This window comes from Canis aureus, chromosome X (assembly GCF_053574225.1).
Source record: "Canis aureus isolate CA01 chromosome X, VMU_Caureus_v.1.0, whole genome shotgun sequence".
Classification (NCBI taxonomy): domain Eukaryota; kingdom Metazoa; phylum Chordata; class Mammalia; order Carnivora; family Canidae; genus Canis; species Canis aureus.
Genome location: NC_135649.1, coordinates 3,223,917 through 3,294,896, shown reverse-complemented (window position 1 = coordinate 3,294,896; position 70,980 = coordinate 3,223,917). Strand labels below are relative to the sequence as shown.

At 47.6% G+C, this 70,980-nt stretch overlaps 3 protein-coding genes and 1 non-coding gene across 7 annotated transcripts in view; all 4 read left to right on the top strand.

Annotated features, from left to right (window-relative positions):
* The first annotated feature begins 21,732 nt into the window (after positions 1-21,732).
* On the top strand, positions 21,733-43,964 carry GABRQ (gamma-aminobutyric acid type A receptor subunit theta). The gene is made up of 9 exons (XM_077887704.1): positions 21,733-21,897; positions 23,998-24,086; positions 31,009-31,076; positions 32,368-32,588; positions 34,524-34,606; positions 35,047-35,184; positions 35,709-35,861; positions 37,318-37,568; positions 38,184-43,964. The coding sequence occupies exons 1-9, from the start codon at positions 21,749-21,751 to the stop codon at positions 39,162-39,164; spliced, it is 2,133 nt and encodes a 710-aa protein (XP_077743830.1). The 5' UTR covers positions 21,733-21,748; the 3' UTR covers positions 39,165-43,964.
* A 649-nt stretch (positions 43,965-44,613) lies between these two features.
* On the top strand, positions 44,614-44,763 carry LOC144309305 (small nucleolar RNA SNORA62/SNORA6 family). Its single transcript, XR_013375351.1, has one exon. It is a non-coding gene; the product is annotated as a small nucleolar RNA SNORA62/SNORA6 family (small nucleolar RNA).
* An 11,463-nt stretch (positions 44,764-56,226) lies between these two features.
* Positions 56,227-62,767, top strand: LOC144307538 (melanoma-associated antigen 8-like). Of its 4 annotated transcripts, none has more exons than XM_077887377.1 (3): positions 56,227-56,615; positions 60,882-60,975; positions 61,113-62,767. In XM_077887377.1, exon 3 carries the CDS (start codon positions 61,134-61,136, stop codon positions 62,253-62,255), a length of 1,122 nt encoding a protein of 373 aa, XP_077743503.1. In that variant the 5' UTR covers positions 56,227-56,615; positions 60,882-60,975; positions 61,113-61,133; the 3' UTR covers positions 62,256-62,767. The 4 variants fall into 4 exon arrangements, with proteins under 4 accessions (XP_077743503.1, XP_077743506.1, XP_077743504.1 ...); XM_077887380.1 differs by lacking the exon at positions 56,227-56,615 and adding an exon at positions 56,841-56,871; XM_077887378.1 differs by lacking the exon at positions 56,227-56,615 and adding an exon at positions 57,694-57,851.
* A 5,229-nt stretch (positions 62,768-67,996) lies between these two features.
* Positions 67,997-70,980, top strand: part of LOC144307540 (uncharacterized) — a 4,575-nt gene continuing 1,591 nt past the window's right edge. The window contains exons 1-3 of the mRNA XM_077887381.1: positions 67,997-68,281; positions 70,687-70,780; positions 70,943-70,980. The exon at positions 70,943-70,980 is cut by the window's right edge and continues 1,591 nt beyond it. Coding sequence (XP_077743507.1) covers positions 68,241-68,281; positions 70,687-70,780; positions 70,943-70,980 — 173 coding nt within the window. The 5' untranslated portion in view covers positions 67,997-68,240. The remainder of the gene's footprint in view (positions 68,282-70,686; positions 70,781-70,942) is intronic.

Genomic DNA, 70,980 nt, shown 5'->3' with positions numbered 1-70,980 from the left:
CAGTATATCTATAAATGCAATATCATTCAAAAAAGAAAATGAACACAATATGCCACATGTAACAAACTGGATTAATCTTATAAACAAAAATATTGAGTCAAAGAAGCCAGACATACAAGAATATATACTTGTATGAGGCCATTTTTATAAAGTTAAAGGCAGGCATGCATAGATTATAAAACTAATACATAATAACTAGGGAGCTCGTGTTGGAACTGAGCAGGAGGGGATTCTGGAGTTTTGGTCATGTTTTCTTTGACTCAGGTAGTGCTTACATGTATATCCATAAATATAATTATATTTTATGCACTTTTCTGTAGATGTGTTATAATTCACAAAAATAGCTTAAATATTGTATAGTACTGTATGTAATACTCTCATAGCTGAGTCATTTTACTGAGTTAAAGTTGGGAAACAACATGTTCCTACATGCATTAGAGTATGTTCTGGATGTGTATGTGTGTTTTGGTGGCAATGGAAATAGTCGAGTAGGATATAGTATGTGACATATCATTTTAAAATTTGTCTGACAAAATAGTCTAAGAGGATTCTGCTGGTTTCTGATTGACCATACCTTTTAAAGAAACACCTTTTAAAGAACTATGATCCATGATGAAAAATCCATTTCAGAACTTTACACCTAACAGATTAGCTATGGCCAATACCAGTGGCTTTCAATACTGAGGGCACACAAATTCCTTTATGGGAAGATTGTTAAATTGCAGAATCTTTGGAGCCATTCTTAGAGGAGGTTAGGGCAGGTAGAAGATATCTTCATTTTGAATAAATACATCTTGAGATTCTAATGCAGGTGACCCAGGGACATGGGAAATCAACACTGCAGAACCTGCTATTTCCCTCCATTCTGGCTGCATGAATAAAAAATGTCTGATCAATTCAGTCCCAAACGAAATTTGTTAGTATGAACAAAAGCACCAAGACAGTGGAATGTTGCATTGTTAGAGGGAATTGGTCACAGCCAGTCAGTGACCCCAGAAGTACTCTCCCCGTGCAAACTCACCTTGAAAGCCTCTATCATGTCCAAGCCAGAGAGAGAAGGATGAGAGGCTGGAGACTGATATAAGCAGCTGGAAGTTTGGGGGCAGGAAATTGAAGGAATTCCCATTTAGAGTTTGGAGTTTTCTGTTTTCTCCATGAAAATGAAGGGTAAATTTATCTTCTATGGGAGAGAATGCTTACAGAGCATGTAGAAGATAAAAATAATTGTAGGGGGGTAGATGAGATAGAGAAACAGAGTAGGAATACTAAACAATGTTGAAGATCCATATGAAACTACTGCTGATTGTGAATTTATAGTGATATAGTCAGTGTGACAGTTGCTAGCAGCAATAAGCAAACAAGCTTTAGCCACCTGAGGCCCTGGACAGAGGTGAGAGACAGGGCACTGGCTGTGGTCCTGAACAGTTTCATTGATACCTGTTTTCTTAGTCGCCTAGCAGCTGTTGGTAATAGAGGCTGAGAGGTTGGGCATTGAATTCTTCCCTAGTTCCAAAGCACTTCAGGGCTTCCTGTTCACTGATGGCATAGTTTCTGATTCTCAGTTTTCCTAGCCCATTCCTTCTCCAGAGCACCCACCCTATCTGAATCCTACAGGTCAATCTTCTAGTTAGCTCTCTAGCTCTCATTGGACAGTATATTGTCTACCCTTCTTTTTTGCAGGTAAAGTCTGTGGCTTTTCCCTTTCTTAGATCCATCCCAGAATGCCTAGTGCTAGACTGAATAAATAGCAGAGAATTTCAAAGTGTTTTTTGTTACTCCTCAAAATGACACGAACCCCAACACCCTGTTTTATTACTCCTCAGATGACCAAACCAGACCAAGCACATGCTTTTATAGAAGAAAATCCCAAACAAGCTGCACAGCAGGTCATGAACAAGCCTTCTAATTGGATATCAATGATGTAATGACACTTATTACAGACAAAGGTCTGGTTGTTCTTCACACTGCTTGCATATATAATTTCTATTTCACAATTGCAAAAATATTCTTCAGAAATCACCACCTTTCTCAGGTGATTTGAGTTTTCAGTCCTCGGTGTTTTGTCTTCTGACACTCCCTAAACATCCCAGCTGTGCTCAGAAATGCCTTGTGTCTTCTATTTCTTTTTCCTCCTCCTGAATTCCTAGTGATTCTCTCAGTGTGTATGGGTCACTGCTTTTCCCTCAGATTCACTAAGTTATCATGTAACTTGTATTCCAGTGAAAAGAGACAAATGAAGAGAAGGTAGAATGATCTCAGTGAGTGATGCATGTTCTGAACAATATCAAGGGAGCAATATCATAGAAGGTGAAGTTGGACTAATCTTAGGTTACAAGTTGCTGACTGGCATGAAGTGAAACGTCTACCCATGCACCTATCTGGAAGAGTATTCCAGGTAGAAGGATCAGCAAATGCCAGGCCAAGAAGGCAATTAAAGCTTCAGTAAAGTGAGCCAGGGGAGAATGGAAGGAAGTTAGGAGTTTGAATTTTGTTGCAAGTGGTATAGGAAGCCATTGGCAGGTTTTGAGCAACAAAGTTATAGGATCTGGTTTCTATTTTATAAACATTTCCTTTAGCTTCTGTGTAGAGAGTAGAATGTAGAGTTATGTTACAGATAACAGAACCACTTTCACCCATTTAAACAGAAAGGATTTCGTATTAGATGCTTACAAAGGTGCTGTAAGAACCAAAATAACATACTCTAGCTGAAATTTCCAGAACCATGTACCATAATAACATCAAATGATTGGTAGCTGGAGATTCAGGAAGACACCAGCCCACAGCAGCCTCCAGGACCACACCTTCTCTGCTGAGATTATATAAATTTTGGCTCCAAGATCACACAGCTTAATTCTCTATCTAAATAAAGTGGACAGGGCAACCCGGGTGGCTCAGCAGTTTAGCACTGCCTTTAGCCCAGGGTGTGATCCTAGAGACCCAGGATCGAGTCCCACATTGGGCTCCCTGCATGGAGCCTGCTTCTCCCTCTACCTGTGTCTCTGCCTCTTTCTCTCTGTGTGTCTCTCATGAATAAATAAATAAAATCTTTAAAATGAATGAATGAATGAATGAATAAATAAATAAATAAATAAATAAATAAATAAATAAAGTGGACACCCCATGACCTGCCTTTTGATGCCCACAAAACTAGGAACCACACCTTGGGACATCTATTACTGCTCATGCAGAAAAAGCAAAATCTTCCAAGACCATGCTTGCTAGCAAAAACCAGAAATTGTGGGCAGCCCGGGCTCAGTGGTTTAGCACCGCCTTCGGCCTAGGGCCTGATCCTGGAGACCTGGGATCGAGTTCCACATCAGGATCCCTGCATGGTGCCTGCTTCTCCTTCTGCCTGTGTCTCTGCCTCTCTGTCTCTCTCTCTTTCCCTCTCTCTCTCTCTCTCTGTCTCTCATGAATAAATAATCTTTAAAAAAAATTGCAGAAGAATTGAAATAAAAGAAAAGAAATTGCAGAAGCAAAAGCATGAATCCTTTTCCACTCACTTTTTCAAATTACATGCAGATCCATCTGCCTGGCAGAGGCAAGGCTACCTGTGGAATCCAGACCAAGAGAAACTTCTGGGTATATAATCTTAGCCTTCCAACCTCTGTCATTTAGTAAGGTATGCCAAAACTGAGGTTGGAATGAGGTCAAATGAGCTAATACATGATATTTATGACAGAAGATAATATCAGAAGTTGGGAAGTTGGTTAGAGGCTATTATAGTACTCCACCTCAAAATTTGGACCATTGTGTTTTCATTTTCATTTCTCCTCATGTATTTTTAAAATTCCTCTTATATTTCTTCTTGGACCCATTGATTGTTATTAGCATGTTTAGCCTTCATATGAGCCTCCTCCTCTGTGCTCCCTGTAGTTTTTTCTTGCAGTTGATTTCTGATTTTGTACCATTATGGTTGGAAAAGACAAATTTATTGAGATTTATTTGTGGCCTAACATGATCTATCTTGAAGAATGTTCCATGTGCACTTGAAAAGAATGTATACTCTGCTAGTTTTGGATGGAATGTTCTATATATTTAATCTGTTAGGTCCATCTGGTCTAATGCATTGTTCAAAGCCACCATCTCATTATTGATTTTGTGTCTGGATGATCTATGCATTGAAGTAAGTGGGATGTAAAATTCCCCTGTTATTATTATATTATTGTTAATTTTTCTCCTTTTATATCTGTTAACATTTGCTTTATGTTTTATGTGCTCCAATGTTGGGTGCATAGATATATCCTCTATATATACCATTTATATCCTCTCTATATATCTATATATTGATATATCCTCTTTCCATAATTTGGCTATTATTAATAATGCTGCTATAAACATTGGGGTGCATGTTGCTGGGTCATAGATACCGTATGTCTTTTGCTTGGAATGTTATTTACATCCCATTTACATGTAAAGTAATTATTGATAGGTACATAGTTATTTCCATTTTGTTAATTGTTGTCTGGATATTTCTCTATTCCATTCTTCTTCTCTTGCTCTCTTCCCTTGTTTGATTGTTTTCTTTAGTATTATGCTTAAATTCCTTTCTCTTTATTTTTTGTCTATCTGTTAGAGGTTTCTGATTTGTGGTTAACCTTGGATTCATATATAACATCTTATTTGTATAGCAGTCTATATTAAGTTGGTGTTAGCTTAAGTGTGAATACATTCTAAAAGCACTACATTTTTACTCTCACCACCACACTTTATGTACATGATATTTTTTGCATCTTTTTATTTTGTGTATTACTTGACTAATTTTCATAGATATAATTGATTTTACTATTTTGTGATTTAATCTCCATACTGGTTTTATAAGTAGTTAATCTTCTACCTTTGTTATATGTTTGCTTTTACCTGTAAAATTTTTCCTTTCATAATTTTTTTACTTCTAATTATGGTTTTTTCTTTCCACTTAAAGAATTCCCTTTTGCATCTTGTTAGGCTGATTTAGTGGTGATGAACTCCTTTAACTTTTGTTTGTCTGAGAACTCTTTTTTTCCTTCTATTCTGAATGATAACCTCACTGGGTAGTATACTCCCGGTTGTAGGATTTTTCCTTTCAACATTTTGAATATATCATGCCACTCTCTCTTAGCCATCAAAGTTTCTGCTGAAAAGTCAGCCCACAGTCTTATAGAGTTTCCCTTGTATGTAACTTTTCCCTTACTGCTTTTATAAGTCTTTCTCTATCATTACTCTTTGCCATTTTAAGTATGCTTCTTGGTGTGGACCTCCTTGGGTTCATCTTGTTAGGGACTCTCTGTGCTCCCTGCATGTGGATGTCTGTATCCTTCCCCAGATTAAGAAAGCTTTCAGCTATTATTTCTTCAAATAAGTTTTCTGCTCCCTTCACTCTCCTCCTTCTGGAATCCTTATAATGCAAATGTTATTATGCTTGATGATGTCACACTTGATGATGCCTCTTAATCTATTTTCACTTTGTATTATTCTTTTTTGCTGTTCAGGTTGGTTGCTTTCCATTATCCTGTCTTCCAGATTGTTGATCTATTTTTCTGCATCCTCTAATCTATTACTGATTCTCTGTAGCATATTTTTCATTTCAGTTATTAATTTCTTCAGTTCTGACTGGATATTTTTTATATTTTCTATCTCTTTGTTGAAGGTCTCACTGACTTCATTCACTCTTTTCTAGTGTGTATCTTTATGGCCATTACTTTGAATTCTTTATCAGGCATATTGCTTATCTCCATTTCATTTATTTAGATCCTTTACTGTGATTTTTGTCTTCTTCTTTCATTTGGGACATATTCCTCTGTCTCCTCATTTTGTCTAACTCTGTTAATTTCTATGTATTCGGTAAGTCAGCTACATCTTCTGGTCTTGAAAGTAGTGGCCTTACATGGAAGAGGTCCTTGGTGCCCTATAGTGCAATCCCTCTTGGACACCAGATCCAGGACCTCAAGGGGTATCCCTATGTGGGTTATGTGTGCCCTCCTGTCATGGCAGAGTCACCATTGCCTTCAGCTCAGCCAAAATTTGGCTCAGCTCAGCCAAAATGACCCATTTTGCCTGCTTTGGGCTCACTGGGCAGGGTTTGTTCCCCATGCTGTTGAGAGGCCTGGCTGTGGCTACTGCAGGTGCATTGGTGGGTGGGGCTGGCAGTCAGGCCACAATTGGAGGCACACCAAAGGACAAAGAAGTCTCCTGAGAAGATGATTATAATTTGGACCAGAGTGGAAAAGGGTAAAGGTTTTGAAAAATGGTTGGATTTAATGTTTTACTCTGAAGATAGGACTTGTTTATAGATTGGGTCAGGGTTGATAAAAATATATAAAAGAGTAAACATTAAGAGTTCCAACCACTCCTGTCCCAGCCACCCTTGAGGATTTTTCCTGAACTATTAAGCCTGATTTAGGAGACCTTCTTTTAAAAAAAAGATTTTATTCATTTATTCATTTATTCATGAGAGACAGAGAGAGAGGCAGTGGAAGAAGCAGGCTTCGTGCAGGGAACCCAATGTGAGACTCGATCCCAGGACTCCAGGATCATGTCCTGGGCCGAAGGCAGGCGCTCAACCGCTGAGCCACCCAGGCGTCCCAGGAGACCTTCTTATGCATATCACAGCATCACCCTGTATTGGAATCTCTTATTTTATCATCTATATTTATATAAAATTTTCCCTTTCCCAGGAGCAAAGCACTGTGCATAGCACAGTGACTAGAACATCATGTCATCTTAATAAACTCATTCTAAGAATGGATGAAAAAGATGACCAAACTAATTCCTAGAAATGCACAAACTACCAAAACCGATTCAAGAATAAATAGAAAATCTAAATAGACCTGCAACAAGTAAAGAGATTGAATCAGTAATTAAATATCTCAACAACAACAACAAAAAAGCCCAGGACCAACTGGCTTGATTGGGGAATTCTACCATTCATTTAAAAAATTAACACTAATCACTCTTAAACTCTTCCAGAAAATAGAAAAGTAGGAAGTATTTTCTAACTTATTCTATGATGTCAGAATTACCCTGATACCAATGCCAGACAAGAAAAGAAAACCACAGGCCACTATCCTTTATGAACATAGATGCAAAAATCTTCAGCAAAATACTAGCAAACTGAATCCAGCAGCATATTTTTTAAAAAGTGTATCTCATGACCATGTGGAATTTATCGCAGGAATTCAAGGGTGCTGATTGTTGAATAAGTTAAGTATAGATTTACCATATGACCCAGGACTTCCACTTCTCAATATATGCCCTAGAGAATTGAAAACAAATGTTTTTACAAGGTGTATATATACAAGGTGAAGCACTTTCTACACTAACCAAATGGTGGACACCACCAAATGTTCATCAACTGATGAATGGATAAACAAAATAGAGTATATCTATACAATGGAATATTATTCAGCCTTGAAAATGAGTCAAATATTGTTCTATACTACAACATGGATAAGCCTTGAAAACATACAAAGGAAGCTCATCACAAAAAGTCACGTGCTGTATGATTATATTTATATGAAATGTCCAGAATGACAGATGCGTAGATTCAGAATGCAGTTTAGTGATTGATAGGGCTGGGGGGAAGAAGGGATAATGGGTAATGACTATTAATGGTTATGGGGTCTCTTCAGAAGCGATGTAAATGTTTCATAACTAGATAGATGGATGATCACACAAAAATGTGAACATACTAAAATCCATTTAATTGTACACTTTAAAAGAGTGGGTTGTGCAGTATGTCAGTTATATTTTAATAAAACTGCTATTTTAAAAAGAAAGAAAGAAAAGAATGGATGAAAGGATACCCCTATTCAGTGGCCTGGTGAATCTCTCTTTTAAGGGGTCTATATGACTTCTCCTTCATTGCCTGTGTTGCCGAATGGGGCTACATCTGTCAGCATGCATTGTAAAATCCTTTGGGTAGTCAGAAACTGGAATTCAACTCCAAGTGAGAAACCTGGGATCAGGTTTACTTGAGCCAAAAACACTATGTTGAGTGGAATTTCCCCTTTTCTTCCCAGAGGAGTATATGGTTTCTTTAACACTATACTTCATTATGCCAAACCAGAAACATGAAGAAATTCTGTATTTTGGCCTTGTGCATCATTGTGATACAGAGCAATGTCCACATATATGAGATGAAGCTTCTGACATCAAGATACAAATGCCAAACCCACTGCTATAGAAACTGCCCTGAAAGTACTTCTAGAAAGTAAAGTGGAAGCATCAATTAGTCAAACATGGACTAGAGTTTTGAGCACAATTGTATTTGAAACATCTAAATTGTACAATGACAGTAAAACACTGAGTGAAATCAGAAATTCCAGTGTAAGGTGATAATTCTCATGTGACTGAGGTTTTTGACAACCCTACTGGATACACCAGCAACTGTGTTCCAGGTCACACAATGAAAGCCTATCATGAGTGATCAGCTGTTTCATAAATTGCCGCATCTAAATTAAAAAGGTAAATTAGTAGTTTAAAAAATGAAGTGTGATTTCTTCATTCACAAGCATAGCAATTTATTATTTGAGGTTCTAAACTCTTCCTGCAGTCTGGTATATGAAGGAAAAGGCCTTTTATTATCTCCTGAACTCCAGGAGCTTTAGACTGTGGAAGACACATTGGGAACATAACAGGAGCTGACTCCTCTGATCTGTGTTCTGCAACCCTTCTATACATCTGCTTCTGCTCCTTATCAAAGTCACACAGATCATCTTAAAAACTATGAATAAGGTCAGCCTGCTCCCAATGACCAACCCTTTTTTTCCTTCCTTTCATCCCACTTGTCCTACTGGTTGGCCAACAAATGGCTAGCTAATTCCAGAAGATCTTACATGGCTTGTGCCTTAAACATGTGCTCTGCAATGTTTTTAGATATTTTCCACCTATTAATTCATTTTACCTATGAGAAAGTCCTATTATCTCACTTTAGAGATGAGGAAACTGAGGCACAGAGAAGCTAAGTAACTTACTTAAGGTCACACAGCTAGTGAGTGTCAGAGCAGGGATTCAAACCCAGCAGTCTGGCTTCAGAGCCCAAGATATGGCCTCCATCATATCCTTTGTACTCCTTGCTGAAAAAAAGAGTACTGGCTTACAGGGCTGTTGTGCGAACTAAATTATTATCATTAGTCCTCTGGAGTAGGGTGGCTTTTTTTCTGTCAAGTGGGCTGGGATTGGGAGTACATTTAGCAAATTAAGTTCCAGACATACTTTAGAACAGGAATTTCCATTTATTTCAATAAACCTAAGTGAACATAAAGTAAAGTTCTGCATAAACATAGTTCCATAATAATGCATTTCATTGGAAAGAAGCTCTCTTAACATATTTACATTTAATGGAACACAAGAAGGGTCACTTTGACTTTATTTCCAAAGCTGACTCCTAAGTACCATCTACAGATTCACAGAAAAGCTTTCATGGACCTAATAACTTGTGGAATGAGGTTACGCACTTGAGTATGTGCACACCCTGTTCTGAAAGCTTTTTGTCCTGCTCTAGTGGTATTGATGTTAGCAAGCATACCTTGGTGGTTGTTCATCCACTAAGACATGTTGGCTCTTCATGCTCCATCTCAACTTAATAGGCTCTACATGGTAGAAACAAGTCTAGAGGAACCAATTCACTATAATGGGCAATGTTCCCATAAACAACATCAGGAACATGAGAGCCATCAGAAGAACTGAAGTGGATTCCTGTCATCTTGTTTTATGGAAACTCATGCCACCAAAATAAATGCTATACTCACCTCTGGCATCTATGTTCTATAAATTCAAGGGATTAAATGAGTGCAATATGTCCACATTCTAAAGAACAAACTAGAGAATGGCTCAATTCTTAAAAACGCCATAATCCCCAAGAACAAACCAAAAGGCTTAAGCCAGTCAAGCTCAAAAGCTGAGAAATAAATCAAATAAATAGTTTAAGTAACCTTTCCCTTGGGTTTGGCATTTCTAAGAGAGAGAAAGGGGTGCTGGGGGAGCAAATGTGGCTCCTTGTTGATTAATTAGGAATGCTTACACAACTTTCAGTAGGATCCATCATTTATAGCCTGTTGTTTTTTCACTCAGATTCCTACATTGTCAATTAGTACCTAAAATGCTTATGTAATTTGTGCTTTTAAGATGTCAGGTGTTAAAATTACTTTTCAGTACACCCACACAAATTATGATTGGGTTTATTTGTTAAATGAAGTAAGAATTCAGGAGAGAAATCATGGTGGGCAAAAAGAATCTGCTTTTAAAATGAAAAGAGATATTCAGGGAATGTAGCTAATGATGAGAGAAATGAAGCTTACAGGCTTTTAAGGGAAATAAGCCATGCACACACAGAGCTCTAATAAAAGACACTACATGATCAGGGCATGCAGTCAGAGCCCTCACAGATGGCTTTGGAGAGAAGGGTATATAAACTCGGGTTTAAAAAATAGATTGGATTTGGGCAGATGGAGGTAGCAAACTGCATATCCACCAAAAGGAGGTTGCTTAAGGAAAGGTCAGTAGCCCCTTTGGATGAGAGCTGGGTACGCATGACAGGAAGGAGCGGGAGGAGAGAGCTAGAAGGGTAGGTTGGAATCAGATGGTAAATAGTTTAAATGTAGAATGAATTCAAGAGCAATGTAACACCAAAGGGAAAACCAATTAGAAGACTACTGCAAGAGTCCAAGTCAAGCATGAAGGCCACAAATGGGGGAATGAGAGCAGAGGTGTGAGGAGGACATGGTGAGGAGAAGCATCATGGAGATAGATAGCTTCATAGTCAAGTTGAAAAAGATATGGTGAACCACACAGAAAAGCCAAGATAATCAAGAAACAATCTCCCTGAACCAGCTCCTAAAACCTTCTCACAAAACAGGAGTCAATTATGATAAAACTGCAGAAGAGAAAATGAAAGATTAGTATGGAAAGCCCCAGATGTTAGAGTCAAGGGGTCAAATGAACATGCAGTCACTTTAGAGACTTGTTTGATTATTGGAAGAAAATGTAATGCTAAGACAATATGCCAGGTGTGTAGCAGCAAGCAACACACTTGGCAATATACTCTCAAGTTTGAGACACAATTCCAGTGCCTCCTGAACAGTGCTGCATATTCACAGGCCCTTGGATGACACATACTCTCACCTCCAGGCCAGTTTCTCCAAAAAGACCCCATCTGGGCATGAGCACTCTATTATTAGCAGAGTGGTCTCAGTAACTTCCTTTGTGTCTGCATTTCTATTGCTTGGGATTCTTAGAATTATAAAACTCAAGACTGGAAAGGACCTCAATTCTCAGCTCACCCAACCATTGATATTCTCTCCATAATATTCTCACAAAGTGGTCATGTAGTCTGTCCTTGAACATCTCCAGTGATGGGGAACTCATTCCATCTTTTGCTTGTCCTAAATATTTTTTCTCTTTTATCTACCCTTCCATAACAATTATTGTGTCAGTCACTACTCTAGGCACTTTACCATCTTGATCTCCATTAACCCCCACTTAATCCTCAAATGTTACAGAAGAAGAAAATGAGAATCTGATAGAGAAAATGACTTGTCCAAGGTCATGCAGACGGTGAGTGGCAGAGCTGGGATTTGAGCCTCTAACTCTAACTCTGAGACTTCCTCCATTAGAACTAAATCTAAGCCAAAATCTGTCTGCCTGTAAATCCTACCCACTGACAGAATTATAATATCCCTTCTCAGAAAGAGGATGTCCTCTTTGAGGTACAGTTAGAGACACAAATCTTCTGGATCCCTTTCATCAAAATGAAAGCCAAATAAAACCGTATTTCAAAGCCTGATTCCTCAACATGTGGTCCTTAGGCTTCTGCAATTCCACGTGTCAGTTTTGAACCTTCTAACCAATAAATATGATGGCCCCTTTCAAGCCCTCATCCTTCATGAGCTCCAACTTGGGGAGTTTTTCTCCTTTCTTCATTTCTAGGATACTTCATTCAACAGATGTCTCTTAAATACTAACTATAAGGCAGACTTTGGATTGGGTTCTAAGCAGCCACAAGATGAATTAGAAACATTCCCTTGAATGAAGGAGTTTTCCATCTCTGATGGAAGAAAGATGAGAAACAATAAGACAATACAGGAATAAAATGCTATTCTAGAAGACTGTTGAAGGTGCCCTTGGAACATGAAGGAGGAATCACTATCTCTGCTGGGCTAGTAGAGAAAAACTTCATAACAGCTGGGCTGAAGAATGAGTAGGAAGGCAGAGTACAGAGAAGGGGGATATCATATATTCAAGTCAACATCATCACGTAGGCATTTAATAGTCAAAGCAAACTTGTGATGTTCAAAACCAAATCCTTCGCTTCCCTTGTACCTTTAAGACCTCTTCCCAGAGTCTTACACAGCTCTGTAAATGGTAAGTCCACTATCCCAATTGCTCAAGCCAAAACTCTTAGAGTCTTTTTTTATTCCCTCTTTCTTTCACATTTTACATCTAATCTGAGAGGAAATCCTTTTGGTTCTACCTCAAAAAGATATCCAGAATGTGTCATCACTTCCACTGCTCCTACCCTGGTCTGACCCCATCATCTGCTACCTGAGTTATCACAGTAGCTTCCCAATTGACCTCCCTGCTTCTGTACCTTCCACCCACAGCCTATTCTCTATACAGCAGTTAGAGTGATCCCTCTAAAACAGAAATATGATCATGTCACTTCTGTGTGCAAAATCCACCATTGGCTTTCCAGCTCACTCCATGAAATCAAAGTTCTTACAATGGTTTACAAGACCCTACATGACCTGTCCTCCTTGTTACCATTCTGGCCTCATCTCCTATTCCTCTCCCCCTCACTCACTGTCTTCCAGCCTCACTGGCCTCCTTGTTCTTCTTGGAATACACAAAGCTTCCTTCCACCTTCAAGTCTTTCCCCTTACTGTTCCCTCTCCTAGTATCCTCTTTCCCCACACTTTCCTCTTTCAGGTCTTTTTGTTCAAGTGCTACCTTAAAAATTAGTCCTTCCCTGATCAAATTATTTTTAATGACATCCTCATCCCCCAACCACCACCACCACCACTCCACTCATCCAGCATTTTCTACTTCCCTTCTCTCATTTATTTTTCTGGTGCTCTTATTATCAAGCAGACAAAATATTTTACTCATTTCACTTGTGTGTTGTCTGCCTTCCCCTCCTAAAATGTGCATCAGGTTATAGGATGGCAGGGATTTTTTACTATTTTTTGTTTTTCCTACTATTATATCCCAGTTTTCAAACAAGTACCTGGCATATAATAGGTACTCAACAAATAACTGATAAATGAATATTGGAATGAAGAGATAGGAGGAAATGACATAGATGACTTCTATGTCACCACCAGATCACAACTGAATATCAATTCACAGAGATTAACAATAATCAAAAAGGACCATATTTGCAGGGGAGTAGAATGACCTTGGGATATTTTGGATTCAAGGAATCTATGAAACATACAAAAAGAATTGCCCATGGGCCTTTATAATAGTGTTATAAGTATTGGGAGGAGTGCAGGGCAAAGAATGTATTCATCAAGATAGGCTAGGTGTTACTGAAATAATAAAGTTCCCAAATTTCAATAATTTAGCATAACAAAGCTTGATTTCCAACTCATACAAGATCAGTTCCAAGTCATCAGCTCTCTCTTCACCTGAGAACTCAAGGCCTCGAGTCTCTCCATCTTTGACATCACCATCTCAACATCTGGTTTTTAGCATCACTAGGGCAAGGGAAGAGACAGCTAATGGATCATACAGTGACTCCTAAATGTTTGCATTTTATTATCTAGAACTAGTCACACAACCCAACCAACTGAAAGGGGGCTGTGGAAATGCAGGCAGTACCTGGAATATTTGGCGAGCACTACCGACTGTCTCAGAGATCATGGAGAAAACGGCTGTTTTTAGCAATTTGGGGAAGTATAAGAGTTGCCGACAGATGAAATATCTTATTATGAATTAGTGCTATTGCCACAAATGTAGATTATATTGAGATTGTAAGACTATCTAAAAGAAAATCTGCTCTGATTGAATATAACCTGAAAGAGGAGCAAAAAGAACACGGTAAGGACACATGCATGCAATAATTAGGAGCCAAAGGTTGTGGTGTGTGTGTGTGTGTGTGTGTGTGTGTGTGTTGGAAATCATGGAACTGTAAAGGAATTGAGGACTAGTGCAGGACTAGTGCGGGCCCTCTGACACCCAGAAGGGCTCTGGGAATCACTTTAAAAGAGGAGCCCTTCTCAATAGGGGCACCTCAGACAGCCCTGCAGTCTGCACCCTGCACAACTCCAGGAGCTAACCATCCACCATTTGTACAGGATCTCTGTTTCTCATCCCCTGAGAACAGGAGGAAAGGTGCCCCAAAGCCAGCCATCAGCAGCTCCTTTGCCAGGCAAAGCAGCTAGTGGCAGCTACAACTCCAGTGTGGAAGTAAGGGTCCACCCATTTGTACATTAAAACTTCTTCCTTCAGGGATCCCTGAGTGGCGCAGCGGTTTGGCGCCTGCCTTTGGCCCAGGGCGCGATCCTGGAGACCCGGGATCGAATCCCACGTCGGGCTTCCGGTGCATGGAGCCTGCTTCTCCCTCTGCCTGTGTCTCTGCCTCTCTCTCTCTCTCTCTGTGACTATTATATATAAATAAAAATTTAAAAAAAAAAAAAAACTTCTTCCTTCAGAAGATCTCTGCCCCCTGTGCTTATCTCACTCTGTTTCACTGAGCTTCTGAAGAAATTTTTTTGTAAATGTCAGCCTGACTTGCCTGGATTCAGGGAAACAATTAGATAAATAAAAAGGTTAGTCCACAATTAGACTAAGAGCTAAGGACCCCTGGTGGCGAGCAGCGGTAATTACAGCAGTCCTTCCAGATAGAGATTATGAGAAACCTGACGGGGTCGAGGAAGTGAGGTGAAGCACCAGGGCTAGGAAATTGGGATGGACAGGGATTCTCCTCTAATTTGTTCCACTAACAAGTAGGCATTATTACTACCACATATTTCAGATGATAGAGCTGAAATTCAGAGGCAGCGGCACATGCTTAGGTAGCTGTTGATGGGGTTTCAATCTACATCTTCAGATTTATAGTCAAATGTCCTTTTAGCACACTATCCTACCACCAGTTGCTGAGGAAAAAAAAGAGCGGAGCACTCTCGCTATTCCTTCCTTTCAATGCTAATGTGTCAGATATTAAAGCGCAGGTTTCTGCATAATTTGGGAGGGGGAAGCTCTAACGTACACAAATTGTGAGTGCCCAGCAAAAGTGAAGAGAAACCCTGAAAACTAGAATCAAAGTTCCAGAAACTCCTCTCTCAATGACATTTGGTCAAAAGTGGTGTTTATGTATTGCATGCTGCAAATGAAGTTGGGTTTACATCTCTGCTGTTGGACAACTTTCTGATTGACTTGGGTAGAGAGAAAACTTTCCAGCCCTCCAAATATTTTCTCTTGGAGAAACAGCTAAGAAAGAGGGACATAGAAGGCATATAAAAATGTCCTTCAAGTAGAAGAAATGCATGAATGAGTTTGATCAACAACACCTGAAATTCCTCTTAGAAGACATTATAGACAGATATTTCCAATTTAGGTAGTTGTCAGGGAATTTCTGAGGTACAGGAGACCACAGAAACTCTGATGTTCCTATTTGACCATCTCTAACAGGCAGCCATTCAGTCAGTCTTTGTATGAAAAGCTCTAGTAACAAATCTCCTGATTTGTTAACTCTCTCAAAATACAGTCCATTGCATTTCTGTTTGTTACAAGTATAAAGTTCTGCAGGAATTTAAGTGAAGCCCAGCATTAGATATCCCGGTGTATGAGTTCACATGATCCAGCCTGGAGGGTGTATTAGGATACCCTAAAAAGCACAAAAGTATTTTATTTTATTAACCTTTCCTTAGAGTGAAAGTTTGGGAGAGAGCAAGCAAAAGAAAGATTCACTTTATCACACTTAGTCTTAGCCTTATATAAGCACATTTTTCAAGCCTCAGAAATCAGTGACAGCTAGCATTTCAGACCCATAGAGAACAGTTGCCTCTTTCACAGCCCATGAGATGAGAAGGACATAGGAAGATGGCCTTCCAAGCATGACAACTGGGAAGGACTCATTATGACATCTCTAGGAGTAGAATTGTTTTCATTTATCCTATGTAGGATCTATTGGGCTTCTTAAACTTGTGGATTCAAAGTTTTAGCCGTCATTTTCTTTCCCATTTCTCTTCTTTTCTCCTTCTGAGATTTCAACTAAATAAATGTTAGTCTTCTCACTATATTTTTTGTGTCTCTTATCCATCTTTTTCTTTCTTCCATATAATTTGTTTCCTCAAACAAAAATATGGACAATATCTTTTGGCCTATATTCCAATTCAATAATTCTCTCTTCAGTTGTGTTTTACCAGGGGACACTATCTGTCCAAAGCCACTCTAATTTAAGTTCAGGGTTTAAGGTTCCTGGGACCACCTCAGTGATGGATATCTAGGCTGCAATTCCTTGCAAGGGTTGGTTACTTCTGATTCACCGTTATATTGAAGGCTTATCAAATCTCCCACTTGTTTGGGCATTGAACTTCAACTTTTGTCCCTTTTGCTCATGAGGTCAACAAAACCAGAGCTAAGTTTCATAACACTCTTCTGATTAATTAAAGTCCCTCTGGGCAAAAATGGCTTCTAGTGCTTGACTTATCTCTCTGGATTCTTGTCTTCTTCTACATTTTAGCCTCGTTGCTTTATGGATCTTTTTTTTTTTTAGCTTTACTGAGATATTATTGACATGTAACATATGTCAATTTAAAGTGTAAAACATGATTTGATACACATAGATATTGTAAAATTATTACCACAATAAGATTAGTTAGCGTCCCTATTCCTTCACATAATTACCTTTCTTTGTGTGGTGGTAATGTTTAAGATCTTCCAAGTATATAATACATCATTGTTAATTATAGTCACCACGATGTACATTAGATCCCCAGAACTTATTCATCTTGTGGTTGGAAGTTTGTATCCTTTAGCCAAACTCTCCCCATTTCCCCCAAACCCAGCCCTTGGCAACCACCATTCTGCTCTCTATCTCTTTGAGTTCAGCTTTTTTAGATTCCACATGTGAGGGCATAAAATACTTGTTTTTCTCTGATTTATTTCATGTAGGATAATGCCCTCAAGGTCCATCCATGTTGTCCCAAATGACAAGATTTTCTTCTTTTTATGGTTGAATAATATTCCATTGTGTGTGTATGACATATCTACACATGATATATATATCACCTTTTCTTTATGCATTCATCGATTGATGAACATTTATGTTGTTTCTATGCCTCAGCTATTATAAATGTTGCAATGAACATAAAAATACTGATATCTCTTTGAAATCCTGATTCTATTTTTCTTCTAATATATATCCAGAATCCAGATTATTAGATTATATGGTAGTTCTGTTTTTAAGTTTTTGAGGAAACTCCATACTGTTTTCCACAGTGGCTGCACCAATGTATATTCACACCAACAGTGCACAAAGGTTCTTTTTTCTCTATAGCCTCACCAATATTTGTTGTCTCTTGTCTTTTTGATGCTGCTATTCTAACAGGTGTAAGGTGAAACCTCATTGTAGTTTTGATTTGCATTTCCCTGATGATGAGTAATGTTGAGCATCTTATATGTGCCTTTTGGTCATCTATATCTCCTGGGAAAAGATTCAGTTAGTTCCTCTACCCATTTTCTAGTTGGCTTGTTTGTGGTTCTTTTTGGTTTTTATTTATTTATTCTTGGGGGGTGGGTTTGAGTTTTGTTTTGCTTTGTTTTGCTATTGAGTTGTATGAGTTCCTTATATATTTTGGATATTAACCCCTTATCAGATGTGTGGTTTGCAAATATTTTTCTCCTGTTCTGTAAGTTGACTTTTTATCTTGCTTATTGTTTCTTTTGTTGTGAAGAAACTTTTTAGTTTGATATAGTCCGACTTGTTTATTTTTGCTTTTGTTGCTTATAATTTTGGTGTCATATCCAAAAAATAGTTGCCAAGACCGATGCCAAAGAGCTTTTTCTCTGTGTTTTCTTCTGGTAGTTTTACAGTCTCAGGTATTACATTTAAGTTTTTAATTCATTTCAAGTTATCAGTGGTGTAAAATGGGGTACAGTATCATTTCTCTGCCTGTGGTTAATCCAGTTTTCCCAACACCATTTATTGAGGAAAGTATCCTTTTTCATTAAGTCTTCTTGGCTTTCTTGTCAAATATTAATTGGCCATATACGCAAGAGCTTTTCTTTAGGCTTTTAATTATGTTCCACTGGTCTATGTATCTATTCTTAATGCCAGTAATACTGTTTCAATTACTATAGCTTTGTACTAAAGTTTAAAAATCAGGAATTATGATGCCTCCAGCTTTGTTCTTCTTTGTTAAGATTGTTTTAGCTATTTGGGGTCTTTTGTGGTTCTGTATGAATGTCAGTATTGTTCTATTTCTGTGAAAAATGCCATTGGAATTTTGATAAGCCTCATTATTTTAAGTTTTTTCTTCCCTTATTTCATCCAGTTTATTTACTTGTCTCCATTGGAACAGTCAGTCCAAATTACCTAAACTGAATTACAAGAAGCAGAAACATACAATACTCTCCTGTTTTCATCACCCTCAATTTCTCTTTATTTCAGTTCCTCCTTTACAAAGTAACCAGTGATTATTCCAAGATACCACTCCGGTTGAGTCATTCCCTTGCACAAACGCTTCAAAAGTTTAATGTTGATTCTAAAATCAAATTTCTTGTTTTGTACAATTAGGTCCAACTCTCTCTTTCTTGCCTCATTTATTTACTGTACACTGAGTGGGCAGTGCTCACTAGGGCAGGTGCAGCCTAATCTCTTGCCTTTTATCTCTTTTGCCTCTTGTCTTACTCCAAACTTGCCCTACACTCCAGTCAAACTGGAAAATTCACTGTCATGTAGCAGACCTGGGTCCAGAACACAGATGGTTTAATTTCCATTCCAGGTCAGTGCTCTTTCTCCTATGATCTCATATTCAGGTTAAGTCCATTCAATTTGGATATTTATGGATATTCTAATAAATTAAATACACAAAAGCTCAACAAGTAAACATTATGTGGCATTTTTGTATTTCTTGTTGCTTTTCAGGTTATTTGTCCTGTGAGTCAGAAATTTCAACCAAGGGGTGCCAGGGTGGCTCTATCGGTTAAGTGTCAGACTCTTGGTTTCAGCTCGGGTTATAATCGCAGGGTCATGAGATGAGCTTCACCTGGGGCTCCGCACTCAGCTGTGGAGTCTGCTTGAGATTCTCTTTCTCCCTCACCATCTCCCTCTCCTTCCCCCTTTGACCCTGCCCCCCTTCATGTGTACTGGGCATGCTCTAGCACTCTCTTGCTCGCGCTCTCTCTCTCTCTCTTAAATACATACATATATATACATACATACAATCTTTACAAAAAAAGAAATTTCAACCAAGCATTACCGCTAGGGAGAGCAAAAGCAGGAGGAAGCCCCCCTGGGATGTAAGGTCTGGAAGTGAATTCATTATCACCATCATCATCGTCATCAACTTTTTGTCACTCTTCATAGTCACAGGGGAACCTAGGAATGAAACTTTAAGCTTCAGGCTTGTTTTCCATGAAAAATAAGGGACGGGTTGCCTGTGAAACTTGATTCTAGGTGCTGGGAACATCCTGCATCTAAATAAATCTACTCCCATCTGCTGGCGATTGCCTGAATATCCAGTCAAAGTCCTATCACACCAAAAAACAAAATAATGATCGGGAAGTAGGCAAACTTAGAAACAGAGATTCTAGTTTGGGCCTCTACTGTTATGTAAACTCAGGCCAATCCCCTTTCCTTCTCTGGGCCTCAGTTTCCCTATATTACAATCTGGATGTTTGGACAAAATGACCTAGAATGGCCGTTCCATGTTCATCAAGCAAGGATTTTTTTTCTAGGATGCCTGGGTGACCAGGGAGGATGGGGGCATAACTAACAGCAGCAGGGGTGGGTTCAACTGACCCACATATGTATGTGATAGAGACATATGGATCCCACCATCCTTTTTTATTTCTGCACCTATGTGGAAAGGCTCGAGCATTTGCTGCAATGGCAAGGGAAAGAGGGGACAAGGAGATGAGACAGGAAGGTGTGAGGGTGCTCTGCTTTTAAGACAGGGAGCTTCGATATTCATTCTTTAAAAGTTTGATTCTAAAATGGTTAAGAAGGCTGCGGGAAACACTCAGCTAAGCAGGTGATTGAAGCTTTTCTGAGTACAAGCAATTCCAACTCACCTCACCAATTACTGAGCAAAAGTGGAAGAGGGCTGTATTTCTGAGTGAATGTTCTAGCTAACTAAGAGGAACCTTCAAATTCATTTTCATTGCAACTTTTCTCAATGGCATGCCTTAGGAGGTTCACTGTTGGTAAATGTGACTGAAGTCGATTTGTTGATTGCCCATCTGGCCCACGGGCTCAAGGGCTGTTTTTCTGAACTTGCTTTGTCATGTATCAAAGGTGGGAAAGGCAGAGGGGATTGAGTGAAGTAATTTCCTTATCCTGTGACATCCTTTTGTTTCACAGGACAGTAATCAAGGTAGTGACAAGAATAAGAGCCCTCTAGTCAAAATGCCAACATTTCCACACTACGGAGCTGGAATGCAAAAGCATTGCAGTGGAGTGCTCTTTGAAGGCTACCTCCCTTGAACATCCGAAACACTGGCTTTGGTCTTCTTTATCCTTCAAGGTGTCAACCGTGGACTCTCGCTTCCACTCTGCGTGCCCCCGCTATGGGACAGAGTAACATCTCAGAGTGATCCTGGCTGGTGAATCTTTCCAGTTCCCTGGGCGCCTAAACTTGGTGCCAAGAGCACTCCGAGAAATTAAAGTCTTTAAGAAATTCTTGGGCTACTGGAATCCAGTGTCCGGCCTGATGGGAGGGGCACCCCCGCATGGCCAGAGCTCAGCCATAAAGCCCACTGGTGATGCCCCACTACTGCGACCAGAGGCAAGGCAAGCGGGATTACTAGGGGGGCAAGATAGATGTTTTCAGATCTCCAGCTGTGTCCAGCTCTTTCAGAACACACATTCAGCCAGGGCATTCAAATCGCCTCCCTCCTGTCACCGCAAAAAAACCTCAACACAAACACCAAAAAAGCCCCCCAAAAAACCAAAAAGCAAAAAGCAAACAACGGCGAAAATCCCAAACAAACTCTTGGACACGCGCTCTTCCAAGAGAAACCCACCTTTGGCGTTTTCGCAGAGAGGAAGAGGAAGACGCCCTGGGGGCCCAAAGCCGCAGACCTGTGCCCCGCCCCCAGCAGCCCGGCCCCCTCCCCCCTTCACCCCCTCCCCCGGCCCGGCCCCGCCCCTACCAGTGTCTGGAGCCGGCCTGGGGACGACTGCAGAGGCCTGGAGGGGCGGGGGGCCGCGCGGCGCGCAGGCTGCGGGCGGAGGCAGCCGCGCGCGCCTTTTTGTGCGGCTCCCGGGCCCCGGCGGATTGGTTGGGTCGGCGCTGCCGTCGGAGTGGGCGGAGCCGGCGGGGCGCGGCGCCCAGAGTCCAGTCGCAGCCCCGAGCGGCCGCAGACGGAGCGCACTTCGCCGCGGCGGGGTGCGCCCTGGGGCTGCGTCGGGCAGAGCTGCCGCGGGGCTGCTGCTCCTGGGCTCTGGGCTCCAGCCCGAGCCCGCGCCGCCTGCGCCTCGGCCCGTCGCCGCGTCTCCTTAGAGACTCATAGCGACCCCTCCCCAGCTCCCCGCAGCCCATCCCTTTCCCCGGCCGCGCACTGCCGTCTCGCGCGCCTTGCAGCCCGGCGCGGGGTGGCCATGGGTATCAGGGGGATCCTGCGAGCCGCCGTGCTCCTGCTCCTCATCAGGACCTGGCTCGCGGAGGGCAACGAGCCCAGTCCTACCCCAAAATTCCACTTCGAGCTCTCCCCGACCGTGCCCGAAGTCATCCTGAACCTCTTCAACTGGTAAGCGGGTGTCGCCAGCCCGGGCATGGCGGCGACAGGGACCGGGGAGGGGGGGGCGGCCCCGGGCCTCCTGGACGGAGCGGGCTGGGGTAACTTGAACCCGGTTCGCCGAGCCCCGGCGCTGGGGTCCCGCCTGCGGGGCTCTGGAGCGGGTGGGTGGGAGTGCAGGCGGCGAGTGAGATAGAGCTGGGTGCTTCAGCCCACCTGTTACCGCGGCGCCTCGCGGAGCCCCGCAGGTGCCCAGACTGCAGCCCCGGGGGCAGGGGGACGACGATGCCCTCGCCGCGGGGTCCGCCACGCACCCCCGGGACCGAGGCCGCGGGCAGGTTTCCCCAGTCATATCCATTGGCACCTGTGGGATTGGGGGGGTAAGGCAGTACGGGGTGATGGACAACTCACAAAACATAGACAGTATAGAGACACCTGTTTGAGTCAGGATTTTAGAATGTTCCCTGAAGCTTGTGCGTGTGTTCGTGTGTGTTGAGCGGTGAGAGACCTTTTCCGATGCCGCAGATAGAAATTATTGACTCAACCTCATCGGAGCCCAGAGAGTGGATCAGTGGCTACATAACCCTATTAGCCGTGTGGCTTGAGATGGGTGTGCTTTGTACGCACTCCTGTGAAAACATTTGAGGATTCGAGGTTTGGGTTTTTTTTCTTTTCTATGTGATTTCAAGTTTGTTTGGGTCTGCAAATATCTGAAGAGATGTTAAACAAACAGACTTTACATGTAGATCACACAAAAATGTGTATTTGCAGGAGCTACGGATCCTGAGCATTGTCGAATGGGTAAAGTGTGGTACTGAACAGGTGGGAATGCGTAGCTTTAATTCAAGAGTAATACATGTGTACACTTTGGAATGATGCAAAATGAAATTTTGTCATGAAAGATGATTAGGAATGATTTTTAAATGACAAACCAGAAATGAACATGTATTCAGAAAAAAAGTGGGGGGGGGCAGTCTGGCAAGGTTCCAGCAGACAGCCCTGCAATGTCCTCCACCCGACATACCAGACTGCGCTAGTGAACTCTCTTCCCCTCTCCCTCTCCATCTCCCTGACAAACACACACACACACACACACACACACACACACACACGCTCAGATTTGCAGGGGCTGATGTTCCTTCCCTGGTCAATGCGTCAAACATCCTAAGAGTCCTAGTGAAGCCCAGGGCCTGTTCTCATTCACAAACCCCTTTTGAGGAAAAGAGCCCCACAGAAGATCCAGGTGAATTGGATGAGCTTCAGAGACTTCTAGAAAGGCCAGCTCTCTGCAGGGCTGGGATGGGTCCACTTACATGTGCTCACCCAAAACACGTCTAGGCTGGAAGCATATGCTTTGCCAGAGAGAGGTCTGCTATGTCTTTTTGAGAACAGCCCTTGGGCCCCAGAAATCTAAAATTGTTTGGGTGAGGGTCTTAAATCTCTGCTCCATGAGCAAGGCTCTCTCTGCGTCATGTGCCATATGTCAAGTCTTCATACACAGAGTTGTATATGCACAAGATTTACATAGACGTGACAACAAAATGCCCAGTCGTAGCCTATGTAGGGGAAATGTGACTAAGCTGGAGGATGTAAACCGGCTGGCTCAGCTCAGGAAGACACCGAGGGTGGAAGATGACTTTTCCAAAGGCCATCAGGTGTCCCTGGGAACACTCCCACTGACCTGGAAAGCTGCATTCAGGATGTTGACAAGATGGAGCTTCTTCAGGGGTTGAAGTAATGTGTTTATCTCAGGGCTGGAAGCTGCCCACTCCCTCCCCCCTTCACTTCCCCTCCACTCTCCCCTCCTCATTCCCCCCCTCCCCAATCCTGCCCAGTAACAAGCATCCAGTCTTTGTGCCCCATTCTCTGGATAACAGCGGAAGAGGGGGAGGGGGGAAAAGGAGTCTGCGTCACTGCTGCGCTTCTGGCTGACTCACTGTTGGGAGGGAGGGGAGCAGGGAGAGACGGGTACATGTATGACTGTACATGTCTGCATGTGTGGAGGAGAAAAGAAGGCCCTTGCAAGTTGACATCTGGGGTGTTCTTTGTTCCCTGAGATGCAATGTGGCATGTACTGATGACCAGCATTTCCCAATGACTTCTCTGTTTCAGCAAAAAATGTGCAAATGAAGGTGTGGTTCACAAGATTTTGGACAGGGTCCTGTCGAATTATGATGTCCGTCTGAGGCCAAATTTTGGAGGTAAGACGTATCCAGATTCTAGAAGCCTTTGTGTTAGGTGGAATAGAGCTGAGACAGATGCAAGGAGACAAGCCCTGTTCTGGACGCTGACCAGTGGCACTCCCCAGGCTCAACACTTTTGCCTCTCCACACCCCACCTTCCCCACTCTGTGGAAAAGCTGCACGAGAGCACTTCGAGGCCCCCAACCCCCAGGCCTTTTGCTCTACCCCTGCAATTTCACCCACTTCTCTGCCTTCTTATGCCCCTTCCCTTACAACAGCCTGAAGTGCACTCCCTGGTGTGGCTGGAGAAGCAGTAACCACAGACAAAACTGCTGTGTCTCACAGGCTAGACTTTTCTGCTCCATCTCTGGGGGCTGGGGCGTGCATTCTTCTACTTGAGCCCACATTCTTTGCACCTTGGACACTTGCAAAGTGATTAGTTCAAAACTAAGGGCACCATCATCTCAGTCTAGTTTACTTTTCCCACCCAGGTCCTGGGCACTTGTACCCCACCACCCCTCAGCCAAAGCCTTCAGCTCCCACCAAGTTCAGTTCATTCAACACACTGCGGTGTGATCTTTGTAAATCCAGCCTTGTCACTTACCTCTCAAACTTTTGATGGCATTATTTAACTGCCAAATATAATCCAAACTCCTTACCCAGCACTGAGATCTCAAGCACAGAAAAGAGAAATGACCAAGAAACTGAAACGGGAAGCCAATAGATGAGTTTCTACTTTAATTCCACCTATCCTCCCCCCTGGAAAGGGGTGCCTGGGCTCAATCACACAGCTTGAAGGGACAGCCAATCTACTCCCACCGCACAGAACAGGAGTGGCATCCTTTGGCCCAGGAGCCATCCAGGAGACCTAGACCAAGGGCGGACAAAAGGAGGGGTACGCTAAAGAAAAGTTAGTCACATTTCCGTCCAAAGGAAACAGAGAAAGAGCTAAAAGTCAGAGTGGCTACGTTGGAGAAAGCACTCCACTTCCTGCAAGTGTTAGAACTACACACATAACTCTAAAGGGTTAATTAATGCTAATGGTCCCCCTGGGTACATATGAATAGAGGTCTCTGGAATTCACAACAACCTCCACACTGAAGGGCTGAAGGGCACACAGCCAGCGAGGTCGACCGATGGGGGCGCTGTGATTTGCCTGGAGAGCCCCCAGGAAAACCAAAGCCTCATGCTTTGGAAGCGGGCTGCTTAACTGGTGTTGCCTGTGGACAGAAGGGGCAGTCCCAGATCCAGGGTGAGTGTGTGCTGCACCTTAGAAAGCTGGAGTGGAGCCGGGAGAAGGCAGGTTCTTTCCCAGATGCTTGGGCCCAGCCAGCACCCCATTGTGCGACACTGGTTTTGGAAATGCTGCACCAAACTCCTGTGGCTATCAAGGGAGTTGCTACTACACTTCCTCCCTTCTTCATGGTCACGCTTCTCAGGAAATGCTGACCAACAGCTGGTCAAGTACACCAAGCATACCCTTCGCACTTTTTCAGGTTGCAGTCTCTGCAGGCATGGGGGTGGGGTGGGGGCAAGGGCAAGAACCCCAGCCTCTGGGGATTATCAGGTGTGGCTGGTCCACAGTATCGCCAGGGCACCTCACAATCGTCTTCTGAACTAACTCGGATTTGTTAACACCTGATGCCTAACCTCCGAAGTTACACTAAACTTTATGGGCATGTACACCTGGGCCATATGACAAAAGATGGGTCCCTGATTTGGCCAAATAGTAGATGAAGGTGGTAGAGCGAGGACAGTGCATGACTTCCCGGCATTTAGAGAGAAGGAGGCGCTACGTGCTCTGTCTGCAACTGTTATATGGGCTGGGGGTGGGGGTGTCAATCAATGGGACCCTGGGTCAGGGGCTTCAGGGTTGGGGTAACCCAGGACTCCCTGTAATGCCTCCCACTAGACACAGAATCAAATTCCCTTCTGTCCAAATGAAATTGAGATTCTAGGACATAAACACACACACACACACACACACACACACCTCAGATACAGAGGCCTCACCTAACTGGTCAGGGTGGGTGGGTCAGTAATGAAGCTATGGGAACCTTATCACTTCAGGAGGCAAAGGAAGAGGAGGAGGAAGAGCCAGTTGCTTCTTTCTGGGCAAGAGAGGTAGGGATTCCACAGTGTTACCAATGGCAAGTCCTTGGGGACTTCACCTGGTTCAGCACCTGGCATGACATAGGCCTAGAGGAAGGGAACGAGTGGGACATCTTCATCATTCCTTGATTTATCTGTTCTTCCTCTCCTACTCTGATGGCTGCCAGGGAAGACAAGGACTCGTGGTACCAAAACCTTCAAGAGGGAGGAAGTGGTTAACCCCTTTCTGCCTTCCTGAGCCCATCAGGAGGGATAACAATGGGAAGTGAGGCTGAGACCATCACCCGAGAGATAGCATTTAGACACCTTATCTGGAAACCTCTTGTTCCCCTCTGTGGGGTACCTTGGCTAAACTCCCACAAGGTGTCCCCTCTAGATGGGTAAATTAGAAAACAGTCCCAGGTGTCCTTCCTCCAGGCTGCATCCCCAGGCCAGGATTCCTGGCTTGGTGAGGGGAATGTGAACTTCATTTCAGCTCCCACATGCTTCTTCCACTGGGGGCCCTTGGACAGGGCTACCTCCTGGCCCTTTAGGGTTGAGGTCCCCCAGGATTCCACTGTAAGAGATGGGGTTACCTGAGTGGCACTAAGATGAGAAGTCTGACCCAAGAGTGAAGTGGGGGCAGGGATGGCTGCCTGGCCCCTCTAGGGCTCGTTGCCTGGTGAACACACTTTCCACCCTCTAAAGGCCTGTAGGGAACCTCAAAGGCTATAATAATAAAAGAACTACATTTCTAGAAACCCCTATCACTACTTGTGTTGCCAGGGGTCATTCACGGGAGCCCTAAGTGCTGGAGTCTGGGCTACGCCCTCACAGAGAGGCCCATTTACTTCTCAGCTGCCATTCATATGCCAATGCCCCGTCACTTGTCACTTTTTGAAGCACTAGAATAGGAATAGCACTTTTTCCTCTTTGCAGCTCAGTTTCTTTTCTTCTTTAAATTTACATTTTTTAAAAGATTTTATTTACTTATTCATGAGAATACACAGAGAGGAGAGAGAGAGGGGGAGAGAGAGGCAGAGACACAGGCAGAGGGAGAGGCAGGCTCCATGCAGGGAGCCCGACATGGGACTCAATCCCAGGTCCCCAGGATCACGCCCTGGGTGGAAGGTGGCGCTAAACCGCTGAGCCACCCGGACTGCCCGCAGCTCAGTTTCTCGGCTGTCAGCCTGCAGTGAAGCCAGTGGGCTAAGTTGCAAGTGTCCCGCATGTTCCCCTAGCAGTGTTGTGGTGTGATACATATAAAATAATGGCTTAGCTGTGGGCCTGGGTAAAGGCAGCTTTCAGCCAAAGGGAAACCACAAAAAAGTGTTTTTCCACTGCACCGTATAGTTTACTACATATTTTCACATCCTTTATCACGTTTGAGTGGGCAGTGCTAACTCCTAGGACAGAAAAAGAAAGCCAGGAGGTAGAAACTCACATAGACACACATTCAGTCACACTCACACCTTACACATGCACAGACAACAGGAGCATGTTCTCACAAATGCACTCAACAATTTATTCATACACAGGGGTGCCAGAGTGGCTCATGTAGTTAGGTGTCCAACATCCGCTCAGGTCATGATCTTGGGGTCCCGGGATCAAGCTCCCTGCTCAGTGGGGAGTTTGCTTGTCCCTTTCCCTCTGCCCTCCCCCCTCCACTCATGCACTCTTTTTCTCTCTCAAATGAATAAAGAAAATCTTTAAAAAAATGTATTCATACACACATTCACGTGCTTTTGCTCCCATGTTCACTTATACTTGCACACCAACTTGCTCACATATACAAACACACTGTGAAATTCACTCACATACATACCAACTTCCACACACAGACGCTGGGATATTCACATACATGGATGTACACATGAACACGTTCACACATTCGTTCATATACATGAGTCACATTCACCCACATGCAGAAAAGAGCTTACACATAAACTAATCTCCACATGCTTATACATGCACATACACTAACATAACTGCACACACATAGGCGAATATAGTCACTCACAGAGGAACTTGCTCATACACATGAACATGACACAAACATGTCCACATATTTATCAATTCCCACAAATGTGCCCACACAGGAACACACATTCACATCCACATGTGGAAACACTCACACATTAACCTGCTCACACATTTACTCATCCCTGCACAGTGACACATGATCACAGGTGAATATGCTCATGGATTCACTTGTGCATCAGTATGGTCACACATTCAATTACACACAAACACAGTCATGTACACTCATTTAATCACACACAAACATGCTCACACACACCCACTCAAGCATATAAATGAGCTTACATACAGACACCCACATATATAAGTATGATGAGTGTGAGGATGTAAACATGGTCACTGATCACACTTCTAACTTGTATACAAATAGGGCCACACACACAAATATATTCACACAATGAACATGCTCACTCACACTGACATAGTCACATACAAAATTTCACTTACATTCTCATTCACTCACACACTTTCATTTACACATTCCTTCATATATGGACTTAACATGCTCACACACAGACTTACACATGAATATGCTCAGACACATGTATGCACAGACACATCCATTCAACACACAAACATACATACACTCACGTAAAAGTATCTTTCACATACAAACATGAATGCATTTGCTCACACGTGGACATGCTTAAAAATACATTTATAGGTAGAGGCTCACAGACAACCCACATATTTACTCCCACAAAATACACTTAAATACATACGTGTTCACACATGTACTAGCTCACAAACACACTTAAAAATACTGATATATTCACCCACATTTCTATATGAATGCAGCATATTTATAGACATGCTCACCCATTTACTTTCTCACAAAACACTTAAAATATTTAATGTTTAAATATTTATACACACAGACATGGTCACATCCACTCATGTACATGCTCACACATTGACTCCCACACAAACATGCTCACATATATGAACATACAAATTTGCCCACACACAAACTCACAAATACAAACCTCCCATGTTCACTTGCACATGAACACATTTCATATACTCACTTCCACGCACCAACCTGCCTACATGCTTACACACTTACATGCAGTGTATGCAAGCACACAAGCACACTCATGGAATCAGTCATATATGAACACACACATTCACTTCTATGCATGGACATGCTCACATACACACACACACACATTTACACACACAGATAAGCTCACAAATACACCCATGCTCAAACATTCCCTTGCACATTAACAAGCTTACATACATTCACACATAATCACAATTCACTCACTCAGTTACACTCATACACGAACACACGTTCATTTGCCTATGAACACACACATTCACTCTCATACAACATGCCTACATACATGCAAATGCTCACATATTTACTCCCACACAACACACTTAAGTACACAAATGTGCGCATGCATTCTCACTCATATACTCACATGCTCTCATGTGCACAATGACACCTTCACCTGTGCATGAGCACAACCACACATTCACTCATGCACATGAATGTACTCACCCACACTCATGTGCACAACACACATGTTCATTCACACAAAGACACATATTAACTCATATACACTCATGCAAATATGCTCATACACAACACAAACCCTAGCTCTTGTTTTTGGGCTCATTGCTCTTGAGTTTTTATCACAGAAACATTTAGAAAAAGTGTGCTTCATCTCCTTATTTTCTCTTTATCTCACCTGACCCCTTCCTTTTATCCTGTCATGGCCAGGCCCTGCTCTAAGTGGTTGGTTTGCATTAATTATGAGATCAGTGCTGTCATTATTCTGAGTTTACCCATGAGGAAATTTAGGTTTGTACAGGTTAGGTAACTTTTGTAATGTTTATTTAAATTCCAGTTAACGTACAGTATCCTTTGAGTTTCAGGTGTATAATGTAGCAATTGAACACTTCCATACATCACCCAGTGCTCATCACAAGTGCCCTCCTTAAGCCCCATCAGCTGTCTCGCCCATCCCTGTCCCCCTACCCGCTCATCCCCTCTGGTCACCCTCAGTGTATTCTCTCTAGTTAAGAGTCCATGTCTTGGTTTGCCTCTGTCTCTCTTTTTTCCCTATGCTCGTTTGTTTCATTTCTTAAATTCCACATATGAGTGAAATCATATGATACTTGCCTTTCTCTGACTTATTTCACTTAGCATTATACTCTCTAGCTCCATCCATGTCATTGCAATTGGCAAGATTTAATTCTTTTTGATGGCTGAGTAATACTCCATTGTATAAACACCACATCTTCTTTATCCATTTATCAGTCGATGGACACTTGGGCCAGTCCCATAGTTTGGCTACTGTAGGTAATACTGCTATAAACATTGGGGTGCATGTGTCCCTTCAAATGAGTATTGTTTGTATTCTTTGGGTAAACATGGAGTAGTGCCATTGCTGGATCATAGGGTAGTTGTATTTGTAACTTTTTTTTTCTTTTATTTAACCATTTTTTAAAGATTTATTTATTTATTCACAACAGACTGAGAGAGAGAGAGAGGCAGAGACACAGGCAGAGGGAGAAGCAGGCTCTATGCAGGGAGCCTGACGTGGGACTTGATCCCAGGTCTCTAGGATCACACCTTGGGCTGAAGGCAGTGCTAAACCGCTGGGCCCCTGGGGCTGCCCTATTTATAACTTTTGGAGGAACCTCAGCCACTCCGGAAAACAATATAGAAGTTACATAACTTATTCAAGGTTGCACAGCTAGTAAGTGTCGCAAGAGGGTCCAAAGCTAGGCAGTCTGGCTCCTGAGTCCAGGCTTTCCCATAGTCTGCATGTAATAGTGTCTTCCTGTGTTATAGGTGCCCCTGTGCCCGTGGGAGTATCCATGTATGTCTCCAGTATCGAGCAGATCTCAGAAATGACTATGGTAAGTGTGTCAGCTTCAGTAATGGGACTGGGGACAGGGCACATGTGGCAAGGAGCATGGTCATAAGCCAACTCTAGTTGTTCTGACTCGCGGCAGAGCCCACATAAGTGAACATGGTAGCTTTTAGAAACTACAGCCACCTTGAACAAAAAAATAAATCCAAATGAGTTATAAACCTAAAAGTTAAAGGCTTGTGAAACTTTTAAAAGAGAATGTAGAATATTGTCTTTATGTCTTTGTGGCAGGACTTTTTTAAAAAGTCACGGAAAACAGAAACCATACAAATAAATTCTGGAAATTTCCCCTATATTAAAATTCTAACTAGCCAAGACTTCTGGAACTTCTGTTTTACAAAACAGACAACAAAACCAGTATAACAAGTGTAAAAGGATAAGTCAGAGTGGACTAAGATTTATGCAACACGAAGAGCTGCTCTTGGAAATCTATATAATTCCTGGGCATTAATAAGAATATTTTAAAAACAATAGAAAAATAATTAGAAAATTTGAACAGGAACTTCCCTTTTGTGAAGACAACAAAGTGGCAGATAAACATGTGAAAATATGTCAGACTTTATTATGAATCAGTGAAATGCAAACTAAAACCAGAGCAAGAATCCATTACATATGCACCAGAGTGACAAAAGTCCAAAGTCAGACAGTACCAGTCTTGGCCAGGCATGAGCATTGGGAACTCTCATCTGCTTCCAGTGAGGGGGTAAAGGGGAACTTTCACATCACAATTTTTATTTCATGTTGATTTTGGTGCGTACTGTGTGTTCACACAAGGGAATAGTCTCTCCAGGGCAAGTGAACAGATTTTAATTACAGACATCAACATGAATGAGTTTCACAAATAGAATTTTGAGTGAAAGAAACTAATTATGAATACATGCAGTGTAATTCCATTTGGAAGAAAAAATTAAAAATAGATCCAAGCAATATGTTTCCTAGAAATACCTATATAGAAAATAAAACTAACAAACCAATAGAGCTATTATCACTAAAATCTAAGATAACAGATACTGCTGGGAGGTAGGTGTGGGGAATATGCTCTAGAAGGAACACACTGAAACTTGAAAGTTATTGGTAATATGTCATTCCTTAACCTGGAGTTTAAATACATGAAGTTCAGTTTATTCTTAACATCTAACATTCTTATATGTTCCAATACTCGTCTGTATTTGTGATGTATTTTGTACACCTGCATGCATGTGCGCACACACACACACTTTGAGGATGGAAAATTGGATGAGCTCACTTATGACTGGAATTTCCCTTTCTTTCTCCAGGACTATACGATCACAATGTTTTTCCATCAGACCTGGAAAGATCCACGTTTAGCATACCATGAGACCGACCTGAACTTGACCCTGGACTATCGGATGCTGGAGAAGTTGTGGGTGCCTGACTGCTACTTTCTAAATAGCAAGGATGCTTTTGTGCATGATGTGACTGTGGAAAACCGCGTGTTTCAGCTTCACCCGGATGGAACGGTGCGGTATGGCATGCGGTGAGTTTCCTTAGGGCCTTGACGACCATCCTGGCAGGCTTCCTTCTTCCCACCACGTATCCCATAAATGCACCGTAAGGGACACACTAAGGAGCCCGTGGCTTTCCACGTCTGTCCTGCACTGCCCCCTCACTCCTCCTGCACAGTAGTCAAAGTGAAACCTTCAGAGTTTCTCACAGCCATCCTTGGCTGCCCTGTCCCCACACCTTGGCCATCCTTCAGTCTGTAACTTCAATGCCCTCCTTGTCAAGAAATCCTCCTCAATTTTCTCAATTCGAAGAGCTCTACCTCCACCTTTTATGCATTTTATACATTCTGTTATTTATATTTGTTTCTTTTCTCTTCCATCAAGTGAGGGAGGGAGACAAATGAATGGTGAAGCCCATTCAGGGAGGGAGGGGCTCAATCTCGGCCATTGGTCATATTTGCATCATGCAGGGGGCCCGGGGTGTGCGGTACTATGCCTGTTGTCTATGGCTCTTACACGTAGGATGTGTACACACTGGAAATCCTCACTGGCTTATTTATAGCACAGCATATGGTCACTGAGCCTCTCGTCACAGCATCGTCTCTTACAAACCATCACTTAAGACAAGCATAAGAGATAAACGGAGCTCAGAAAATTTCTCCAAGAGGTAGTTGCACCAGGGTTCAGCCTCTGTCTCTGAGTCTCTCTTCCCCTGGGGTGCTCCTGCTCTATCCCTTTGTTTCTCTCTCTCTCCATGGTCCAAGGTGCTAGAGTCAGAGAACAACAAAGCTTGCAGGAAACAAGGTCACTGGTCATACTTGTTTCAGTTAAAAGGGCCCTCAGCTAATAAATGCTGTGTGGACGATTCATGGAAGGGAGACAGACAGACAGGCAGACACATCCCCACACACACACACACACACCCTACCCGGTGTACAAAATAGAAATCACCGCGGTACCTGGTGGCTCAGTTGGTTTAGCGTCTGCCTTCGGCTCGGGTTATGATCTCAGGGGCCTGGGATCGAGCCCTGTTTTGGGCTCCCTGTTCATTGGCGAGTCTACTTCTCCCTTTCTCTCTGTCTGCCGCTACCCCTGCTCGTGTTGTGTTCTCTCTCTCTTTCTCTCTCTCTCTCTCTGTAAAATAAACAAAAAATAAAATCCTAAAAAAAAAAAATTGGAAATCACTTCGAGGTCTAGCCTTCCTTCTATGTGGTGGGTCACTTGTCTCACTTCCCCAGCTCCTCCCAGATCCTTCCTCAGATTCCTGTCACAGACCCACCACATGGCAACTTGAAGCCCCTGCCCAACAGTCTGTATCCCACCTGAGACATGTTAATACCTCCTACCCATTTATACCTACTCCCGTTGTTTTGCTTGGCCCCGGTGGCCTACGTGCATAGGCAGACACAGAGAGAGGAGAGCTCAGTGGGAGCACCTCCCACCCCGGAGCCCAAGGTGGGCCTGGGCTACAGCTCGCATCCCTACATGCACAACACATACGGGCACTCCACGTCAGATTGGGTACCTCAGCTGCTTCTGTGCAGCCCATTTGGCTCTTGCCAGTTTTGCTCCTTTTTCAGCAAGAAAGTCCGTTCCCTGTCTCTCCATCCAGTTTCCTCCAGAGCCTTTCCCATCCTATTGCCCTGTGGTTTCCTACTGTACCTCTCTGTTCCTTGCCTCCTGCCACACCTCTTGGTTTCCCTGTCACATACACCTGCCCTCTCCTCCCTGTGCAACTGTGAGTCATCTCAGCCCTAGGAAGGAAGGGAAGGAAAGGAAGAGGGAGGGGAAAAAAACAGAGGGAGGGAAGGACAACCCAGCTCGAGGGTAGGCAGTTTGGGAAGGTGTTGGGTGGGTCGGTCGGGACATGGAGCGCCTCTCTCCTCCACACCCCTGCAGTTTTCTCAGGAGCGGCTGCTGGCCTAGCCTTGACTCACTTTTCCCTTCCTTTTGCTTTTCCTCTGCAGACTTACCACCACAGCAGCATGTTCCTTGGATCTGCAGAAATTCCCTCTGGACAAGCAGACCTGCAAGCTGGAAGTGGAGAGCTGTACGTATATCTTCCGAGGCTGCCTCTGTTCTACCTGGGGTTCAAAAGGTGGAGTAGACAGTGAGAGGGAGGGCGTTATCTCCCCTACTCCCTGCCTCCCCACTCTCTCGCTCTTCAGTAGATGGGCAGGCAGGCAGACAGAGGTATATATGTAGCATCTGGCAGAAAGTGGCCTTTCACGCGTAAATAGTTCCACGGGGACATTGTGGACAAGCCAGTGGGTAGGAGCACATCTGTTTACTCTGCTTCCTTTCCTAGCTAAGAAATTCCTAAGTGAGACTTCCTTTCCTAGTGCCCCCCTCCCTTGTGCTCAGACACAGAAAACCACAAAGGTGCTCCAAAAGTGCACGTTCTGACCATCCTTTGGATTCCACAGACTGCTCTGGCGTGAAATCTGCCCATGCCTGCTTTCTCAGACCAACTCTCTCTCCCTCTCGCAGATGGTTACACGGTTGAAGACATTGTATTATACTGGGAAGGCAATGGGAATGCCATCCAGGGGACTGAGAAGCTGCACATTCCTCAGTTCAGCTTCCTGGGAAAGACGATGAGTAGCAAAGAGGTGTTTTTCTACACAGGTGGGTGTGATCTTCTCTCCCATTTCTTCTGTCTTTGGTACCCTGGTAAACTGCATGTCTGTCTGCCTTTGACCTCTACACTCTCTGCTGCCTCCTCTCCTATTGCCTTCTGGCTCTGGACGCCTTCCAAAATCCCCTTCAAATGAGGAAATCAGTGTGGGAGTGCTTGGCCCAGTTGACACTCTATGAGTGCAAAAGGTTCATGTGCTTGCTGATAAAAACAGGCCTCCTCTCCTGAGTCAGCCTCTCCCCACTCTGTTTGTATCTTTTAAATGTTTCCTGTATCCCCCATCTCAAAACCAGTTGACATGAAACAAGTGATGAAGGAAGGAGGAGAGAACAGACTTGTCATGCCATATGGGCCTACTGACATGCCATGGTCACTGGCCTTAAGGCAGCAAATAGGGTCACATTGGCAGATTGCCCAGGCTGGAATATTAGAGGCTTCCCCTCCTCCATCCTGTACTTCACCCTGAAAATCCCCTCGGCCCTGCCACCCTAATACCATTGTGTCTCCTTGCCAGGTTCCTATGTGCGCCTGATACTGAGGTTCCTGGTCCAGAGGGAAGTTACCAGCTACCTTGTGCAGATCTATTGGCCTACTGTTCTTACCACTGTCGTCTCTTGGATATCATTTTGGATGAACTATGAATCCTCTGCAGCCAGGGTGACAGTTGGTAGGTCCTGTCCTCATCCCAGGGAGGAACTTGGATGATCTTGCTCAGAAAAAAGTCGAGAGTAAGAGAGGAATACTTGGAATGGTGTGTGACCGCACAGGGAAGGAAGCAATATGGTGCCTGCCCAGCAGGCATTTATAACCAGGGGCTTAGCAAGTCCCCAAAAGAGAGCCCGATGTTGGAGACAAATGTGAAAAAAACATCAGGGCTGGGATCTTGCCCTGTTGGCCCTGAAGTATTAGAAATCATTATTTGCTGGATGCATGAATGAACAAGTCATACATTTAGATCAGAAATGCAATACAACAAACGTTGATTAAGCAGCATATCAAAATGCCCATCAAAATGGCAGTAGAGGACTTCCAGAGAAGCTGCCCTCAATGGGTGTCTAGTGGGATGCTGGGATAGACACTGTGAGATGCCAAAGGAGGAAATGACCAGGTCTTGTTGGCTAAAAGTGCACCAAAAAAGTATTGCTCGGGATCCCTGGGTGGTGCAGCGGTTTGGTGCCTGCCTTTGGCCCAGGGCGCGATCCTGGAGACCCGGGATCGAGTCCCACGTCGGACTCCCGGTGCATGGAGCCTGCTTCTCCCTCTGCCTGTGTCTCTGCCTCTCTCTCTCTCTCCCTCTCTCTCTCTCTCTCTCTCTCTCTCTCCGTGTGTGACTATCATAAATAAATAAAAATCTTAAAAAAAAGTATTGCTCAAACTGGGTTTTCAAGGCTTGCAGGACGCAGAGGCATAAGACTTGTCATTCAGTAAAACAGGAAATCACTATTAAAAGGCACAGGGGCCCTAAAAGGGGAGGACATCCCAGGGTGCTTGGGGCAGAAGCTGGGGAAGTAGGAAGAGTCACAGAGAGACAGGAGGGCCAACTGGGAAAGACCTCGAAATTCCAGTTTAAGCAGTTAGAACTTCCTGTCCCAGCAATGGGGAGAACCAGGTGGTTTTGAGCAATACCTGGGAGGGGCCTACAGAATCAGCTCCCAAGTTTCTATGGACCCAGTGTGCCCCATGTCCAGGTCTGGTTTATCCTTCACCATCTTTGGGGCAGACTTCTCAGCCTCCTTCTTTAGGAGCACATGTTGGACTGAGCCTTTAAGATTTGGGTAATATTTTAAGGGCTCACAAACCTTTCTGAGGGACATGAGCTAAAGGAAAGCCTACATACTGAAAGGCAAAAGAGGCTGGAGATGTAAGTCACTGTGAAACCATGGCTGGAGATTTTGGACTTGATTCTAATGAGAAAGTCACAATCATCAAAGCGTGGGCCAAGTATAAAGCTGGGGAGGAAGAGCAAAGAGAGCGCGAAGTCCCCAGGCCTAGAGAGCCTAAGGCCTTTAGCTGAGGGTCCTCCCCACCCCAGAGATACATCCTTCCTGTGGGACAGGGGCCTGATGGCTCACCCAGAACTTCAGCCACCTGAGGAGGCTAATCCTGTGCCATGTTCTTTATAGGTCTGACTTCAATGCTCATCCTGAACGCCATCAACTCACATCTGCGGGATAAACTCCCCCAAGTTGCCTGCATTAAGGCCATCGACATCTATATGGTCGTTTGCTTCTTATTCGTGTTCCTGTCCTTGCTGGAATATGTCTACATCAACTATCTTTACTACAGCCGAGGAGGATCCCGGCGCAACCAAAGGCGACGCAGGAGAGCCCGAAGAGTCATGGCCCGCTACCGATATCGGGAAGTAATGCTGCAGGTTTGGTTTTTTCAGCTTTCCCTGATTAGGGAGGGATTAGGCACCTCTTATGCCTAAACTTAACCCTTGACCCTTTCACATTTCTTGGTTCCTTTAATCCTTGCACCACACACACACACACACACACACACACACACACACACACATCAGATAACAAAGAACTAGAACAATTTATCATCACTCCTTAACAGGTCAAATCATTGTCCAAAGGTCACAAGGCAGTAAGTGGCAGAACTAGATTTTCCCAGACCTTTTGACCTCAAATCCAGTCCACTTAGTATACTTTCAAGGGCAGGTGATAGAACCAGAGGGAAGGGGAGCATAGGGAGGCTGAAAGGAAGAGAAAGACACCAAAGGGGTTGGCCTACCCCTCCATCCTTTGCTCTTTCAATTCCCAAAGCCATGCCATGCTCAGGCTCTCATTGCCAGCAGCACATTCATGGCCAGTGGTACCCCCCTCCTTCACAGGAAGCCCAACCACATCTGCCCGAGGAGGCCTTGTCTCTATCCACTGCATAGCACTCCAGGGAGAGCAGCTGCCCCAAGGAAACGCAGGCTTGGCAGCCCCCGTGGATTTCCCTTACATGCTAATAGCTTCTTGGTCCTGTTCCTCAGCCCTTTGCAAACCGAAGATCCCAAGAAGAGATGATTCTGTCAGTGGAAGAGATCGACACTCACATTGCAACTGTTGATGAGGAAAGCCCTCTCTCTCCTCCTCCCTCCCCACCACCAGTGCTTATTCATGTAGGGCTTGCAAATCCTGATGCCATAAATGTGTCTACTATCTCCTTGAGGGAAGACCAGATTAGCATAGAAGATGAAAGTGGCTCTCTGTCATCCAGGCCAGCGCGGGCCTGCCTGGCAAGCCTAGAAAGCCTCAGCTCTTTGACCTCCATCCCAGGGCAGGCCCCACTGGCCACCGCAGAAAGCCTCAGCTCACTGTCTTCTCTCTCAGAGCTGGCCTCGCTGGCCTCTAGAGAAAGCCTGAGCGATCTCCCCTCCACCCCAGAGCAGGCCCCACACAGGTATGGCATTCACGTTAATGGTTTTGAGAACGATGACAGTGTTACTCCTACTGAAATGCGCAACCTTGCTGAGGCCCATGACCACGCTGAGATCAGTGACCCAGAAGACCCTGAAGAGAACTTCAGCTTGGATGAGAGTCCTGTCCATATCCCTAGTGGGAGGCCTCTGCTGCTCTACGGCCACAGGCGTGTGCGGGAAGCAAGCTGCAGCCTTGATGAGATCCGTAGCAACCTTAATGAGATCCGTAGCAACCTTGATGAGATCCGTAGCTTGCCTGATGACATCAGAGTTGAGAGTGGCTACCTTGACCTTGAGAAGCAACTCAGGTATGATCTTTACAACTGGAGGCCTAATGCTAAGAAGTTTATGCGCCTTAACCGACGCAAGGACAGTAACTCCGAGTCTGATGACAGTTGCCCGCCAAGTCCTGGGTGTTCCTTCACCGAAGGGTTCTCCTCCAAGCTCTTTGACCCTGACTATGTCCCTAAGGTCGACAAGTGGTCCCGGATCCTCTTCCCTCTTGCCTTTGTGGTGTTCAACATTGTCTACTGGGCATATCATCTCAATTAGTCCCATAGTGCCCCTTCATGGCTCCTCTCAATTCCATTTTGCCTTCTTTCTTCATTTTATTTTCTGGTTATTTGGGCAGTTGAATAAGTTCTGCCTTTCTCTTTATAAACATGAGGTGGGAAGTAGTTGGAAAGGATGTGTTCTGGCTGGAAGGAAAGGGATTGAAGAGGAGTTGGAGGTGAATACCACATTGATTTTCCTTTTCTGCTAGAAGACTATCACCTTTTCAAAGCCTTCCAATATCTCTGAAGCACAGAAAAGCCCCTAGAAATGTTTGGAGGACAAAGTCAGGGTGGGAGACAGAGGAAGGATCCAAGCCCTGTGCATGAATATTTCTGGGGGGTTTTCTGCACCCCTCCCTGAGGTATTGGATTTTTTTTCTTTTTCGTTACTTTTATACTTCTGTTTTTCCTTCCTAGGGATTATGGTCCTTGTTCACCCCCTGACAGGAGAAAGTCCAGCTGGGTTGAGCAAGGGTACACAGGGGAAGGATTAGCCATGGCTTGAAAGTGCCTCTTCCTCACTATTTTCTTCTGTTATGTTTTGAATGCAGTGTTGTGGTGTGGGGTTGGAAATGGAGTGTGGGTGAGTAGGGGTACTGAGTGAGATGTCAGAGTGAGTGACAGATCATGTTTCCAGCAGGAGCTTGCAGGGGTGATGAGGTCAAGTTGGAGACTCCCAGATTGAACTGACATCATTGAAGGGATTGGACCTTCTCTTGTCTATATTTCTGCTTCACAGTGCTTGACTGTACAGATGGGGTACATCTGTCGGTCGGATGTTGGATGCTGACTTGATCACTAGTCACAGAGCAAGCACTTGCCAAACGGAGACTAGGGTCAGGAAATTTTTGACTTGCTCTTTCGTCACCTGATCTAGAATAGCAGACAAACAATTGTTGTGAATCTCTATAGTAATCCTGTGTGTCTAGTGCATAGCAAATGTCAACAAGCTCACTGACCCATCACGTTGTTACACCCTCACAGGAGCCCAGTAGCCAGGGAAGGCAGAGCACATTGTCCCCAGTGTTCCAAGGGGAAAAAATGGAGTTTATGTATCATGCTTCAGGATATTCAGCTAGTAAGTGGTAGAGTCACTCCACTTGCTCTTCTCTCTTCTTATCCTCTTAACTCTCTCAACTGAAGTGCTCCCCTCTCTCCTCCCCATCTTTACAAATGGGGGTGCTCCATCAGGTTCTGTTTATTTGCCAGGCACCAGACCAAATTCTATAGCACCTGGAACAGCTGTGCAGGAAGTGACCAGTGACCAGCCACTGAGCGTGAACCCAGCATGTGGAACACAGCCACCGCCCACCCAGTGAGGCGGCTAAGGGAAACAGAAAGTAGCCTGCACCCCAGTTTTCTTGGCAGCTCCACCTCATTAGTAGAGGCCATGGGAGAATAAGATTTACCAAGCGCTCAGCCTATGTTTCTCCTTCCTGCCCAGGCAGCCTCTCCTGCAGCCCCTCAGCCACCTCCCCTCTTGATTGTGTTTCTGTGTTTGTGTTTCTGTGTATACCTGAGTGCATGTGTGCATCAAGGTAATTATGTACATACAACCATTTGAGAAGCTGTACAGACCTATGTATATCAGTGTAAATCTATATTGGTGTGTATAAGAGTGTATATATAACAACATGTGGTGCATGTTTGTGTGTGCACACCCCTATGAAAGAGTGTGTGTGCTTGTGTGTACACACATGGGTATATGCTGTGTGTGTGTGGGAGCATATGTGCATACTCAAATTTATTTATCTGATTTGAATAAGTGTGAAAGGAAATACACCTGAGAGCCTATATATTTCCTGTTGGTGGCTCTTCTAGAACCACCTGATTTCCTTTGGCCTGTTCCCATATAAGTGGGGGAGGGCCTTATTTGGCCGGGCTGGTTAACTGACTGTTCCTTTCCAATTCCCTGTTCCAGGGAGCAGTGTCTCCCGGTCCCCATCCACTCTTCTCCTCCTTCCACCCATCTGTGCTGTCTCCTGGACAGAAGACACAGGAGAAGTGAATGTGGTCCCAGGAAGTGACAATTTAGTGCCTTGAGGTAGGAGGTGCTCGAACATGGGATAAGCTGGGAACACAGAGCATTGTGCTTTGTTTGTCCTGGAATGACATGTTTGAGGTCAAAGGCAGGGGTTGGCCAAGGGAGGGCCGAGGGCATGCCTTGAAGATGCATCAAGAACAGATACATGATGTAGACAATGGGTGGGGAAAGCACAAGAACTGGAGAGGGAGTTGTATATAGCCCTTATAACTCATCCCCTTATTGCAATCATATTGTAAGCCTGACACGTGTGGGGGCTGAAGGCAGCCAAAAGCAGGTGGGTGATGTGAGGAAATAGCCCAGGGGAATCAACTGCAACACCGGATGCAGAGAACCAGAGGTGCCTGGGAGAGAGCTGCAGGTATGGACCGTGGGGACGGGTCCTTTAGGGGTCACAGCACTATAGTAACCCATCCTGCATCTTGGGACCATGATGGATTTGGAATCCAGGAGTCCCTCCTCTCACCCTCTCTAGGGAAAGAGATTGTCAAAAGAGTGAGAGGATTCACCAAGGAGAGAGGTGCAGAGGAGCCCCAGGGGCTGACTACCTAGATCAGCCCAGCTTCTTGTGTCTTCTTCTCTATACACACAAGGTACAAATAGAGCCTCCTACACATACACAGCCAGAGAGACCTACACAGTCACGCATACATGTATACACATGTGGGCACTCACCCTCAGCACTAAATGGATGTATACACAAACACATTTACACTCACAGCCACATACATATTCACATGCACAGTCACACACTATCACCCTCCTAGTTGTGTGCATGCACACACACAAAACAGCTAAAAATAAAGAAGTTGCCACTGAAATGTCTAAGCTCGTCTCTCTTTTTGGACACCTCTCACAGGAAGATGCAGGTTGGAAGGAGAGAAATGACCCCACATCTGAGGCTCCCATCATGGCTATTGAAACACTTGCTTCCTGGAGCCTAAACGTTGGTCGGTTGATTGGGATCTGAGTTTCCAGGACCCTGGGAGGCCTTGGAGCCCTGTGGGAATTGAGCCATTTATTTGGGGTGATGGCATACAGAGAGATTTGAGCAGTGGAGACCAGAAAGTAGGTTTGAAGATGTATTTCACATCAATGCACAGGAAGGCATCAGAGCTCAGAGGAGGGGGTGGAGAGGCCAGTTGTAAATATCTCTGTAGATCCATGTAGCTAGATAAAATATTTATACCTTAAAAAGAACATCTTGCCCTAAAGTGCTGCAACAAGAACAGTCAAACTCGACTGCAACTCACACCATGTGAGGTTAAGTGTCAAGGTGAGGTGGAGGTTTGGCAATGACACCTTTGCGGAAGTTCGAAGCTTCTGAGTCGTTCATCATGGATTCGATCGTTCTAGCCTGCAGATTGCCAAATCTCCCCTTGCCGTGTTCTGTGTGTGTTCTGTCGTCAGCGTCATCGTTGAGCCCCATCCTTAGCCAGCTGCCTCCATCCCCTCCCACGCCTCATCTAGCACCAGGTAACTCTGGAAGTGCAGAGCATCTGGCAGGGCACTCTTGGGGGTCCAGTGAACAGAGCCTTTCTCAGCCCCAGCCAATCAGAGAGTGCTTATGGTGAGAATCATTTGGAGCTCAGGTGAAAGGAAGTGTCTCGTTGAGCCTGGGATGGAGCACCCCTCACTTTGCTTTCCTACCCACGTTTCCTTTCTTTTCTTCACATGGGCTATCCCATTAACTCTGTCCCTAGAATTCCTTTTCCTGCACTACCACAGGAAGGACACCCTCTGTCTCTTCAGAGTGTCCTCTTGCTGTGAGGACATGTGACATGTTTCCTGCCACTCTTTGCCCGTTCCATCTGCCACTGTGGGGTGCCTTTACAGAGATAACGGATGATCTTATGGTTCTTACTGGAACTTGTAAAATGTATTCATACAACCCGTGTCATCTTGTTAATAGCAAGGCAGTGAGGTCTTTGCATATTTAGAACTGAGTTTTGCTGAGACTGTGGCCATTCCTAATGAGGTTTCTTTATTCTGTACATAAAAGAACTAACCCTTTGAGCTATTAACTAATGAATGCATTTGCTCAGCTATCAACCTGCATGGTACCCTGCCGTGGTGATGAGCATCAGAGGAAATCGTGACTTCTATTGAAAGTGCAGTGTGTTTGTGTTTGTTGTGTAGTATCCTGTGATCCATATGAAATCTCTATTATCAGTGTTGGGTTTTCAGGGTGGGGGGGGAGTGTGTTACAGTATCTCTCTGATATTTCAATTATAAAATAGCCCCGGTTGGTCAGGGTCACCTCTGTCAACGTGCGTGAGACTTTGCACCCACTATCTTGCCAGACTGCATCCCTGGGGTCAGGGGTCATCAGCAGAACTGAAGGTGCCCGAGTGTAGTGAAACTGGCTGTAGTGCCTGACTTTGGGCAGTGCCAGAGAGTTCTTCAGTGCACAGGCAAGGCAGTGCCATTCTGAGGCAAATGAAATACAGTAAAACCACAAACATGGACATCTTCAAGGAAACCAAGAGAGGAGGAGGACCAAGACCCACATGTCTTACTGGCCTGACCTGCAGAAGGGTGCAGAACATCAGAGACCACCCCCTACCCCCAAGACAACCCAGCCTCTTTGTCCTCATTAAATGTACAGTGTTGCATGAAAAAGACCTTGACCAGTCTGGACTTCAAAGAAGGAAAACATGAAGAAACATCAAATTATGTTTCTGAAAAGTATGCCAAAATAAAGGTGTGTAAATAGTCAAAAGGAGAAAATAAATATATATGATAGCAATTACACTTATGGGTTGTTGTGTTTATTCTCTGTCAGATTGGAATGGAGTTTGGGCCCAGGAAGTCTCTGGCTTCCATTGCTCACCTTTGCCCTCCCAAGGCTTTGTACATTGACCTACTCGTCCCCTAAGATATTTGAATCCATGGTTTTCAAGCCGAGTGGAAGTAGTAATGTATAGTTGCAATTAGTTTACACTTGCACACAAGCCATTTTAATCATTTAAGACAAAAATTATGGAACAGGTCAAGCCATTGCAGTGCCAAAATAACAATGTGGACATTTATTTCCACTGGCAGGAGGATCTTTATTAAGAACATTTTTTTAAAAATCTCTTTTGCCAATGTGGATGTACAGAATAGAGAGCAAGAAAGCCCTATGGGGGCACCTGGGTGGCTCAGTGATTGAGCATCTGCCTTTGGCTCAGGTCGTGATCCCGGGGTCCTGGGATCGAGTCCCGCATCGGGCTCCCTGCATGGAGCCTGCTTCTCCCTCTGCCTGTGTCTCTGCCTCTCTGTGTCTCTCATGAATAAATAAATAAATCTTTAAAGAGAGAAAGAAAGAAAGCAAAAGAAAGAAAGAAGGAAGGAAGGAAGAAAAGCAAGCCCAGTGAGGGTAGGAAGAGGGCATGCTAAGGTTTTAAAAACTTTGTAGAATCCTACACATTGTTGGAGCTTGGAGTTGAGGTCCCTGGCTGGCGGATGAACTCACAAGTATAGCTAGTGTGCCACTTGAGGGGCAAGTCTTTCCTTAACCACAAAGGTCTCTGGCCGAGTGATGAGTTTGATAGTGATTCTTGCTATAAGTATATGAAAAATAAAAACAATGAAATGAAATGAAATAAGCTTTGTAGAGTCATATTAAAACATCCTGCCACTGGTGCACCCACCCTCAATGAGCACCTTTTGATGAAAACCTTGGAGTTGCAACAGGAACCCTAAGCTGATGGACCCTCTCTGTGGTTCATTTTGTGCCCAAACGGGCCAGGAAAGCAATGCCTTCACACCCTGCTTTGCTGATCTGCCCATGGTGAGAGGGGCCTGGTGTTGTTACAGGTGCACACTGAAGGAGAAAAGGCAGTTGGAGGTGAGGAGGAGTTTTCACAGTACACAGTACAAGACCTACTGTTAGCTACTGAGGTCTTTTTTGCAGGCTAAGCTCTTGCCACAAGCCAGGTTTTGTTTTTTCCAAGTCAGGTCTTGAAGGTGGCCAGTGGCCCCAAGTGGAGCTTGCTGCCCTTGAATGGTCCTACTGTCACTTGCCGCCCACCCTAAGAGACAGGGTAGAAGAAGGGGGATATAGCCTCCCTCTCCCTTTACAGCTTCCCTTAGGGTGAAAAGCCCTTGCCACAATCTCTCTAGGCTTTTGGCAAGGCCTCCCTTCCCAGCCTCCCATGTTGGCTCAGCCTCCTCCAAGCCCTAGCAGGGGCTTCCAGGGGCCCCCCTGATATGGCCCTGGCACTGCTTACCCAGTCCAGGTCTCTCCTAAGCTCTCTTCCTGATAAGAATCTCAAAAGAGAATTAGTAAGGAATACAGGACTGAGGCAGATCCGTTTTATTTTTTAATAACCTTAAGTGCAATTTTATACTGATTTTTTAAAGTAACACGGAAGAAGGAATATTCATCATGAGACTTCAGTGAGTTTCTGTCCAATGGTCTGAAAGCAGAGACTACACCCAATGTGCAAGTGCCAGAATTTGATCATGAACTCTTCCCATGACCAAGCTAAGACTGGCTGCGACAGAATGCAGTTCAGCCTCCTTGACTCCAGATTTCTCTATTTCAATTACAAATCAGCTTCTTAGGGGTGCCTGGGCAGCTCAGTCAGTTAAGCACCTGCTTTTGGCTCATGTCATGATCTCAGAGTCCTGGGGTCAAGCCCTGTGTCAGACTCCCTGTTCAACAGGGATCTGCTTCTCCCTCTCCTCTGCCCCACCCCTCAAATAAATAAATGATCTTTTATTTAAAAACAACAACAAATCAGCTGCTTAGAAAATCCCCCTTTAATGTTGCATGGGGGGCAGAAGTAAAAAATTTATTGGAGATAATGGACCCAGCCCCTCTTCCATCTAGAATACTCTGTGTGCCCTTGGGTAAGACCCTGTTTATTTGGAGGCATCTTCCAGCCCTCTCATTTCCCAGCCCATTCTCACTCTAGGTCTGGTGCACCACTCAAAGCTCTGCCTATTAGGAAGATTTTTCTCTTCCCACTCTCTTTCAAGACCACCTCCAAGTGCCAACCATTTTCAGCTTATACCACATACTAAACCAGCCCACACTTAAACCAGCCAGGGCCCAGAGGAACCCCATATGGTCATAGGTGCAATCTGGGGAAGTGGTAGTGGGTGGTAAGGGGGTCTGAGCTATCTGCTCATGCAGTTGAGTCCTCTGGTGGTACTCAGGCTGGAACAGGCCAGCACTGTTATCTCTACCATGCTGTATCATTGGATGGGAACAGCATACGATTTTGCATCTAACCAAAGACCCTGTGTTTGTGGTTTGGCATAGGCCAGGGCTCCAGGACAGTCTCCATCCTGGCACTCTCTATATAGAGGAATATGAGGATACTTTGCTAAGGGAAGTGAGACCTCCGCCTTCCTGTCCAATGAGTAGAAGGGACTCTGTCCTATCACACCACCAGAGAATGGGTAACCATGTAATGTCCAATTTGTTATAAGATAACCAGTGAGGGAAGGTTAGGCGAGTGCTGCTTGTGATGGCAATCCCCAAATCCCAGTAACTTAACCCCAAAATATCTTTTATTTCCATCTCACTTCGTGTGTCCAATGTATGTCATTAGGGGAGCTTCTGCTCATTGTAGGCACTCGGACAAGCTGACAGAGGCATTGTTGGTATGTGCTCCTCCAATCTTTGTAGTGAAGGGAAAGGAAAGGGGGAGTGTCTCACACTACTGATTAAATGCTTCATTCAAAAAGGATATACATCACTTACACTCACAATTCATTAACTAGAAATTATAGCCCAACGCAACTATGAAGAGCCAGGACATTTAGTCTGCTATGTACCCAGGAGAGGTGAACCACATATCACTGAGAAGTACTAATGACAACCATTGGGAGTTTCCCTTGATCTTTGCAGGGATATTACTTGCTCCTCTTCCTACTCAGAGGTACCTATGCCCTCCTTTGTAGTGGTTTTCTCATCTTTAACTTTGACACATGAGCCAGCGTTATACATTAAAATTCCAAAATATTGCCAATCATCAGAAAGACTGTTTGCCATTCTTTTTTTTTTAAAAAAAAAGATTGTATTTACTTATTCATGATAGGCATAGAGAGAGACATAGAGATATAGAGAGAGAGGCAGAGACACGGGCAGAGGGAGAAGCAGGCTACATGCCAGGAGCCTGACGTGGGACTTGATCCCAGGACCCCAGGATCACGCCCTGGGCCAAAGGCAGGCGCCAAACCACTGAGCCACCCAGGGATCCCCAGTGTTCGCCATTCTTAAAGGAAGGCTTCTAGTCTCTGGAAGAAGTTGTACCCTCCCTATAGACAGGAATCCAATTTGTCCTTCTACCCACTCTGGGCTGACTTGGTCCTCAGCAAAGTGGATCTGGAGACAAATCAAGCCTCCACTGAAGTCTCTGATAGAACTACAAGTAAGCTTCTTTTGGGATCTTAGGATTTCCAAATATTTCAGACTTCTTCTGAGAGTCCTGTCAAGAGGGAGAGCAGCTGAAAAAAAAGGTGTGTGGAGCAGCGATTACATGGGTTCATTTCTGAGTAGCAACTCCCAGTGGGTGAATCAGGTGACCAAAATGGACTCCTTCCTCCTGTGGGTCCCCTCAGCTAATAACCCTACGGCCCTATTTATGGATGATGCCAGTCTTGGAGAATGAGACTGCCAGCCTAAAGCCTTTCCAATTAGGAGCTTCAAATCCTATTTTTATGGTGGAGGAACTTTATTAGACACTTCCATGACATCCTGCCCAGACTGGTGGCAGTTCATGTGGTAGAAGGGAAGATGCTCCCCCTAGCTCCCTGACCACTGTGGAATCATTCCATGATTCCTATATTCTCCCCACTTAGAGTACCCCTGACCTCAGGGAGGAGAGAGACCCCTCTTTTGTTCCATTAAGTACCCCAATCCCCAGTAGTGGCAGTCTACAGAAAGGGTTTGCTGCAAGACAACAGGATCTGCAGGTCACCTTCACGAGAGCAAAAATGGAGTGAGTCCAAGGCCTCCAAGTCATTCCCCCTGGCAAGAACTCTAATCTAGGTGGGGAGGGAGGAAGGACTCTGCTCCCATCACATGTCAACAACCTGGCACTGACTCTAAGTCAGCAAAGGACCCCCCTGGACCAGTTCAGGGTATCTATAGTCAGCCCAACATCTCATTACCCTGAGTCTCTGGAATTATACTGTCAAGTCATACATGTATGAGTATGTCAAGACATACTCTCTAGAGCTCTAGAGAGCGGGAGAAAGACTGGTCCGGTAGGAGGCAGAATAAAAGATTATTGGCCCATGTGGCTTTCTCCCAAGCCACTGCTAAGTACCAGGTCCTGCTCTTTGAAAGCAAAGGCCCAAGAAGATGGCAAAGCCATCAATGCTGGCAACAGGGGCCAAAACAAACTGCCATTTTCATTCATCCTCCCTAATTCATATAATCTCCACTGATTTGACCAATATCTCTGGCCTCTTTTAGTTCTTTCTACTCCAGTATTATCCATACCCTACCTGACCAGGACTGCTGGCTCTCTGGATGACAGAATATATGAAGGATCATTTTACTATTGCATATATTTACATGTGGAATTGCATATTTTTATAATAACAATGTTTATAGCAGCAATATCCACAATAGCCAAAGCATGGAAAGAGCCCAGATGTCCATCTACAGAAGAATAAAGATGTGATATCTCACTAAAAGAGGGGATCTGACATAGGACTGTAGAAAACTTCCTCTCCCCAGATACCTTACCACCACATTAAGGGCTTAGTTATAGTAGTTCTTTCTACCCAGTACATCATGTCCAGCTATCAAGAAAAAATTACAAGGCATTCCAAAAGCCAAAAATACAATTTAAAGAGAAAAAGCAGGCATCAGAGTTAGATGTGGCAGGGCTGTTGGAATTACTGGACCAGAAATTTAAAACAACTATGAATAATACCCTAAGGACTCTCATGGATAAGACAGGCAGCATGCAAGATCAGATAGGCAATGTAGGAAGAAAGAAAAAATTTTAAGAATCAGAAAGAAACGTGAGAAACCAAAAACTAAATTGAAAGAGAAAAATAAAGTTGGAAGACTGACACTACCCAACCTCAAGACTTACTATAAAACTACAGTAATCAAGAGAGTGTGGTATTGGTGAAAGAACAGATGAATAGAATAACAGAAGAAAATAGAGATCCCCCAAATAGACAAATATAAATATAGTCAAGTGATCTTTTAAAAAGGAGCAAAGACAGTATGACAGAGAAAAGACAGTCCTTTCAAACAAATGGTATTGGACAACTAAACAACTACTTGCAAAAAAATTAATTTGGACACAGACCCTAATCCTAACCTTCACTAAAATTAACTCAAAATGGATCACAAACCTAAATGTGAAATGCAAAACTATAAAACTCCTAGAAGATAACATAGGAGAAAACCTAGATGCCCTTGGGTGTGGCAATGACCTTTGAGATACAACACCAAAGGCACAATCTATGAAAGAAATAATTAAGCTGGACTTCATTAAAATTGATTACTTCCATTCCATGAAAAACAATGTCAAGAGAATGAGATGAGAAATCCTAGGCTGGGATTCCTGGGTGGCTCAGCAGTTAAGTGTCTGCCTTTGGCTCAGGGCATGATCCTGGAGTCCCAGGATCGAGTCCCACATCAAGCCTGCTTCTCCCTCTGCCTATGTCTCTGCCTCTCTCTCTCTCTCTCTCTCTGTTGTCGCTCATGAATAAATAAATTTAAAAATCTTTTAAAAAATAAATCCTAGGCTGGGAGAAAATATTTGCAAAAGACACATCTGGACTATTGCAAAGGACTGTTCCAAAATTAAAAAGCACACCTAAAACTCAAAATTAGGAAAATAACCTGATTTTAAAATGGGCCAGAACACATGAAATTACCCCTACTAATTAAAGAACTTCTCCTGAAGAAGAATAGAGGGCTGATGGAAGAGCTTCTGCACAACCAAAAATAAAAACAACTACAAAAGAGAATGGCAAGAAAGATGGAGAGACAGTAACAAAGGGAACCCCTACCCCCTAACACTGAGGATGGCAGGAGGGAGGGATAGCACTGAGAGACCAGGAGCAGATTCCTGCATCCTTGGGTAGAGAAAGAAAGCCACAGTTTAAAAGAGAAACTAGCAAAAACAGACAAACAACAACAACAACAAAATAGCAACTGGCATGTAAAAGAGAACTAGAATTCTGCCAAATGGTAGAGGAGCTGTGGGAACACTCGCCAGGTTAGGGAGAGTAAAGAACAACACATTTTCATTCCTGCTCCAGCTTACAAGCCCAGGAGGGAGCAGGGTCTGAATGCCATCACTGGCAGTTCTGGTCATAAGAGGGAGCTTGAAACCACAGTGAACCCAAGAGTCCCCAAGCCCACACCAGTCCCAATAGTACAGGAGCACAGAAAATAAGCCATGAGATTTGTTGTTTGTGTTTTTGTTTTTATTTGGGGGTTTTGTTTTGTTGGTCTTGCTTTTTCATTTCTTTTTTGCTTCTTATTCTTTTTTTCTATTATTTATTTTAAAACTTATTTTATATTACTATTATTGTCATTATTATTCTCTTTCTTTAAAAAGCCACAATTTAAAAGATCAACTAGCATGTAAAAGAGTAAGCCCTGGGGCACCTGGGTGGCTCAGTCTCTTGAGGAAGGGATTCATGATCTCTGCTCAGGTCATGATCTCAGGGTCATGAGTTCAAGCCCAGGAGGGGCTCTGTGCTTGTCTGGAAGTCTGCTTGGGATTTTCTCTCTCTCCTCCCTCCACCCCTCCCCCCAGCCTCTCTCTAAATTAACAAAATAATAATAATCTTGAGAAAATGAAAATTTAAAGAATTTTAAAAGTCAGCCTTAGAACTCCACCAGTGGGGAGAGCTTCTGGAACATTCCCCAGGTGGGAGAGGCCAACAGACACATTCAACACTCCACCTCCACCTCCATCTTGAAATCACAGAGCAGTGCATAATCTGGGCACCCTAACTGGCCTGTTACCTCATTGACCCTAGGTCCCTAGCTCACAACAGCCCCAGCTAACCCACCCAGATGGCCAAAGTGTGGGCCCACAAGGCTGGAGAGAAGAGTGGAAAAAATGAGTGACAGCTTCAATAAAGAGACAGAAAATATAAAAAAGAACCAATCATAGTTGAATAATACAATAACTGAAATTTAAAAAAAAAACACTAGAGGGAATTACCACTCTTGTAGAAGGTGTCAATAATGGGAAAGTGTATGCATGTGTGTGGGTATATGAGAAATCTCTGTACCTTCCCTTAATTTTTCTATGACGCTTAAACTGCTCTAAAATATTGTCTTAATACAAATAAATAAATGCTTATACTCTCCAATTTTTGTATATGTATGTTGAAAAATATATTCAAATTGTAAAAAATTTGAGTAATACACATAAAGCTATACAACCCTACCTGCGCGATATAGTCTAAATGATACTTGGCTGGCAACACACCCTTGAATGTATTTTTAAAAATAAGAAATATTTAAAACATTAAAAAAATATTTAAAACAGCCAAGCAATTCAAGAAGCTAGGCCATGAAGACTATAATAAACCTAAAGAGGTGTAAAGTTAGAAATAATGACTATAAATGTAGAAATAATGAAACAAATAACAATAGAGCTAAATAACCAAAGCCAGTTCTTTGAAAATACTTAAAAATACCTTTTGCAAATACGATAAATTACTGAAGAAAAAAGCATAAACAAACACGTTGAATAAAATTGTACATAATACAGATGCATAATAGATTTAAATATTATAAGAGAACACTACAAATATGTTATACCTTTCCCTCAGTACAACCAATGGTGGATGTGCACAAGGAAAGCTTTCAACTGTGAAAACTAAGGAAACTTCAGCTAAAATGGAGTCAGAAGGCCAGTAGGGGGAGCTCTTACACCCTACGAGCCTAGGTCAATTGCCGAGCCAACAGTTAAGAGCCCCACCTTGCAAGAAGATTCTATTTTAGCTACTACTTTACTATTCCAGTACAGGAAGAAAGGTTTCCTTATGCCCTGACAACAGCCCAGCCAATAAGAGAAGGTTACAATTTAGCCAATAAAAAGCCGCTATAGGGATCCCTGGGTGGCGCAGCAGTTTGGCGCCTGCCTTTGGCCCAGGGCGCGATCCTGGAGACACGGGATCGAATCCCACGTCGGGCTCCCGGTGCATGGAGCCTGCTTCTCCCTCTGCCTGTGTCTCTGCCTCTCTCTCTCTCTGTGAGACTATCATAAATAAATTTAAAAAAAAAGCCGCTATACTTCAAACTTCCAGTTTACTCTCATAGGGGTTTTTCTTTTTTGCTCATAAGAGCCCTCCTAACTTTTCCATTTTCTCTATAAAAGCAAGAACCTTTCCTTTGTTTTCCTGCATGGCCTATGGTTGCACCATAACTTGCGTGTCCTGAATTGTGACTTTTATTCCCAAATAAACCCATTTTTGTGGGTAAAATACTTGGCTATTTTATTTTTAAGGTTAACATAACATGGAAGTATTTCAGCCAATACACTAAGAAAGAGAGAATGAGAGAATTACCATTTCTAAAGGATTAGTGGATAAAGGTAGTAACTATTAATGACTGCCAGCATCAGCACAAAGGGAGACAACCAGACAAATATGTAATGCCTAATGGTCTTGCAAAACAACAGCAATAAGGACAATAAAACAAACACACTAGCATCTTAACCTGATTAAGCTTATACCTCTAACCACTAATTAAAAGAAAATACAAGAGGCTAAAAAACATGTTAAAGGGCACCAAGGTGTTACACTAAGTAAAATCTACACTAAGAAACTGGGCACAACACAAGACTTGGTTTGTTTTCCTTTTTCCAATAACAACAACAAAAAAGAAATGTAAGGAAAAAGATATGATATGAGGGGAACGTATAGATTTTTAAAGACTTAAGGAATATAATAAATAATCACAGCTATGAGCCATATTTGGACACCAATTCAAATTTTTTAAGAAGTATAAGGCCCTCAGGGAAATATTAAAAATAACTGGACATGTAATGATATTAGACATTTAATTTTTTTGAAATGATAATTTGTATTGACTTTATGCTTTATTTTTTTTTAATTTTTATTTATTTATGATAGTCACACAGAGAGAGAGAGGCAGAGACAAAGAGGGAGAAGCAGGCTCCATGCACCGGGAGCCCGACGCGGGACTCGATCCCGGGTCTCCAGGATCGCGCCCTGGGCCAAAGGCAGGCGCCAAACCGCTGCGCCATCCAGGGATCCCGACTTTATGCTTTATTTTTTAAAGTCTTTATCTTTTTAGAAATGTATATTGAATATTTAGACATAAAGATTATTCCAGAAGCTGCAGAGATGCAGGGTAGGTGGGGAAATAACTGAAAACAGATTGGCCATGTATTTAAGGTTTTTGATGCTGAAGATCAGGTACATTGGATTCCTTATACTATTATCTCTACTATTGTATGTATTTTATACTTTCTATAAGAAAACGTTTCATTATAATTATCATGTCATTAAATTTGAAATCCTAAGTGAAACTGACCACTTTCTAGAGGAAAAAATGAGCAAATTGGCCCATACAAAAATAAAAACCCTTAAAAATACAAACCGAAACTGTATTCAAAACTGAAGTCACCCTCAAAGTTCCAGCACAGGAAGTTTGGGGAGCCAAGTCTACAAAATATCAGGGAAACTAACCATCTTATGCAATTCTTCCAAATCTATACAGTATAAAGATGGGCAACTGTTTAACTTACTCTCCCAGTCTAGCTATTCTTGATTCAAAAACTAAATGTGGACACGCCACCAAAAGAATACTTAAGCCTAGTTCATTCATATAACAGCAAATATCCTAAATAAATTAAAAGCATATTCGATATAGCAGTGAATTAAATGAACAGTCTGTGTCTGAGGGATAAAAATAATTTTGGTTGTAATGCCCTACATTAACAAATTAGAGGAAATAAAAAATATTTGATTACATCAGTGGGTAAACACATCTTTAAAAAAATATTTATTTATTCATTTGAGAGCGTAGAGAGCCCCTGTGAGGAGGGGGAATCCCAAGCAGGCTCCCTGCAGAGCTCGGAGCTGGTACAGGAGACAAGGCTCAATCCTAGGATCCCAAGATCATGACCTGAGCCAAAACCACAGGTCAGATGCTCAACTGACTGAGCCACCCAGGCACCCATAGAAAAAATCTTTTAAAGCAACTCAAGTTGAGTTCATAGTAAAAAGTAAGAACTTCCATTTCCTAAAATAGACAGTAAACATACTTAAATGTCAAATATCAGAAGCATCCCCATTAAAGTCAGGAACTACACTTAGATACTCTCACCTCCACCATTCATAACTGTACTGGAATACAAAGCCAGAGCTATGGATGTTATATAGATGTGTGAATATTGAAAATAAAGAGATAGTGTTTAATAAAAATCTCATCCTCTATTTTGTTTTTTTTAAGATTTTATTTATTTATTCATGAAAGACACAGAGAGGCGGAGACATAGGCAGAGGGAGAAGCAGGCTCCCTGTGGGGAGCCCAATGTAGGACTCCATCTCGGGAGGGTGGGATCATGCCCTGAGCCAAAGGCAGATGCCCAATCGCTGAGCCACCCAGGTGTCCCTCATCCTCTGTTTTGAAAAGTTAAAGGAATAGGCATGTGGGATATTCAAGTGGATGAGATTTCAGACACTGTATGAATGATCATTATAGCAAAATACATAGCTCTGCCACACAAAATCAGTAACTAATTAGAACCTGTTAATAGAAAATATCCCATTCACAACAGCAACAAACAAAACGAAAAATCACCTATAAAGAAGCCTAAGAAAAATGTAGATCTATGTAACTATGCATAAAACTACATGACTATATATGATATATATCATGTATAGGTATAATATATTATATATAGTCATATCATTCTATATATCCATTTAAACATAGTTAAATATACAAGTATACAAGTTTACTGATAGACTCAGGTAAAAGAAGTCCCCCCCAAATGGACCAGTATATTATATTCATTAATGGGGACCAAAAATTTCCAAACATATAATTGTGCTGAAATGATTTATAGACTTAATGCCTTACCATGTAGCTTGCAAGATGACAAGGAAGCTCAGAGTGCTGACTTCTGATCAAACCTGGAGGACTATACGAAGGAAGCGGGGAGGAGGAAAATCAACAAAATTTGAACAACAAAACAGGAGAAAGTCTTACAGGAGAATGAGGAGTGGTGAGCTGGTACCTGTATCTGAGGAAGAGCAGGGATGTGAGGGGACCTATGTAAGCTGCATAGATGCAGATGACAGGATGGATAGGAGAAACTATTTTAATTACCTGCCCCTAATTCCTGGCACAAGCCTGAGGTGAGTTCTCAGAACACACATGCCAGCAGCCCTGGGAACTATCAGGACAGAGGGAAAGATGATGATTGAGGCATTTGACTCCAAGTTCTGTGCTAATAACCACCCGAAGTCACCTTAGTGGTAAGGATACCTTTTCAAAAAATTATTTCAATAGACTGTAAAGAACAGACTAGAAATAGAATAGAGAGTATCAATGCAAATCACACAGAGTAAGAGAAGGTAGTCTTCATAAAATAAGCATAGTCTACACGTATATAAATACACACTTATATAAAGACATATATAACATAAGCATGCCAGCACTCATACGCGTGCACAGGACACACGCTAGGTAGAGAGGGACGGTGTGTTTCTCCCGATGACGCAGCATGTCAGGGGAAAACTCCCTGCAGTGGGCCCCGCAATACGGGACACCCCTAGACACCCTTGCAGCTGCTCGGCCGCCCCCAGGAAAGTAAACCTTTCACACGATGTCCCTAAAGTCTGGCTGCTGGCCAAGGGACCCCGTGGGAAGGGGCGCTTCCTCCCGGCCCCTGCCCCTGCCCCTGCCCCGGGGCTATGGGCGCTGCGGCTGCACAGCAGGCCTGTGTCCTGATGAGGGCCTCCTGGGTGAGGACTGAGAGCCGACCTGTGCCAGGACGCTGGGGGCCGCCGAACCCTGCTGTGCCCCTGCCGGCAGCCCTGGGCCACCCCGGGACCTGCAGAGCCGGTGGGGCCCGAGCCGCAGCAACCATCCCTCGGGCGCTCAGGGACGACACGTCGGGGCCTGAGAGGCTCGGTGTAAGGGGCACCGACTGAGGTCTGCAGAGAGCCGAGGCCGCAGCCCGCCCGAGTCCGGGGAGGGAGGACCCGCGAGAGGACCCAGGGAGCCTCCCACAGGTGTCCTCCTACCCCCGCCACGCAGAGCCCATCTCCCGCGGACGTGCAACCAGCCCTTAGGGACCCCTGGCACGGGGTCCGGATGTGACGTGGGCCGACTTCCGCCTCGGAGGTCTGAGGGAGCGGAGGGCCTCGTGTGGGCGGCGCATTGGGGTCCCCTGGAAGGAGGCCAGGCCCGGGCCGGCGGCAGCCAGGCAGCAGGTAGCCCCGGGAGGGGGCTCCGAGGGCGGGGGAGGGGCCCCGGAGGGCGGCGGGGGGTGGGGGGGCCCTTTCTGAACCCTGAGAGACCACGCGGGGGAAGGCGGGGCCGCGGCGTCGAGCTGAGGCCTCGATGCCGGGGCCTGGGGCAGTGGCCTGAGAGGGGCAGGAGCACAGGGAGTGCCGGTGGGGACGCGGTGACACGGCGGGGACCCAGGAGCCCAGGACAGAGGGGACCCGGCGGAGGTCAGGGCCCACGGTGAGCCCGGGAAGGCCACGAAGGAGCGGGATGAGGCCAGATGGTGGCGGCGGGTGCGGCAGGCCTGGCACATCCGGGTACCCGAGAGCCTGAGGCCTGGTGTGGCAGGAGCAGACGATGAGGGGGGCGGAGGGAGGGTCCAGGGGCTAAGGGGAGGCGAAGGATGGACCCTGAGGGGGACAGAGGGGACCCGGCGGAGGGCAGGGCCCACGGTCAGCCCTGGAAGGCCGCGGAGGAGCGGGATGGGGCCGGATGGTGGCGGCGGGTGCGGCAGGCCTGGCACATCCGGGTACCCGAGAGCCTGAGGCCTTGTGTGGCGGGAGCAGACGCTGAGGGCTGAGGGGAGGGTCCCGGGGCTAAGGGGAGGCGAGGGATGGACCCTAAGAGGAACAGAGGGGACCCGGCGGAGGTCAGGGCCCACGGTGAGCCCGGGAAGGCCGCGGAGGAGCGGGATGGGGCCGGATGGTGGCGGCGGGTGCGGCAGGCCTGGCACATCCGGGTACCCGAGAGCCTGAGGCCTTGTGTGGCGGGAGCAGACGCTGAGGGCTGAGGGGAGGGTCCCGGGGCTAAGGGGAGGCGAGGGATGGACCCTAAGGCGGACAGAGGGGACCCGGCGGAGGGCAGGGCCCATGATCAGCCCGGGAAGGCCGCGGGGGAGCGGGACGGGGCCGGATGGTGGCGGCGGGTGCGGCAGGCCTGGCACATCCGGGAACCCGAGAGCCTGGGGCCTGGTGTGGCGGGAGCAGATGCTGAGGGCGGAGGGGAGGGCCCCGGCTGCTGGGATTCCCAGTGAGGATGCAGAAGAGGCCGAGGGTCCCCGCACCCCAGCCCAGAGTCAGTCCCGGGAAGGTCGTGGGGGCGGGGGGCGTGGGAACACGTGGTGAGGCCCCACTTCCGCATCCGGGTCTCTGAGACACAGGCCTAAGGCGCGTGCCTCCGTCAGGTGGGCAGAGAGGAGGCCCTGCAGTCACCGGGCAAAGGTTCGAACCCTCAGGGAGAAAAGAGGAGTGCTCTAGGTGGTGGGGTCCTAGTGTGAGTCCAGGAAGGCCCGTGGGGGGTGGGAGTGCGGGCCGAGTCCGGACGTCGGCATCTGGGTCTCGGGGAGTCAGGAGGCCTTGGCGTCGGAACAGCGCCTCCCTCAGGTGGGCAGGGGGAGTGCCCAGGTCCTGCTGGGATTCCCCATGAGGTTGCAGAGGGAGGACGGAGAAACACAGGACAGTCTGGGAAGGCCCCTCGCGGGCCGGGGAGGAGACGGGCATTTGGGGAGTCCAGACAGCCACATCCGGGTCTCAGAGCATGCAGAGGCCTGGTGTCAGGAGCAGGGCCTCAAGTGGGCAGAGGGGAGGACCCAGGGACCCTGCACCCCAGCCCAAAGTCAGTCCCGGAAGGTACGTGAGGGGTGGGGGATGGGAACACGTGATGAGGCCCCACTTCCACATCCGGGCTCTGAGAGACCAGCAGGCTGGTGTTCAGAGCAGGGCCTCCCTGAGGGGGCAGAGGGTGGGCCCAGGTCCTGCTGGGTTCCTGGCGAGGATGTCCATGGAGGACGGACGGACCCCGCACCCCAGCCCAGAGTCAGTCCCGGGAGGCAGGCCGAGTGCGGGACGGGGCCACGCCGCGTGTCTGTGTGCATACCCCGACCGGCGCATCCGGGTCCCCGAAGCTCTGCCCGCTCCTCGTGTCCGTGTCTGGGAGCCGATGGGCCGGCAGGCAGTGGAGCCAGGCAGAGGCCCAGGCACCCAGGGAGTCCTTCCAGCAGGGGTGGGGAAGAAGGGCGCAGGGAGCCAGTCCCCCGCTCCCCAGCTCATCCCCTCTGTGAGCCCTGGGAAGCCCCCCGGTCTGGGTCCTGGTCCTGATGGAAAGACGGTCACTCCCTGTCCCCGGTGGGGTCTGGGCGGAGGGGAGGACCTGGGTGTTAGCGGCCGGGCCTCGGGATGGCTGCCCAAGGGGCCCGGGGTCTGCTAGGGCTGGAGGCGAGGACCCCTGGGGGACTGAGTCCCCCCGAGGGTGTCGGTCCCCAGGGAGCCCCCAGCACCACGGCCCTGCCCCTGCTTCAGCCTCGGGAGGCTGCCGGGGGTGGGGGTGGACAAGTCCCGAGCTGCCTGGTGCGACAGGGCCTCCCACACTGTGGCCATTGAGCTGGAGCACTGCCTCCAGGGTGTGGGCGGGTGGGGTCGGGTCGGGTGGGGTGGGAGGCAATGGCCCACATGTGGCTGGCAGCCAAGGCCAGGACCACAGGGGCACTGAAGCCCTAGGGACACACACTAGACTGGGTCCTGGGGGTCCCCGGGGCCCGATGACCACCTGGGGCATGCCCTGGCTTGCCAGCCAAGTCTCCTAGAGCCTGGGGGCTTGGTGGAAGGAGCAGGCTGGGGGCCAGCCCGGGGCCTGGTGTGATTGAAGGTGAGGACCAGAGGGAGAAATGATGGACCCTGAGCCCTAGCACGTGCAGTCCAGGGAGGAAGGAGGCAGGAGGCCCTGTTGTAGGATAAGCCTATGCTGCCGTCCTGATGTCCACCTGTGGGTGTTAGAGCCTGAGGGCTTGTGCTTCAAAGGAGCAGGGCCTAAAAAAAAAAAAAAGGAGCAGGGCCTCCGAGGTGCTTGGTGAGGGTGTGTGTGGAGGGCATGCAGCCTGCGGGGAGTCAGGGTGAGGAACTTGGGGACACCCTGGCTCGCCCCACCTGGCCCGAGAGTAAAGAAGCCAGTGCAACAGAGTGGGTCCCTGCCCTGTGGGCAGCCCACGGAGGATGGGAGAGCGCTGGACCTCAATGGCATGCTGTCCCTGGGGCAGGTGGATGGCAGGAAGGTGGGCTGACCTGGGGAGGGTGAGGTCTTGGTGTGAGGGGCACGTGTCCTCTATGGGAGGTTAGGGGCCCGGAGGAAGAGCAGGCCCTGCAGGATAATGCTGAGGACCCTCCCAGGAGCCTGAGGGCATTCGCGCCCCAGGCAGAGGGGCTGGAATCCAGGCCTGCCCTTCCTGATCTTGCTGGGGAACTTGGGGTCGTGGGGTTTGGGGGCTGTGACCCACCTGGATGGAGACACGGGACACAACAGGGTACCTCCTCCTGCTCCTCTCCCAGTTCTCAGGGAGGTGAGGACCCCACTGGGAGAGGTTCCAGTCAGGGCTTGGGAGGAGGCTCACCTAGGGGATAGATACCCAAGAGTCCTAGGGCCTGCCAAGAGTCAGTGCAGGGACCCCCGCCCACCCCACATTGAAGGGGTGAGTGGCTCCCAAGCCAGCCCTCAAGCCCAGGAGGGGATGTCCCAGAAATCTGGGTGCCTCTCCCTGGCAGCCCTGGGAAGGGAACCTGGGGCGGGGCCTGTGCCACAGAGCCCCTCCTCTTGTTCAGATTCCTGGGCTCAGGGAGGGGAGGGTCTGGGCCTGGGGTCTGGACTCAGGTCAGCAGAGGAGGTGGGTGCCCTCTGGTCCTGTTCCCAGCCCTGGCGGGGGTCGAGGTGAGAAATGAGGGGATGCCTCCCACAACAGGATCCCTAGGGACCAGGCCACCCCGGCCACGTGTGTGGGCCATGGGGAGAGGCAGGACGGGTGGGCCGACTGATTTCTCTGGACTTTGGCTGGTGGCAGGTCGTAGCAGGGGGGCCTTGCAAGGAACCAGGCGGGTGTTTCAGGGCCAGCTGGGGAGTCTTCCCAGGCCTTGTGTGGGGTCCAGGTGAAGACCCAGAGGTGCCCCATCCCAGCCCAGATGGAAGCCAGAGCTGGCCCATCCCTTGTGCATGATCCAGAACCAGTCCTGGAGACTTTGGCAGGTGTGGCAATGGCTGGGCCCCTGGCTTCCTTCTGTGGAGTGTCGGGGCCCTGTGTTCTTGCAAGGACACTTTGGCCTGAGAGGGACAGGGCCAGGGCAGTCCCTTGAGAGGCAAAGGAGGGGACCCCCCACCTGGCCTGCTGGGGACCTCCCAAAGTGTGAGCCAGCCCTCCTGTCCACACTGGGCCCCAGGGCTGGGCTCACAGTCTGCACCCTGAGGTGCCTCCTCCTTCCCTCCTGCAGGGACTTCAAGAACTGGCAGCGGAGGCCTCAGTCTGAGGTGGGGGTCCCTTAGGACACAGAACAGAGGAGGCGTGGGCCAGAGCCACTTGTCCAGGTGAGGTGCACGCCCTCTCTGAGCCCAACACAAGGGAGCCCTCTGCAGGGGAGCCTGGCAGGGCCCCTTCTCAGCCCTGGCACTGCAGGCTCTCGGCTGGGCTGCACTGTGAGAAGCCATTCCACCTCTCTCTTCAGGTTCAGCCGGACACTGACACCATGTCCATGGAGCAGAAGAATGAGCTCTGGAAGCTGGAAGAAGACCCAGTAGACTCCCAGGACCTGGTGGACGCACAGTTGTCTGGGGCTGAAGAGGAAACCTCCTCTTCCTTCTCTTCCTCCTCCTCCTCCTCCTCTTCCTCCTCCTCCTCCTCCTCCTCTTTCTCCTCCTCTTCCTCCTCCTTCTCCTGCTGTTCCTCCTCCTCCTCTTCCTCCTCCTTCTCCTCCACTTCTACCTCCTCCTCCACTCCTTCTTCTTCCTCCTCTTCCCCTTCCTCCTCCTGCTCTGCCCTGTTCCTGATCCCCATGGAGGAGGGGTCTGCTGCTGCTGGGTCCCTGAGTCCTCCCCAGGGCTCTCAGAGTGCTGACGCATCTCCTAGCAGCGGAGAAGCCACTGCCTGGAGCCAGCCCAGACATGGCTCCAGCATCCCAGATGAGCAGGGGTCAAGCACCTCGGAGGAGCCGGAAGATACCCAGCCCTCAACCCAAGGAAGGCTCCACGTGAAAGTGTGTGACCTGATGGTGTTTCTGCTCTTCAAGTATTGCACCAAGCAGCCTACCAACAAGGCAGAGATGCTGGAGATCGTCAGCAAAGAATACCAGGATGACTTCCCCATAATCTTGGGCCAAGCCTCCGAGTGTATGCGGCTGGTCTTTGGCATAGACGTGAAGGAAGTGGATTCCAGCGAGCACTCCTACGTCCTGATCACCATCCTGGGCCTTAGCTGCGATGGGATGCTGAGTGGTGAAAGGGGCCTGCCCAAGACCAGCCTCCTGGTCCTGCTCCTGGGGGTGATCCTCCTGGAGGATGGTTGTGCCCCCGAGGAGGAAGTGTGGGAGGCGCTGAGGGTCATGGGGGTGTATGATGGCCATGAGCACTTCATCTATGGGGAGCCTAGAAACCTCCTCACCAATGTCTGGGTGCAGGAAGGTTATGTGGAGTGCCGGCAGGTGGCGGGCAGTGACCCTGCCCGCTATGAGTTCCTGTGGGGGCCCAGGGCCTACACAGAAACCAGCAAGTTGCAAGTCTTGGAGTATTTGCTGCAGGTGAATAGGAGGCAGCAGGGCTCCTCCCTGTCCCTTTCTGAAGAGGAGGGGACTGATGAGGAAGAGGAGACCTGAGCCCAAGGGCATTCAGGCCCATTCCAGCCTTTACTGGGGTACACAGCTTCTCCTGTGAGCTGGGCATTAAGGGAGGCCTTAGGGTGCTTCCTCCTCATGTTATTCTGTTGGGTGTGTAAAGAGAAAGTCCTGGATGTATAAGGAGTTAAGGGGCAGGGCAGGTTGGGGGAAAGCAGGGCCAAGAGCCTGGGCTCTGTGATGACTCTGAAACCCAGAGCTTAGTGTCCTTGAGGAAGCACTCCAATGTTTGTTCCTTGGGATAGAAGGTTTCCTCATCCCAGTGTGTCAGTGACACACCCCCCTTTGCGTTCATACTTCCCCAGTTCAAGAGTTAACAGTTTTGTCATGTCCTGTAAACAAGTTGGGAGACCTTCCCTCTTTGCTCTTTGTTTGAGTTGTGGATGAAATCACAGGGCATTGGCGTTGGAATCTGTTGGAAAGGCCAGGAGTGGAGCAGGCAAGAGCTGGAGCGTGGAAATAGGAAAATAAACCTTGTTCACTTTTGCTTCTTACCCGTGCCGTGTGTCATTTTTCCAAAGTAACATAGATGTGCGCTCGTGCATTCACTTGGTTTTTCGGGAAAGTGAGAGAAGGGTCCTGTCTGAGGCCAGGGGAGCCCTGCTGGCGGCTCCCTCACAGCCCCACAGCGGCTGAGCTCTGTTCCTGCAAGGCCCTGTGTGTGAGCAGTGAGGAAACAAGGGCCCCGGGGCCATGCAGCCTTTGGGGACTGTGTCTAGCGGCCGGTATCCTGCAGGAAGGCGGGGAGGGGTGCCTTGAGACCTGGGCCAGCCTGCCAGCCCCAAGTGGCAGAAGGATGAGGGGGTGGGGCGGCTCCCGGGCCAGGCTCTGCAGGGGCCAAGGCCCCCGTGGCTGGGGTTCTCTCGTCACAGTGACTCCTTGTGTGCAGCTGATGACCATGATGTTGAGGGGTGACACGCCCGTACATGGATACAGGGTGTCTTAGGGGTGGGAGCAAAGTCTAACATAGTCAATTGCTCTGAGAATTTCCTTCTGGATCATGGACGAACCAGAGAGTTATGTCTTCCAAGGGCAGGAGAGGAAGCTGTCCTGCACTCTGGTCCCAGGGAAGTGGAACACAGTGCACAGACTAGGTGTTTTATATGCATCCTGTGCAAGGATTTCCGGAGGAACACAGTCCTATATTCCTTGAAGTGGAGCCCCGAAGACTCTCGACTGACTGTCTTGTTCCTGACCATGGAAAGTCAGAACCCACGGCATCAAAAAGACTTTTAATTTGGTTATCTTGAGTGTCACTGGGACAGCTGTACGTCAGCAAGGTCTAGGTTTGGGTGGGGAGAATTGAAGGAAAGCAGTGGTTTGGGTGCAAGGGCAGCCGGGAGGGAGGGAAGGAGTCGGTCTTTGACTCGAACTGTAGGCTTGTCGCACCTCTGTGTTGTATCCAGCTGGGACAACTCCCCGCACCCAAGTTCCACACATAGCCTCCTATAGCCCACATACAGCCCCTGATTTAGAAAATGGATTGAGTTTCATTTGAAGCACCCTCTCTGGCCGATTAGCTGTTCCAGGTCAGGTTGAGCTGCAGGTACTCTAACTCTGGCCGGGCTAACAAAACCTATCCCAGAGGAGAGCGCGGGAGGCCCCGGGGTCAGGACAGGACAGCATTCAACATAGCTGCCGTTCATCCAGGTTCCAATATATGCCAGGTGCCTTGCAAGGTGCTTCCCATCCCCGACACACATTCCTGCCGTCTGACGGGGCGGGGCAGCTCCAAACCACGTACTTCCCAGGTGACAACCCCGAGGCTCTCAGGGTTGGTCCTTTTCCCAGGATCACATGGCTGGTGAGTGATGAGATGGAGACTACAACCCTGGTGTGAAGCCATGTCGAGTCCACGCTGTCCCCTCCCTGCCCAGCCTGTGGCCAGCTTTCTGACTCCTACATCAGGAGTGAGGACAGCGTGGTGTCTCCCAGGTGACAAAAGGAAGTATACCGTGGTGAAGGTTCCGAGACCCGGGCTAAGGAAGGCAGGTGACACTGAGAATCAAACAGGATTTGGGGCGTGTCTGTGGGCTCGTTAACCTAGAGTTCTTCTGTCTGAGCCCCAGAGGTCTTCGGGAACTGGCTGCCCAGGTGCTGGCAATGTTTCCAGACTTAGCACTTTCCCGAATGACAGCGCCTTCCCCTGGTTTTCCCCTCATGTTCTTCTGTCTACCTCTTGGACCTGGCCCGCTAATGAGTCATCACTGGTCCGTGTAGAACAGGTAGGAATCACCTTCTCTCCCCCGACACAGAACCTTACTCTGTAGTAGCCTCTGGCCATTAAATGCATAAAGCGAATCGTCCCCGCTGAGATTACAGAATCATTTGAAAACTAGACGTGGTCCTGTATTTGGAAGTATTTGGAAGTAGGTGTCACACAAGAGATGCTTGAAAAAGTTCAAAGAATTCCAAGGCAAATGTGACCTCAGAAACTCCTCCCAGCGATAAAGTCAGTTGTCATAACAAATCATGTAGTCGCGTTTGGTTGAGCACCTACTGTGTAACGATAGTGTCCCTGGCTCAGGAGGCCTCCCGGGGCTTTTGAGGTCGTGGCGTAGCAGGGGCGCGAGTCACGTGCTGTGGCATGATGGCTGGCCTGTGTCACCGGACTGGCCCAAGGTGCACATGTTTGTGGGGTGGGTGGGAATCCTGTGGAGATGGCGCCTTTTCTTTTTTTTTTAATAATAAATTTTTTTTTATTGGTGTTCAATTTGCCAACATACAGAATAACAGCCAGTGCTCATCCTGTCAAGTGCCCCCCTCAGTGCCCATCACCCATTGACCCCACCCCCTGCCCTCCTCTCCTTCCACCACCCCTACTTCATTTCCCAGAGTTAGGAGTCTTCATGTTCTGTCTCCCTTTCTGATATTTCCTACCCATTTCTTCTCCCTTCCCTCCTATTCCCTTTCACTATTATTTATATTCCCCAAATGAATGAGAACATATAATGTTTACAGCCATCCCACCCTGAACGCGCCCAATCTCGTCTGATGGCGCCTTTTCTTATTCAACTGGTGAGGAAGGGTGGGCTCCAGGGCAGGAGAAGGCGCGTGCATGGGCTGGGGAATCTCCTGATAGACCACGTTTCCTAGGAAGGAAGCACCATGGACCATCCTGTCGAGAGCATCCCCACCTCCAGGATGGTGTTTGGACCTGGGAAGAGACGTCCATGGTGATACCCTCAGTATTAGTTTCCCTTGGAATTCTCGGGTATGTGAGCAATTGGAGAACTGTGAGTTTTATCCATGAAGCTGCAAGGCCCAGGCAGGGGGCACGCTCCACATTCTGTGTCAGTGAATGACCCTACGGCAACTTGATTCACATATGCATATGTTATATGTATGTATGTATCTATGCAATTTTTAAGGAAACATGGAAAAATTCCTCTGATGGGTGGATTTCTGGTTGAGTACAGGCATATATATGCCATTTTGGGTTACTTTTTTTTTTATCATTTTGGGTTACTTTTTAATACTCTGCTCCTGACATCCGTGTTAAGGCTGGGCATAGGTCCACCAGTATTCAATATTTACTTCCCCTAACCTTGCATCAGGCAGCTGGAAGCTCTGCAGTAACTAAAAGTACTCATGAAAAACAGAGCAAAGACAACTTTGGGTCGAGGAGGTAGCTTTCCATGAATCCATTGTAACGCCCTTTATTTTATTTTTTTTTAATTTTTTAAATTTATTTATGATAGTCACACAGAGAGAGAGAGAGGCAGAGACATAGGCAGAGGGAGAAGCAGGCTCCATGCACCGGGAGCCTGACGTGGGATTCGATCCTGGGTCTCCAGGATCGTGCCCTGGGCCAAAGGCAGGCGCTAGACTGCTGCGCCACCCAGGGATCTCCCGTAACGCCCTTTATTTAGGTGGAAAATGTTCACGATGCAGGGCGGACAGAGGGGACCTCACAGGGGTCAGGCCCCAGGGTCAGCCCAAAAGACCCCAGGGCTGCATGGGGACAAGGTCAAGTGTGACTTCTGCATCCAGGTCCCAGAGAGCCTGTGGGCCTGGTGGCAGGAGCAGATGTTCAGGCAGGAGAGGTGAGGGTCTTGCGGGTATCGGGAGGGAAGGCAAGGGATGAACCCGGAGGGAGGACAGAGGGAACCCCAGCAGAAGGCCATCAGCGATGTCAGGCCTGCATGGCCCCTGTGCTGGGAGGGGGAACCGCGGGGAGGGGGGCAGCACAGCCAGATTTCCACATCCAGGTTTCCCGAGAGACTGACGGCCCTTGGATTCAGAAGCAGGGTGTCCTTCAGATGGACAGGGCATGGACCCGGGTCCTCCTGGTGAGGATATGGAGGGATGATGGAGGGACTCGGGACTTCAGAAACGTCAGCCCGGGAAGGCCGCGCAGGAGCGGGATGGGGCCAGATGGAGGCAGCAGGTGCGGCAGGCCTGGCACATCCGGGTACCCGGGAGACTGGGGCCTGGTGTGGCGGGAGCAGACGCTGAGGGGGGCGGAGGGAGGGTCCAGGGGCTAAGGGGAGGCGAGGGATGGACCCTGAGGGGGACAGAGGGGACCCGGCGGAGGTCAGGGCCCACGGTGAGCCCGGGAAGGCCGCGGAGGAGCGGGATGGGGCCGGATGGTGGCGGCGGGTGCGGCAGGCCTGGCACATCCGGGAACCCGAGAGCCTGGGGCCTGGTGTGGCGGGAGCAGATGCAGGTAGACGGAGAGGAGGGCCCCGGCACGAAGCAGGAGGGGAGGCAGGGGATGGACTCTAAGGGGAACAGAGGGCACCTGGCAGAAGGTCTCCAGGGAGGGGAGCACGCCCCCCAATCCCGGGCCGACTGGAGATCTTCCGTTGTGCAGGTGCCAGTCAGACTTTCCCGTCTGGGTCCCTAAGAGACTGGGGTTCCTTGGTGTCAGGAGCGGGGTCTGGACGGTGGGCAGAGGGGGGCGGGGGGACCCAGGCGCCGCAGGGATTTCCGGTGAGCATGGGGAGGAGGGGCGGGATGCGGAACCCTAGACTCCAGGGGGTCAGTCCCCGGAAGGTGGGGGGGGGTTGATGGGGCATCAACACGTGATGAGGGCCCAATTCCGCATCCGGGTCTCTGAGAGACTTGGCACTAGGAGCGGCTCTTAGGTGCTCAGAGTCCCCGGCTGAGGAGCTAAGGGGAGGCAAGGTACGAACCCCGAGGGAGGACAGAGGGGACCCGGCGGAGGTCAGGGCCCACGGTGAGCCCGGGAAGGCTGCGGGGGAGCGGGATGGGGCCGGATGGTGGCGGCGGGTGCGGCAGGCCTGGCACATCCGGGTACCCGAGAGCCTGGGGCCTGGTGTGGCGGGAGCAGATGCTGAGGGCGGAGGGAGGGTCCAGGGGCTAAGGGGAGGCGAGGGATGGACCCTAAGGGGGACAGAGGGGACCCGGCGGAGGGCAGGGCCCACGGTGAGCCCGGGAAGGCCGCGGAGGAGCGGGACGGGGCCAGATGGTGGCGGCGGGTGCGGCAGGCCTGGCACATCCGGGAACCCAAGAGCCTGGGGCCTGGTGTGGCGGGAGCAGACGCTGAGGGCGGAGGGGAGGGTCCGGGGCTAGGGGGAGGCAGGGATGGACCCCCAGGGGGACAGAGGGGACCCCGGTAGAGGGTCGCCAGGGCTGTGAGGCCCCCGTGGGGATGGGTACCTGCTCTCACGTGGGAGTATGGGTGCTCAGACTTCCACATCCGGGCCTCCTGAGGCACTGGGGGCCCCTGGCGTCAGGAGCAGGGCCTAGGACACGTGTGCAGAGGGGAGGGCCCCGGGTGCTGCTGGGATTCCCGGTGAGGATGCAGAAGAGGCCCGGGGGACCCCGCACCCCAGCCCAGAGTCGGCCCGGGAAGGTCGTGGGGGGTGGGGGGGATGGGAACACGTGGTGAGGCCCCACTTCCGCATCCGGGCTCTGAGAGACCAGCAGGCTGGTGTTCAGAGCAGGGCCTCCCTGAGGGGGCAGACGGTGGGCCCAGGTCCTGCTGGGTTCCTGGCGAGGATGTCCATGGAGGACGGACGGACCCCGCACCCCAGCCCAGAGTCAGTCCCGGGAGGCAGGCCGAGTGCGGGACGGGGCCACGCCGCGTGTCTGTGTGCATATCCCGACCGGCGCATCCGGGTCCCCGAAGCTCTGCCCGCCCCTCGTGTCCGTGTCTGGGAGCCGATGGGCCGGCAGGCAGTGGAGCCAGGCAGAGGCCCAGGCACCCAGGGAGCCCCGCCAGCAAGGGGGGAAGAAGGGCCCAGGGAGCCTGTCCCCTGCCCCCCAGCTCAGCCCCCTCTGTGAGCCCTGGGAGGCCCCCGGGCTGGGTCCTGGTCCTGATGGAAAGACGGTCACTCCCTGTCCCCGGTGGGGTCCGGGCGGAGGGGAGGGCCATGGTGTGAGCGGCCGGGCCTCGGGATGGCTGCCCGAGAGGACTGGGGTCAGCCAGGACTGGAGGCGAGGACCCCCGAGGGACTGAGACCCCCGAGGGAGTGGGTTCCCAGGGAGCCCCCAGCACCGAGACCCTGCCTCTGCTTCAGCCTCGGGAGGCTGCAGGGGGTGGACTAGTCCCGAGCTGCCTGGTGCGACAGGGCCTCCCACACTGTGGCCATTGGGCTGGAGCACTGCCTCCAGGATGTGGGCGGGTGGGGTCGGGTTGGGTGGGGGACAATGGCCCACGTGTGGCTGGCGGCCAAGGCCAGGACCACAGGGGAACTGCAGCCCTAGGAACGCAGCCTAGACTGGGTCCTGGGGTTCCCCGGGGCCGATGACCACCTGGGGCATGCCCTGGTTTGCCAGCCAAGTCTCCTAGAGCCTGGGGGCTTGGTGGAAGGAGCAGGCTGGGGGCCAGCCCGGGGCCTGGTGTGATTGAAGGTGAGGACCAGAGGGAGAACTGATGGACCCTGGGCCCTAGCACGTGCAGTCCAGGGAGGAAGGAGGCAGGAGGCCCTGTTGTAGGATAAGCCCATGCTGCCGTCCTGATGTCCACCTGTGGGTGTTAGAGCCTGAGGGCTTGTGCTTCAAAGGAGCAGGGCCTTGGGGGTGGTTGGGGTGAGGGTGTGTGTGGAGGGCACACAACCTGTGGGGAGTCAGGGTGAGGACCTTGGGGACACCCTGGCTTGCCCCACCCAGCAGGTGAACGAAGAAGCCAGTGCAGCAGAGTGGGTCAGAGTGAGGCCCTGCCCTGTGGGCAGCCCACGGAGGATGGGAGAGCGCTGGACCTCAATGGCATGCTGTCCCTGGGGCGGGTGGGCGGCAGGAAGGTGGGCTGACCTGGGGAGGGTGAGGTCTTGGTGTGAGGGGCACGTGTCCTCTATGGGAGGTTAGGGGCCCGGAGGAAGAGCAGGCCCTGCAGGATAATGCTGAGGACCCTCCCAGGAGCCTGAGGGCATTCGCGCCCCAGGACTGAGGGGCCAGAATCCAGGCCAGCCCTTCCTGATCTTGCTGGGGGACTTGGTGGGGGGTTTGCGACTGTGACCCGCCTGGACGGGGACACAGGACACAACAGGGTACCTCCTCCTGCTCCTCTCCCAGTTCTCAGGGAGGTGAGGACCCCACTGGGAGAGCTCCCAGTCAGGGCTTGGGAGGAAGCCCACCTAGGGGATAGATACCCAGGAGTCCTAGGGCCTGCCAAGAGTCAGTGCGGGGACCCCCGCCCACCCCACATTGAAGGGGTGAGTGGCTCCCAAGCCAGCCCTCAAGCCCAGGAGGGGATGTTCCAGAAATCTGGGTGCCTCTCCCTGGCAACCCTGGGAAGGAACCCGGGGCGGGGCCTGTGCCACAGAGCCCCTCCTCTTGTTCAGATCCCTGGGCTCAGGGAGGGGAGGGCCTGGGCCTGAGGGTCTGGACTCAGGTCAGCAGAGGAGGTGGGTGCCCTCTGGTCCTGTTCCCAGCCCTGGCGGGGGTCGAGGTGAGAAATGAGGGGATGCCTCCCACAACAGGATCCCTAGGGACCAGGCCACCCCGGCCACGTGTGTGGGCCATGGGGAGAGGCAGGACGGGTGGGCCGACTGATTTCTCTGGACTTTGGCTGGTGGCAGGTCGTAGCAGGGGGGCCTTGCAAGGAACCAGGCGGGTGTTTCAGGGCCAGCTGGGGAGTCTTCCCAGGCCTTGTGTGGGGTCCAGGTGAAGACCCAGAGGTGCCCCATCCCAGCCCAGATGGAAGCCAGAGCTGGCCCATCCCTTGTGCATGATCCAGGACCAGTACTGGAGACATTGGCAGGTGTGGCCATGGCTGGGCCCCTGGCTTCCTTCTGTGGAGTGTCGGGGCCCTGTGTTCTTGCAGGGACACTTTGGCCTGAGAGGGACAGGGCCAGGGCAGTCCCTTGAGAGGCCCAGTGGGGGACTGCCCCACCTGGACTGCCGGGGACCTCTCAGAATGCGAGCCAGCCCTCCTGTCCACACTGGGCCCCAGGGCTGGGCTGGCAGTCTGCACCCTGAGGTGCCTCCTCCTTCCCTCCTGCAGGGACTTCAAGAACTGGCAGCGGAGGCCTGGGTCTGAGGCAGGGGTCCCTCAGGACACAGAGCTGAGGACGCGTGGGCCAGAGCCACTTGTCCAGGTGAGGTGCACGCTCTCTCTGAGCCTGGTGTCAGGGGCTCTCCCAGCCCAACACAGGGGAGCCCTCTGCAGGGGAGCCCGGCACAGCCCCTTGTCAGCCCTGGCACCTCAGGGTCTCTTGGCCGGGCTGCCCCCTGACAGGCCTTCCCTCCTGTCTCTTCAGTTTCAGCCCGAATCTGACACCATGTCCCTCGGGAAGAG

Bases quoted from the DNA above. Each gene is read 5' to 3' on its own strand.
- GABRQ (XM_077887704.1), top strand. From the start codon at position 21,749: ATGGGTATCAGGGGGATCCTGCGAGCCGCCGTGCTCCTGCTCCTCATC. The intron at 35,185-35,708 runs GTGGGTGTGATC...TCTCCTTGCCAG, and splicing joins AGAGGTGTTTTTCTACACAG to GTTCCTATGTGCGCCTGATA. The intron at 37,569-38,183 runs GTTTGGTTTTTT...CCTGTTCCTCAG, and splicing joins ATCGGGAAGTAATGCTGCAG to CCCTTTGCAAACCGAAGATC.
- LOC144307538 (XM_077887377.1), top strand. From the start codon at position 61,134: ATGTCCATGGAGCAGAAGAATGAGCTCTGGAAGCTGGAAGAAGACCCA.